At 41.5% G+C, this 72,089-nt stretch overlaps 1 protein-coding gene across 1 annotated transcript in view; it reads right to left on the bottom strand.

The window, feature by feature from the left end:
- LOC148011505 (laccase-4-like) overlaps positions 1-1,250 on the bottom strand; it is a 3,262-nt gene extending 2,012 nt beyond the window's left edge. The window contains exons 1-4 of the mRNA XM_087670016.1: positions 838-1,250; positions 577-734; positions 196-443; positions 1-35 (exon numbers count right to left, since the gene is read on the bottom strand). The exon at positions 1-35 is cut by the window's left edge and continues 94 nt beyond it. Of these exons, the coding sequence (XP_087526142.1) occupies positions 1-35; positions 196-443; positions 577-734; positions 838-969 (573 nt within the window). The 5' untranslated portion in view covers positions 970-1,250. The remainder of the gene's footprint in view (positions 36-195; positions 444-576; positions 735-837) is intronic.
- Between the last annotated feature and the right edge of the window lie 70,839 nt (positions 1,251-72,089).

The raw sequence follows: 72,089 nt of genomic DNA, 5'->3' as shown, positions 1-72,089 counted from the left end.
GATCACAGCGTCTACGCTGGCCTTCCACCATTCGCCTGCTCGCCAGATTAATTAGCATTGATTGATTGAAAATTTCAACACAATTAGTAATTTATTGCTGAGAATGTTGCAGCTGCTAGCACTGATCCATCACGAACTATTTAGACGATGTGTATGCGACGGTGGCTGGTATAAATTACGATAGTTAATAGTTACCCAGCAGTACGGGGATCTCCTGCGCGGGGGAGGGGAAGGGGTAGGCAGTGCTGCCCTGCTTGGGGAGGATGATGAGGGCGCCGTAGACGGTGGAGCGCATCCAGGTGAGGTGGGCGTGCCACCACAGGGTGCCGCGCTGGCCGACCAGCGTGAAGTTGTAGGTGTAGGCGGTGCCGGGCTTCATGGGGCACTGCGTGATGTACCCCGGCCCATCGGCCCAGCCGGTGCGGAGCTGCCTCACGCCGTGCCTGGCCGCGGACGCAGCGGGACAGCACATTAACGTAATAACTGATTATTATCAGTGCCTCTATCCTCTGTATGAAAACTGATTCCTGATATATTGAATTCATTAACTGGCGATTCTTATAGTGAATGGATTACCAGTGGATGGTGATGTTCTTGCCCGCCGGCAGCTCGTTGGAGACTTTGATGAGCACACGGTCGCCCTCCCGCGCCACCACCGTCGGCCCCGGGAACTCGCCGTTCACGGTGGGAACGGCCTTCGTGGAGCAAAGGCGTGTCACATTCGCCATCCTCACCTGGGCAGGCAGCGATGCGATTTAAACGAATTCATCTCTAAACATTTCTAGTCGAATTGGCCTACATTTGTAATCGCCGGTGGTCGACATTATGACTGCTTACGTGGAACTCGTAGCGCCGCGTCGTCTCCCCGCGAGCCGGCTGGGTGACGTTCATCATTAGTAGCAACCAGCTGCTCATGGCGGCCGCCTGCATCAATATGATCTTTATCAGCGCATGCCGCAGCTGCACCATTTTTGCTCTCTCGCTCCACACGCGGCTGGAAGCCTGCTTTAATGGCGTCGCCCCCTTTGAATTACACACAGTTGTGTATCCGTATAATGGAGCTTGTACTTGATACTGCGGACTATTAGATCTACCTGCGCCGCTGTTTATATTGGGTCAGAATGCCAATTTCCATCAAGATTGGGACCAAGATTGGCCGCCGAGCCAGGAGAGCCACCAGCTGACCGGCGCGGCGGCCGAACGAAGGAATTCCAGTAGCGGCGGTGGTTGCAACAGCAATCGGATCAGCTGGTGGAACGTCTGTCGTCCGCTTAATGCACAAGCAAATTACTTCACGAGAATCTTTTGGTTACTGTGACAACATCGTCTCCGCAATAAGTCAACCAGCTAATAATTGTCGTCTTGTCCTTTCCTTTTGCGCTGTGGTATGGCATGATCATCCTCATTCAGCCTCGGATTAGTGCTCTAGTTAGGCCCATGGTGCCTCATTCCCATCAGGTGACCGTTCTTTGTCTCCCCACTCGCTTGGACAAGTACATCCCGCCGTCTCGCCTTTCCCTCTATCGAACAGCCTTTTACAATCGTTAGGATCTTTATCCCACTCAAGTTAGGTGTCCATGCGTTTACGACTCCAAATTTTGGGAGTTTTCAGTTTGCGCTCAACCTTTCACGAGAGTAAGACAAAACTAGTAACTTTTAGTGGACTTTTGGCCAACCCTATGCTTGTTGAGGAAGATACTCGCTTTTCCTTGCGGAGGTGAAAACACCAAAAATATCCTAAGGGGGGTTTCCTATGGTCAGTTTGAAAGGGGACATGAAAAGGCTATGGCAATTTCAAAAACACATTGCATGAATTTTGGAAGCACCTTCCCATGTTGGTGCTAGAATGACCAATGCAACATGTGATTGTGTATGTAGTAGTGGTGAGAGGGAGAAGCTAAAGGCATTCTATGACTTGTTTAGGTGATGAGGGTGAAATTACCATGTTTGTTTCTCTACTTCTACCATTTAGCAAAAAATTCACAAAGGATTTAATAGAGTTTCCTACTTTCATGGAACTCCTTCCCAACTCACCATGGGAATGCGATAGGATAGCCAATGCAGCCGGTGATGTGTGTCTAAATTTCCAATGATATTTAAATTGCAACCATGCTCTCTACTTTAAAATTCTAATGTGTGATCCACTTTCATGAGAAGACAAAGTGCAAGTTGGCTCTAGGGCATGGTTGGAGAAGTTGGTGATATGTACATACACTTTGTGTAAGCACCAAATAAGCTGATGAACAATAATAGATCCTTCATGACATAGAGAAGCGTGATGATACTGGCAAATAACTCTTCGATGAAGGCCAGAGAAGCAAAGCTCTTTGTTCTGGGCATAGGGTGTGATTTCTTACAAGTACTAAAGTGTAAGGAGCTTGCATATATGGCATTGACGGTATTGTTTACTTTGTGTGGTTAAAGTAGGAGACCTAGGCTTGGATATGCAAGGGGATGTATATATCACACCATGCACAAGTGTGTTATTTTAAGGCAATGCAAGGTGTGGAGAAGGCACAAGCAAAGAGAGCATGTCTGCACGATGCAACCAATCACATGTCTATGCTAGAAAATGCTCAAGAACGTATATGTGATGCATCATTGTTTGAAGATGCCATGGTTGCATGTCTATGCTACAATTGCATCTTTTTGGAATCTCATGTTGAAGCAAAGAAGGTGCTTTCGTATGCTAGATTGGGATGCTTTGATTGTATAGCTCAATCGAGCGCTCTATAGCTCAATCTATTCCATTTTTCAAGCGCTTTCTAATGATAGGTCACATCATATGGTTTTGAGAAACTTATGGGTATGTTATTCGAGTGCTTCCTTTTTAGTATTCAAAAAATGGGTAATTGCCAAGATCTTCAAGGAAATGTATGTAAAGCTTTGCACCATTTCTCTTATTTCTTCATTGAGATGTACATTTTGATGTAAATCAGTAGCTACTTCCATATCAAGTTATGTGAAGGCAAAAGCATCCAATGAAATGCTATGAGGACCCCAAGACTTAGACATGGTGGCAACACATTGACTCAAAGTATTGGAAGATGCTCACATATCATGGGAGGGAGCAAAAATGAAAGAGGATCATGAAAGAGAACACTATACCCAACATATATTAAAAAGAGCCCTTGTATAGTGAACACATATTTCAAAGCTTAGAAGAACAATTCCAAGCTTGTTGCATTTTCAAACATCACCCGGATGGAGTGACAACAATGTTACAACTTTATTTGAATAATTGCATTCTCTTTCAAAAAGAGTATGGAGATGTATAGATTTTCCCCAGATTTGGAATCCGTCAATGTTGTCAACCTCTTCAAGGAAATGAGGTCTCATGTAAAGTTTTGCACTACGTTGTCGTATTGCTGCGCATTCGAGGTGTGAAAACCACCCAAAAGTTGCGCGTGAGATTTGTTACTTTGTACATACTTAGACGTAGACGTTGTGCTTTGCTTTGCTTGAACATTTTGCTTTCAGTTGATTCATGTTCAATTTTACAGAAGAGACAAGCGCTGTTTGGGATTGAATCTGATATTTGGTATAAACAAATTAGAAGGAGAATGGGTTCTAGATCTGCAATGAGTATGGTTTTTTCGAGCTTCCCAAGTTGTTTGCTTATGCTGAAGATACAAATGGTATCGACAAGGGAGTTTAAGAAGACCAGTGAATTTTCATATGAACATGAGGCTTATGTGCAGCTTGCCCTTGAGCATGGAACCACTGCTTGCCAAAATCCATCAGCACTATTGCTCGTGTACTCAGCTGAGCGGACTTTACAGATCAGAAAAGTTTGTAAACTCTTAAAGCTAACCTTTGGTATGCATTCAATATGCTTACACACGCAGACTTCTGTTCTGCATCAAATTGAAGGGTTAAGCTCATGTGATGCTGAAATTGTGATTGCAACACCTGAACGACTAGATTTGAAGGCAGTTTTGATTTCAAATGTCTCTTTCATGGTCATGGGATGTTTTCTTCCGAGTGGGAACACTTTCGATTGAGGTTCTTTGGCATTACAGCCCGTGGCTACTTTGGGGCTACTTTTCCTTGGAGGGGTGCTTTTCTAGTTCTGGGAGGGAAGCTAATTTGAGGAGAAACAAAAATGAAAAAGAAAACACGGAAGGAGGAGGCTAAGGAGGGATTTTTTCAAAAGCTAAAGAGGGAGGGAAAAGCAAAAAGGGAGAGCCCGAAAAGGAAACGAGGATTAAAACAGAGGAAGAGGAGAAATGGTACTCTGCGGGAAGAATAGGGAGGAACAGAGGAGCTTTTGTTTTTGGAATCGAGCTTGGGGAATTTTTTCCAGGATTATTGATCTTGCATACGACATTTTGAAGGGGAATCAGAAGGCGGAAGGGGGAGAATCAGAATGCTAAAGGGGAAGATCTACCGTGAAAAAAAAAAGGAAGGAAAATAGAAAAAGGATACTCTGCACTGTCAGAGAGAAAAGAGGGAAGGGATTCTGCTACTTCACTGGGAGAGAGAACAAGAGATTGAATGGAGGAACGAACAGGATTGAAGAAGAGAGCCGAAGATGCTGAAGATGAAGTGTACAAGGACATCAGAAGAGAAGACGTAGCGTTGAAGCAAGGGCTAACTCTGGATGGTTATACTAAAGCTTTTGACTTATTCAAGCTACACTAGGAACTCTGCAAAGTGATGAAAGATAAGTCGACGACAGATGGGTGACGATGAAATCCGAAGGTGACAAACTTGAAACCTGCAACTTGTGATGATAGCTGTCATGCGGCTTCCGCGGCTGTGGTCTACATATTCAGCAGAGAAAGCAAATTCTATGATCGCTGCGGTGCACAGGTCCTATGGAAGTAGAAGATGATGACATAGATGGGTGAGGAAGACGAAGATGAAGAGAATGATGAAAAAGCGGCAAAGGACGACAAAGAAGAATTTGTAGACGAGCCTCTGAAGATGACATCAAGGCATTCGACGCAGATTTCATCAAGGTTGATTAGCAGACCCTCTTCGATCTCATCTTGGCTGCTAATTATCTCAACATAAAGGAACTTTTAGACCTTACATGTTAGACAGTTGCAGACATGATCAAAAACATAAATTCAGAAGAAACCAAAAAGATATTCAGCATTGTCAATGATTTTACTCCAAAAGATGAGGAGGAAGACACCTGAAGCTCCTATGAACATGCTTAAAAACAAAAATCATTCTACCCTTCATCAATGTTGCTCTTCTCAAATACTGTGGTTGTCATTTGATGATGATTCCTGCATTCATTTCAATTCAAAGAACCTCAACATCACTGGAAATCTACCTTGACATGATGTATATGCAGTCACAAAGCTAGAAGAAACATGTTGTTTTGCCCTTTTGGAATCATGAACTAATCTCTGTTGTTTGTCAGATAAAATCTGTGACACTTTTCCAATCAGTTTAAAAACAAATTCTGCTCCTGAAAATTTATTCTTGTCTGAATGAAGAAGAAGAGTCAACCTTCTATACTGTTTATTTTGACAAGGATGTCAACAGCCCTATGCCATACCAATCAACCTTGGTTCCATTGATCTTTTTCTGAGCTGCAATGTGGACATTTACAATAGTAAACATCTGTGTAAGATTATTGAATCCTGGAAACAGCTGCTGTGCTTTCTGAAGAAACTTGAGGACAACACTATAACCATGGGCTGCAAGCTTCCTCTCTGTAATATTCCGTGCTTCCACTACTAACAGTTATGCTCATTCAAGAACTACAACAAAATTTCAGCATCATATCTTTTCTGAAACTTGAGGGTACATTGAATGAAGTTTGATCTTACTTTGATTTATCTTCTGCCTTGGACTTTCTCAAGAACCTCTGTGGTTGCGACTTTGCTTTCAAAAACCCTTCGACATCTTTGGTGAACCCGACGTGAAAGCGTCGCAGAAATTTCAGGATGGGAGATACTTCAGCCTCTATTTCAGCTTCTTCTACAATTCCAGCTGCGTCTACTTCAGCTCCATCAATGACTGCTGTGTCAAGTACTTCAACGGAGGATCTAAAGCAGATTTTGCAGAATATGTCCATGTATATGCAGCTCCAAAATCAGCAAACACAATTGTATATGCAGAGTAACAACAATTGCATCAACAGCAATTGTCTCAGCAAAGGCAACTCTATTCAGAGCAGGAGAATGCAAACAGCGCGACTAAGGCTATTGAAGCAGTTGAGAATGAGAAGAAGCTATTTGATGGGCGTAATGTTTCAGCATATTTGAAGACATATGAGATCAAGATGGGGTTTTTTGGAGTTCCTGCTGGACTTATGAGTAAGTACTTCCTTCGTCTTGTCACACCTGCTTTGAGGACAAAAGTGACTGATCTTTTTATTCAAAATAACATTGGCAAGATTTTAAGAAGGCCTTGAAAGAAGAATACTTCCTTGAGGACTTTGGTATGGTGACTCGGCGGTCATTCCGAGAGTGGGTCTACATGCCAAACAAAGGTCTAGCTGCTTCAGAGTTGATTCAAGAATTTGAAGAGAGGTATAGTCAGCTTGATGCCATTGAACAAAGAGCATTGGATGTTGAAAAAGTTGAGCTTTTCTTGCAAGCTGTAGATCTTGCTCTTCAAGAAGAATTGGGTGAGCTTCTTAAAGATCGCATGAAGCCTATGGGTCTTAAAATTGATTGGCAGGATGCTCGAGATGTAGTCTCGACTTTGACCAAGAGGAGGATATGGAAGACTCGCCTACAGAATGGTTCCATGACACCTACACCATCATCAGCTCCTATGCCTACTTCTATCCCTGTTATTTCTTCTCCTCCTTAGCCAGTTTCTTGGCCTATGCTAGTGCCTACTGTTTCCACTCCACCTATTCCTCCTATTCCACGACCGATGCCTACACCTTCTGCTCCAAAACCATCCGCTCCATCGGTGCCTACCTCTCTTGATGACATAATCAAAGGCATCACAGATTTGACACTGGAGTCAGTCAAAGCGGAGCTGGTGGGAAAGTTGAAGGAGCAGTTTGCTTCGACTGTGCCTACTGCTTCTTCTAGCGCTCCTACTGCACCTAGGAGAGATCGGAGATGTATTTGGTGTGATAGTACAGACCATCAGCATTGCAGGGATTGTGACTCTTTCCAGGATGCAAGGAGGCAGAATTTGGTATATTGGGGGCAAGATGGTAAGATTTGGTTGACTGAGACAGGAGCTCCACTTGCTACTAACTTTGGTAAAGGTGGAATGAAGAAGTTAGTGGAGGACATGGCTGCGCGTACTTCTTATGTGACAGCTAGAGGTGATGCTTCTGCATATGGAGTACAGATTGAGAAGGGATCAGAGACTCAGTCCGCGCTATGGACTTATGCTATGGAGACTGCAAACAAGGGGAAAATTCAGCAAACTGTTTTGACTAGTGCAGGCTCTAGCATTAGATCAGAGACAGGTTGGGACTCGCCTGTTGACAGGTACTCTATTTATGCTTATTTGGCTAAATCTCATGGTGCAGATGTATTTGTTGAGGAGAAGCGTAAGAGGGATGAAGAAAATCCAAGTGCAGCTAAGAAGACTAGAGGGGGTGAGTTTGTTACTCCACCTATTGCAGGATCGTCTTCACGATCAGGGCCAGATCGACAGATGGAGGATGCTCAAAAGAGAGAAAAGAGGCAAGAGCCTAGAGAGAGAAAGCAGCCAGGGTTCAGATTGATGTCTGATATTGAGACATCTACAGACATGAAGAAAATCTTTAATGATAAGATACTTGGCAGTGAGGTGACTTTCACTATTTCTGAAGTTTTGGGCATCTCAAAAAGAGAGTTTCATGATCAGTTTCAGGAGGTTTTGAAGAGGAAAAGACATGCATTGTCTACCACTGATACACAGGGAGTTTTGATTGGGGAGTTGGATGAGGATGAGGATGAGGTTATGGTTGATAATGCTTCTGTTTTTCCGCAGGTAGAGAAGAGGGTTCAGCCTATGCATTATGCTGAAATTGATGAGCCTGTCATGATACCGCGTAGTCACTTTTCGCAGAGCCATTGGGCTAGGGCAACTACAGAGACGATGGTAAAGATTGGAGAGAAACAGGTGCCTTATGTTGCATTGGTTGATCATGGTTCAGAGATTAATCTCATAGTTCGTGGAGTTTATGAGAGTAACAGATGGCCTATGGATGTAGAGCATGGGTGGCGTATGAGAGCCACCAATAACACTGCAGGTGATTTATATGCTGCTTGCCCTAGTGTCAGGGTTTCTATTGGTGATGTAGAGGAGGATTTTCATTTCTTTGTGCAGGATTCATGCTCTTATCCCATAATTCTTGGTCAGCCATTCATTACAGAGATGCGCATGGAAACAAAGGTCATGGATGATGGATCTGCTTATGCACGGATTCGTAGTAAAGATGGTATGAGAGCAGTTCAGTTTATGACTGTATGTGTGAACCATGTTAGAAACAGAGATACTCTCAGAGATGCACCCTTGCCCACTGTGAGGGATTCGGGTTTTCATTAGGTACCGCCGTTTCGCGAGACGACGGTGGTACAGAGGAGAGGAGATTGGAGTTCTCGCCTCCTGGCAGTGGTGTTTTCTCCTCCGGTTTTGTTGGGATTTCAGCAAACAGTTCAATGAGTTATCAGAAAACTTCTAGGTTGCCTAGAGCTGCCAGGCAGTATATATGCAGGAAGGAGAAAAATTTGAAAAATACAGGAATTTTGGAGGATGATGAGCACATAGATGGGATGTATGACAGTGTGATTTGTGCAGATACGATGACAGAGATGGGAGATATGCTGAAAACTGATATGCTGAATTGTCACGGTAATGTATTAGTGCAGTCCCTGGACATGTTTCATGAAATTGCAGATTTTATGTCACAGATTGAGTCAAAGGCTGAGGTAACTTAGCAAAGAGTATTGAGTGCTGAAGAAATGAAACAGCAAACAGAGTTTCCAGCTGGTTATGATCAGCTTTCAGAGAGACAGAGGGCTGAAAACTTTCAGCCAACAGAGTTTACTGCTGAAATATTTCAGCATTCAGAGTTTGGGGCTGTTTCTATGCAGTCCATAGAGCAGAGGGCTGAGGATATTCAGCCATTGGAGTGTAGAATTGCTGATTTACAGTAAGGTTTGTGTAATGCAGAAGAGCATAATGAAGCCAGGGTTGACATGAAATACAAAACTGTGGATAAGAAGGTGAAGCCGGTTGCTGTACCGCTTCCACCTGACAGTGATCAGCAAACAGAGAGGGCTACTAAATAGCAAATTTTGAGGAATCCGGAGCATATTGGTCATAAATTTTCAGCAGAGACTCTTGCTTAATTGAAAATTGGAAATGGTGATTTCTTGCTACCCATAGAGAAGCAATGCTTTCAGGATATGCTTGAGTGTCATGGAAGGGGATTTGCTTTTTTCCCACATGAGATTGGATGTGTGAATCCTAATATTGTTGCTCCTATGGTCATTTTTACTATTCCTCATATTCCATGGAATCTCCGACCTATTCCAGTGCCTAAAGCACACTTGCCAAAGCTGATTGATTTATTGAATGAGAAAATCAGGATGGGAATCCTTGAGCCTTCATCTGCACCATACTCAAACAGGTGGTTTACAGTTCCAAAGAAGAATGGTACTCTTCGATTTATTCAGGACATGCAGCCAGTGAACAGAGTTACTATCAGGAATGTTGGTATAGGTCCAGTTGTGGATGAGTTTGCAGAGGCATTTGCTGGACGTGCCATCTATTCTTTGGGTGATTTGTATTCAGGATATGATCAGTTTCAGCTGGCTTTGGAAAGCAGGGACATAACCACTATGAGAACTCCTATTGGGCTTGTCAGGATGTGTACCTTGCCTCAAGGTGCCACTAATTCTGTTGCGCATATGATGAATGCCATGCATAAGGTCCTTCGTGATTACATACCTCAGCTTACTATGCCTTTCTTGGATGATGTGCCCATTAAGGGGTGTGCAGAAGAAGAGAAGAATGAGAACCTAAATGAGCAGGGATGCAGATACTTTGTGGCTGATCATATTTCAACATGTGAGAAGATTTTGGCCAGGTTAGAAGAAGTGAACTTGACACTTTCAGGGCAAAAATCTATTTTTGGAGTGAATGAGGTTGTCATTGTTCGGCATATGTGTGGATATTATGGCAGGAAACCCTCACCTGATAAGGTGAATGCTATAGGCAAGATTGCAGAGTATTGTTCTACCCCTTCAGAGGTACGGAGATTCATTGGTGCTTGTGTGTTTTATATGATTTGGATACCTCATTTTGCACACATAGCAGATTGTTTGTATCAGCTGCTTCGAAAGGGGCAGAAATTCTATTGGGATGAGAGCCACACTAGAGCCATGCGAAAATTGAAGAAGTTATTGCAGAATGCTCCTACTCTTAGGAAAGCAGATTATAATTGTGGAAGGCCTATTGTATTGATAGTTGACACTAGTCCAATTGGCATAGGTTGGGCTGTGGGTCAAGATGATGCAGATGGAAAAAGGTATGCTATTCGGTTTGGGGCGAAAGTCCTAAACGAGAGATAGAGGAGATATCCGCAAATCAAGAGGGAGTTATTGGGGATTGTCACGGCTCTCAAATGTGACAAGGAGTACTTTATTGGAGCTTCAATTGTGGTAGAGACAGATTGCTTGCCATTGATTGGTATGATTACGAGTTGCTCTACTCCGGATATAGCTATGTTGAGATGGATTGCATACATCAAGTCATTAAATCCGGAATTTAAACACATAGCAGGGAAGGATAATCCAGTGGCAGATATGTTGTCTAGAGCCAGATATGATGATGAGGAGACTCTACTTGCAGAAGAGGATGATGCAGAAATTTCAGCCACTATGGTTGATCATGTTTGTCATGTCTATGATATTGTGGCTTTCATAGAAGAATTCTATGTGGGAGATTGGTTGCAGATTGGCAGGTACCTTAGTACACTAAGCAAAAGAGATGAATGGACAGATGAAGAGTTCAAGAAGATCAGAAGGAAAGCCTATGGTTATTTTCTCAAGGACGGATTTCTTTGGAAGCATCCGAAGAAAAGAGGCGGATTACCTTTGCGGGTTGTCTGCGATAGAGAGACACAGTTACAGGTGATGAGGGAGTTTCATGAGAGTCCTTGGGCTGGTCATAGAGGAGTATGGGCTACTTATGAGAAAATCAAGGAGAAATATTGGTGGAAAGGCATGTATAGAGATGTTTCTCACTTTGTTGAGACTTGCAGAGACTGCTAGATGTATTCAGTAGTGCATCATCGAGATGAGCTTCATCCAACCTATCTGCTATGCATTCATTATAAGTGGGTAGTTGATTTGGTTACCATGCCTATGGGTCTATGGCAGATGAGGTACATTGTTTTGGCTAGAGAGGATCTTACCAATCATGTTGAGGGCAGATCTTTGAGAACGAAGACCACTAGTGCAGTGTGTAAGTTCTTATTGGAGGAAATTTTCTGCAGGTATGGTTGTGTGGGTAAGATCACTGCGGATCGTGGTGAATTGGATGCAGATGAAGCTAGGGAGTTTTTCTCTCAGCTAGGAATCAAGTTGGCTCTAACCACAGCATATAATCCAGAGGGAAATGGGAAGAGTGAAAGAGGGCATCTGCCGATAGTGAAAGCATTAGCCAAAGCATGTAGAGGATGGATTGGAGAATGGCCGAGACTTCTACCATTTGCTTTATGGGCTGATTGTACGACTCATAGTGTTACCACAAGATATATGCCTGCAGATTTGATGTATGGTCAGAAACCTGTTATGCCGATTGAGACTTGTGCTTTGACTTGGTCAGTTTTACCTTGGCAGGAGGATTTGACGAGAGAAGAGCTCTTAGCTCTTCGGATTCGACAGTTGGAGAGGAGACCTGAGGATATTCACCTAGCTATTGACAGGTTGAAGGTTGCTAGACTAAGAAATAAGGACAGGTTTGACAGCAGGCATCATTTGCAGCCTAGAGCAATAGAAGAGGGAGATTGGGTATTGGTCTTTGATAGCAGCCTTGAAAATCAGTATACTGCACTTTGGAAGATGGTGAAAAGATGGTTTGGGCCATACATAGTCAGACATGTCTTTGATAATGCAACATATGAGCTGATTGAATTGGATGGGACAGTGCTTAGAATGCCTATTGCTGGAAAAAGAATCAAGATTTTCAAGAAAAGAGATGATGAGGATTATGCATTAGAAGAATTTGCAAGAGAAGAGCAACGACAAGAAACTCCAATGGAAGAGACAGATGATATGACAGATAATCTTGTTGATCTACCAGAAATGCATAACGAAGAGATTGATCTGTTTGTGGATCTTGATGATAATGATCATGGGTAGTTGGCCCATCCGGAGGATGCGCAGGATTAGAGGGGGTGGATGTCGTATTGCTGCGCATTCGAGGTGTGAAAACCACCCAAAAGTTGTGCGTGAGATTTGTTACTTTGTACATACTTAGACGTAGATGTTGTGCTTTGCTTTGCTTGAACATTTTGCTTTCAATTGGTTCATGTTCAATTTTACAGAAGAGACAAGCGCTATTTGGGATTGAATCTGATATTTGGTATAAACAAATTAGAAGGAGAATGGGTTCTAGATCTGCAATGAGTATGGTTTTTCCGAGCTTCCCAAGTTGTTTGCTTATGCTAAAGATACAAATGGTATCGACAAGGGAGTTTAAGAAGACCAGTGAATTTTCAGATGAACATGAGGCTTATGTGCAGCTTTCCCTTGAGCATGGAACCACTGCTTGCCAAAATCCATCAGCACTATTGCTCGTGTACTCAGCTGAGCGGACTTTACATATCAGAAAAGTTTGTAAACTCTTAAAGCTAACCTTTGGTATGCATTCAATATGCTTACACACGTAGACTTATGTTCTGCATCAAATTGAAGAGTTAAGCTCATGTGATGCTGAAATTGTGATTGCAACACCTGAACGACTAGATTTGAAGGCAATTTCGATTTCAAATGTCTCTTTCATGGTCATGGGATGTTTTGTTCCGATTGAGATTCTTTGGCATTACAGCCCGTGGCTACTTTGGGGCTACTTTTCCTTGGAGGGTGCTTTTCTGGTTCTGGGAGGGAAGCTAATTTGAGGAGAAACAAAAGGGAAAAAGAAAACACGGAAGGAGGAGGCTAAGGAGGGATTTTTTCAAAAGCTAAAGAGGGAGGGAAAAGCAAAAAGGGAGAGCCCGAAAAGGAAACGAGGATTAAAACAGAGGAAGAGGAGAGATGGTACTCTGCGGGAAGAACAGGGAGGAACAGAGGAGCTTTTGTTTTTGGAATCGAGCTTGGGGAATTTTTTCCAGGATTATTGATCTTGCATACGACATTTTGAAGGGGAATCAGAAGGCGGAAGGGGGAGAATCAGAATGCTAAAGGGGAAGATCTGCCGTGAAAAAAAAAAGGAAGGAAAATAGAAAAAGGATACTCTGCACTGTCAGAGAGAAAAGAGGGAAGGGATTCTGCTACTTCACTAGGAGAGAGAACAAGAGATTGAATGGAGGAATGAACAGGATTGAAGAAGAGAGCCGAAGATGCTGAAGATGAAGTGTACAAGGACATCAGAAGAGAAGACGAAGCGTTGAAGCAAGTTAGAAGCAAGGGCTAACTCTGGATGGTTATACTAAAGCTTTTGACTTATTCGAGCTACATTAGGAACTCTGCAAAGTGATGAAAGAGAAGTCGACGACAGATGGGTGACGATGAAATCCGAAGGTGACAAACTTGAAACTTGCAACTTGTGATGATAGCTGTCATGCGGCTTCCGCGGCTGTGGTCTACATATTCGACAGAGAAAGCAAATACTATGATCGCTGCGGTGCACAGGTCCTACGGAAGTAGAAGATGATGACATAGACGGGTGAGGAAGACGAAGATGAAGAGAATGATGAAAAAGCGGCAAAGGACGACAAAGAAGAATTTGTAGACGAGCCTCTGAAGATGACATCAAGGCATTGGACGCAGATTTCATAAAGGTTGATTAGCAGACCCTCTTCGATCTCATCTTGGCTGCTAATTATCTCAACATAAAGGAACTTTTATACCTTACATGTTAGACAGTTGCAAACATGATCAAAAACAAGAATTCAGAAGAAATCAAAAAGATATTCAGCATTGTCAATGATTTTACTCCAGAAGATGAGGAGGAAGACACCTGAAGCTCCTATGAACATGCTTAAAAACAAAAATCATTCTACCCTTCATCGTTGTTGCTCTTCTCAAATACTGTGGTTGTCATTTGATGATGATTCCTGCATTCATTTCAATTCAAAGAACCTCAACATCACTGGAAATCTACCTTAACATGATGTATATGCAGTCACAAAGCTAGAAGAAACATGTTGTTTTGCCCTTTTGGAATCATGAAGTGATCTCTGTTGTTTGTCAGATAAAATCTGTGACACTTTTCCAATCAGTTTAAAAACAAATTCTGCTCCTGAAAATTTATTCTTGTCTGAATGAAGAAGAAGAGTCAACCTTCTATACTGTTTATTTTGACAAGGATGTCAACAACCCTATGCCATACCAATCAACCTTGGTTCCATTGATCTTTTTCTGAGCTGCAATGCGGACATTTACAATAGTAAACATCTGTGTAAGATTATTGAATCCTGGAAACGGCTGCTGTGCTTTCTGAAGAAACTTGAGGACAACACTATAACCATGGGCTGCAAGCTTCCTCTCTGTAATATTCCGTGCTTCCACTACTAACAATTATGCTCATTCAAGAACTACAACAAAATTTCAGCATCATATCTTTTCTGAAACTTGAGGGTACATTGAATGAAGTTTGATCTTACTTCGATTGATCTTCTGTCTTGGACTTTCTCAAGAACCTCTGTGGTTGCGACTTTGCTTTCAAAAACCCTTCGACAACGTTTCTCTTATTTCTTGATTGAGATACACCATTTCTATGTAAATCCCTAGTTTGTTTGATATTATGGATGCAAGTACAAGACTACTTGATGGAATGATACAAGGATGCTAAGATTTGGATGTGGTGGTAAGGTATTGACTATAAATATCCAAATTTTGATTTGGAGTCTCAAAACTTGTGCTTTAGACTTGCTATTGAAAGTATAAATATTTCAATAATATTTTAATAGGTATCAAATCAATAAAATGATGAACATGGCCTCCTTTGTAGGTGAATTATAATATCCCAACTTAGTTATCTATTAACTAAGAAGAGTCACTTGGTCCTTTCATTGTTAATTCCAAGAAAGCATAAGTTAAAAGACATGAATGCATATATGAAATCTTGATTACAAAACTTATAATACTTTTGATTGGTGTAGAATTGTCTAATATGTCCAAATCAAGAAGAGAAGAAAAGTTCACTCATCGATGTATATCAATGTGGACTCTACATAATTATCCACAATTGGATGAATGTATATTGATGCAAGCTTATAATTGTTATAATGGATGGCCCACTTATGTTGCAAGCATGTTATAGTCCAGGCTTTAATGTAATACTTTTGATTAGTGTAGAACTATCTAATATGTCCAAATCAAGAAGAGAAGAAAACTTCACTTATCAATGTATATCAATGTGGACTCTACATAATTATATATCCACGACTGGATGAATATATATTGATGCAAGCTTATAATCATTATAATGGATGTCCTACTTATGTTGCAATGATGTTGTACTCCAGGCTTAAAGAAGGTGGCATGCTATAGCTCACACTTACAGAAGGGAGCCATGTATGAATCATATGGTAGATATCGTTTACACAACCATTCTCATATGTCATGAGTCATCACTGAAACAAAAGTCGAATACCAAAGGAGAAAATAAAGCTCAAAACATCATATGAATGGCATCCATATATCCAAGATATGAGTGAGAGACATTTGATAGTATCGGACCCAAGTAGTCGACAAGACTCTTATTGTAGCATCCAAGTAGCATCCAAAGATAGGAATGATAGCTAATGTCAAAGTATCCAAGCTCCAATCTTAGCCTAAGAGCATGCCACAAACACATCAGGAATGAATGAAGCTGAGAGGAGAGAGGAGAAGAGCTGAAGAGAGAGAAAGAGAGCAAGAAGAAGAAGAAGGAAGATTAGAAGAGGAGAGAAAAAGATAGAAAAGAGGAGAGAGGGAGGGAGAAACCCATGGAAGTTGGAGATGAAGGTGGAGTGTGTTCTTGATAATAACTGATTTCCCTAATATGGGGATCTTACACCTTATATACCCCGGTCAGTGTGACTGGTTATCTAATCCCTAGTCGATGTATATCCCGCTTGTTACAATCCACCCCCACCCAGAAGGTTTTTGCCCTCAAAAACAAGGAGAAGCAGAGCGAGTGATGGGTGGGTTAAGGGAGGGTTGTAGAGTACTACTTTGATCCCTTTAACAATGAAAATCGGGTGGGTAAAGACTAGGGACAACATGCTGTCCAGGACCGGCTTGCTAAAGTAAACGGGTCATAACTTTTGATAGGATGCTCCAAATATGGAATACCATATGTTGAAACAGAGCTTATTACAAGTACGTTAAGCCTATGTAGGATGCACATGCCATAGATTTGAATAAGTACAAAACTATTCTAAAACATTATGGAGTCTGCAGGTAGAGGGTGGTCAAATGGGGCATGATCGGCTAATCTTCCAGAAGTGGGGCCTCTTGGAGGTAGGAGAATTCATTGACAATGGTTGTTGGTCACCAAGAGGCTTCTTCTTGGGATAGGCCTTGCCATTTGATAAGGTATTATTTAATGGATCGAGACCGTAAGTGCTTATCTCGTTGCCCAATGATTGCTTCAGGGATATACTGAGTGATGCCTTCTTCATCTATGGGGGGAAGTTCTTCCACATAGTCCATTAAGGAGCCCATGAAGAGTTTCAAGTGGCTGACATGAAACACCTTGTGGATTTTGGCAATAGAAGGGAGTTTTAAGCAGTAGGCCAAGGTAACAACTCTCTTCAGAATCTGGTATGAACCATAGAAGTGATGGGCCAGCTTGTTACTGCTGCCCTCTTTGAGAGTTGAGTAGCTAGACTTCGGCACTTTCAAAATGACCAATTTCCCTTCTTGGAATTCCAAAGGCTTTGTTTTTTCATCAGCATAGAGTTTCATGTGTGTTTGGGCCTTTTGAAGGTTCATTTTACATTGCTGAAGTAAGGTTGGTATGCAATCCAACTCAACCTGACTCTGAGGATTGATCTTATCATTAAATAAGACTATAGGGAGGGGAACCTTGTACCCATATAAGGCCTCAAAAGGGAAAACTCCAATGCTAGAGTGTGTGGAGTTACTATATGCAAACTCATCCAAGTGGAGCCACATATCCCAACTGTGTTGTACATCATGGCAAAAGTGCCTCAAATATGTCTCAAGCCATTTTTTCACTATTTCAGTCTGGCCATCAGTCTGAGGGTGGTATGTAGTGGATGGAGCAAGCTTGGTCCCCATGGAGGCGAAAATTATCTGCAAAAAGTTGCTCATAAAATTTGCATCTTGATCATGTACTATGACTTGTGGCAAGCCATGCAACTTGAAGAAATTTTCCATAAACTGAGTGGCCACCTGAGAGGTAGTGTATTGGGTCTTAGTGGGCAGCTTTGGTGAGGTGATCAACTACCACATAGATACTATTCCACCCTTTCTTGGTCGCAAAAAGGCCAATGATAAAGTCCATTTCACTTCAGCGATAGGGAGAGGCTGGAAGAGGCCAGCCGGCCTAAGTGTGTTGTCCTTGTTTTGTTGGCATGGAACACATTTGGTCACAAAGTCCTTGACATCCCTCCATAATCCTTTCCAATGAAAGCTCTTGACAATCTTATCATATGTTTTGAAACCACCCAAGTGACCAATAGTAGGGCAAGAATGCATCTCTTCCATGATCTTTTGCGTGAAGGGGGAAGTGTGAGGGATGACAATCTTGCCATGGGATCAATTAAGGCCATGCTTGAGCTAATATTGGGAGTTTTTAGCCATGACTCCATGCTGTAATTTTTTCAATATGTGGTTGGAGTGATCATCTAACAAGTAAGCCTCTTCAAGCTCTTCAACGCAATCAGTGTGCAATTCAAAGATAGAGGATACTCTACATGCCCACATTCGAGAGAGTGTGTCAGCCACAATATTATCATCGCCCCAAGTGTGTGAAATGTCAAAGTCATAGTTTTGTAAGGTTGCCACCCATCGCCTTTTCTTAGGAGTCAAAGTGGATTGAGTCAAGAAGTACTAGAGGATTTGGTGGTCGCTTTTCACGTGGAAGCAGCTTCCATACAAATAGTGGTGTCATTTCTTGATGGCATGGAGGATTGCCAACCTCTCCTAGTCATATACATTCATTTGCATCTCCTTCTCATCAAGTTTACAGCTCTCAAATGCAATCACACCATGATCTTGCAACAATACTGCACCAATACAACCAGCCATTGGCATCACAATAAATGGTAAACAACTTAAAGAAGTTAGGGCAAGCAAGGATGAGGGCTAAAGTAAGCACGCCCTTTAACTGTTTGAAGCTATGATCAACAACGACATCCCAAAAGAATGACTCCTTTTTTCAGCGATCAGTCAAAGGTGCTACAATGGTGGCATAGTGCTTAATGAAGCATCTATAGAATGAAGAGAGACCAAGAAAGCCATGCAAAGAAGTGGTGGTGGAAGGATTGGGCAAAACACATTGCACCTTCTTTGGGTCAGCTTGTATGCCATTTTTGCTCACAATGTTTCCCAAGTACTCCACAGATGTCTGCATGAAGGTGCATTTGCTCTCTTTAGTAAAAAGTCGATGCTCTCTCCATATATCAAACACCCTTCTGACATGTGTCAAGTGCTCCTTGGACGACTTGTTGTAAATGAGAATGTCATCACAGAAAACAAGCACAAATTTGAACAGAAAGGGTTGTAGGATTTTATTCATGAGGCTTTAAAATGTGGTAGGGGAGTTAGTCAACCCAAAAGGCATCATTAGAAAATGATAAAGTCCACGATCAATCATAAAGGCCATTTTGACCTCATCTCCCTCCCTCATACGAATTTGATGATGGTAGCTAGAGCACAAGTCAATCTTAATGAAAAAACATACCCCTTTCAACTCATCTAGCAAGTCATCAATCCGTGGGATGGGGTAGTGGTTCTTCACCGTGATTTTGTTCAAGTCTTTGTAGTCAATGCACATGCCAAAGGAGTCTTCTTCTTGACTAACTGGATAGGGGATGCACAGGGGGAAGAACTCGGTTCAATGAAACCCATCTCTAACAACTCCTTGACTCCCTTTGCAACCTCTTCACGCTCACACTTGGAGAATCTGTAAGGGGGCTTGTTTACTAGCTTGGAATAGGGCTCTAAGTCAAGTGGGTGGTCCACTTGTCTCTTAGGAGGAAGGGCTGTAGGCATTTGAAATAGATCATTATATTCCTCAAGTAAGGCCTGCAAGGTTGAATCATTAGATACTATAGAGGGCTGATCGGAATTTTCCTTATTCAATTGCAAAACAAAGATTTGTGAGCATTTCTTATACTCCCTTTTGAGTTGCTTTGCTGTAATGAGCTAAAAATCAGCATGATCTTGAAGTCCTTCTAGGTGAATAAACTCTCCATGCATCATAAACTCCATGTAGAGCTGAGAGAATTCCATAGCAAAGTTTTCCAATTATTTCAGCTAATCACAACCCTCGGGTAAGTTACTCATGAATATATGTGTGCATCACATGGGTTCAAATTAAGGTATTTTTAAAACATCATTTTTATAAAAAATTTATATACAAAAGGGTGTAATGAAAATGGGTTATTTACATATTGAATAGAAAAGGGTTATGTTTTATTGAGGAAAAATTCATAGATAAGGATATTTATAAATAGACCTTGAACGCACGTGATATAGATTATATACATATAGTAACTTCCCTGAGTCACAGCCCAAGACAACATCAATGGGGCCCATCTCTAGTGCAATTAGATCAACCAGTGCCACATAATTTTCAGCCAAGCATAAGGGAACTGCGTGACATATATGTGTGCTAATGTTTTCTTCTCCATTTGCTACTTGAACCTTCAAGGGGTCATGTAGTACCATAGGGGTTCATTTCAATCGATCAATGGCTGATTTATTGACAAAATTGTGAGTGCTACCACTATCCATAAGGATAAAGACATGCCTTCCATTGATACTGCCTTGAATGTGAAGCATGCTGGGCTTTGGGAACCTATCTAAGCATCCAAAGAGATCGATCAAAGGGAAATGGTAGGTGGGTGGGATGTCAAATCAAGTATCCATGATGGATCATTGCCCAGGTCGAAGGGAAACCCATCCTCCATGTCATAGAATTATTCATGATCAACATCCTCCGTAGGCTCAGTCTGTTCAGTATTGGAAGAGAGCGAGAGAGATAGAGTAGAGCAGAAGATGAGCCTCAACTCATTTTTCTTTCATCATACTCACTGAAAGAGGCTTACACACATAGGTATGACTAACCAAGACTAATTGTGGTTAAGTCACTAACTACACCAACTTATTGAATGTCATACACGTATACAGTTGTATCCAGCTAATGTCAGTCACACACATAAAGATAGACTAACTGAAGAGTAGTGGGAGCTTGATATTCTAACACTCCCCCTCAAGCTCAAACCATCTAAAAAACTCCAAATAGTTGTCTGAAGTATATGAACTTTTCTTTACCAAGAAACTTGGTAAATATATCTGCTACTTGGTCTTCATTCTTCACATGAATCAAGTCAATCTGTCCTGTAAGGACCATTTCTCTGATGAGATGGAAGTGAGCCTCAATATGTTTGGACCTAACATGGTAGACATGATTGCTAGCCAATATAACACTGCTGAGGTTATCATAATACAATCTCACTTTGCTTTCCAGCTGTATTCCCAAGTCTTTGAGTAATTTCATCAACCAAACTGCTTTGCAAGCTACTAAGGCAACTCCTCTATACTTAGCTTTTGTAGTACTCGACAATGCAACAATATGTTGTTTCTTGCTCTACCAAATGTTCCTATTGCTGCCCAATCCAAATGCATAACCACTGGTTGACCTCCTGTCATAGGCACAACTAGCCCAATCAGCATTAGTAAACCCTGTTAAGTCAAGGGATTGTCCATATGCATAAAACAACCCATAATCTATAGTACCCTTTACATATCTCATGATCCTCCTAACTATATGTAAATGTGGTTTGCGAGGCTTTTGCATAAAGTGATTAATCAACCCCACTGCATAACATAAGTCAGGACAGTAATAGTCAAGTATATCAAGCTACCCACCATTTATCGATACATGGTCACATTCTCTATCTCATTCCCAACATCAATCTACAGCACCTTGACATTCTGATCAAGAGGTGTCTCCATAGGCTTGCATTCAGCCATACCATACTTCTATAACATGTCATGAGCATACTACTTCTGTAGCAGCCATATATACATTGAGGCATAGAGACTACCTCAATTCTAAGAAAATGCTTCAGCTCACCAAGGTCTTTAACTCTGAATTCAGCCTGTAAACATGATTTAATTTCAACAATGCCCTCTTCATCATCTCCAGTGATGATAAGATCATCTATATAACCACTAGAAACACATATCCATGATCTGTCTTCTTTGTGAACAGACTGTGATCTACATCACCCAATATAAATCCATGTTGCTGTAAATAATAATTGATATGAGTATTCCATGCTCTAGGTGCCTATTTTAGCCCATATAAAGCTTTTTCAACTTACATACATGTGTAGGAAAGTCTGAGTGAACATAGCCTTCAGGTTGCTCCATATATACTTCGTCAACCAAATCCCCATTTGCCATAATTTCCAGCCTTTGCATAATGCCATTTTCCATAATTTCCAACCTTTGCATTCTTGACGTCCATTTGCCATAATTTGCAGCCTTTGCATACTACCAAAGCAATGACAGTTCTAACTGTTGCCATTTTAGCCACCGAACTGAAAGTCTCCTCATAGTCAAGGCCATACTATTGCGTATACCCTTTTGCAACCATCCTGGTCTTATAGCATTCTAACGAACCATCTGCCTTGCACTTAACCTTGTACACCCATTTGTAGCCAATGGGGACTTTGCCTTTAGGCAACTCAACTAATTCCCACGTCTCATTTTTAGCAAGGGATGCATACTCCTCATCTATGGCAGCACACCAGTTATCATCTGTAACTACATCATCAAATTTTGTATGTTCTTTATAACATGTCACACTAGCCATATATGCATAATGGTGGGTTGAATAACTAGTGTATGTAAACTTTTCAACTGGTTTTTTGACTCTCTCAGATCTCCGTAACTATGTCTCACTCCGAGCTTGCCTCTCATGAGGTGGTATATAACAACTCTGCCTTGCTCCAGGCGACATAACAGACAGAATGCCCAACTCACTATCCAAACTGTCACTATTAGATGACTCATAACTTGCTGATGTAAGTGGACTTGTCACATCCTCAAGCATCTTTTCTTTTCCCTTATCCAATCTGGCTCTCACTGACATATCCGTGTCAGTGGACGTAGAAGTTCAACTCCACAAGCGTCTTGAACAAGGACTTACTATAGGTGACCCATCACCTGTAGGACCACTCATAGATGTACTCTCTGTAGGTGTATTTTTAGCATTACTAGTATTGGATGATCCATCAGTAGCCACTGCCAGATTACCATACCACAATGCCAGCTCATCAAAAACAACATCTCTGCTAATCAATGTCTCATGTGTAGATAGTACATAACACTTGTAAGATTTCCGGTCTTGTGCATAACCAAGGAACACAATCTTGACATCTTTAGGATCCAATTTTTTCCTCTTTTCATCAGGAACATGCACATATGCAATGCTACCAAATACTTTCAAGTGTGAAATATCAGGCTTATGACCATACAACCTCTCACATGGAGTTACATCATGAATCCCTACTATAGGGGTTCTATTGAACACATAGATAAGAATCACTACCGCGTCATCCCAATAACCATTTGGCAAAATCTTCTCATTCAGCATAGCTCTTTCCGATTCCATCAGTACCCTATTTTTCCTTTCTTCTACACCATTTTGGTGCAGTGTATAGCTGCAAGTTAACTGTCTTCTGATCCCATATTTAGCAAGGTACCTGTCAAAGTAATTGGAGACATATTCTCCACCTCCAATCTAAGACATGAAATTTTACAGCTCAACTCATTTTCAGCATGCTTCTTGAAATCCTTGAATGCATCAAACACATCATCCTTATGTTTCAATATGTAAAGCCAAGTGTACTTGTTGCTGAAATCATAAATGAAGGATACATAGTAATAAGCACCACCAAACGAAGCATTATGAGATGGACCCCATACATCTGAATGTATCAACTACAAGGGTTGTGAGCTATTCCGTACATGTCTCATAAATGGAAACCGTACCTGCTTTCCAAACTAACATCTATCTCATCAAACCTACAACTATCTCATCAAACCATTCTCCATGGGGTGTCATATGATTTGAAGCCCTTGAATCAATGTACCATCTCTCATCTTTGTTTTGCCTAGATGCATTCTTAGACAATGTTGCATGGCAAACAACCTGTCACCTTGATCATCAGGAACTCCTCTAGATGAAGCATAATTTTCATGTTATCTACCCTTGGCTTTCATGTTAGTCTGCTTCTTATGACAATCTTTGGATTTATGCCCATATCTACCGCAATAATGATAGTCCTTGTCCATGTTGGACTGATCATTTGACTACTAGGATCCTCCTCCACCTCTAGGGAATCTCCCCATGCCTCAAAAACCGCCAAATCCATGATGGCCTTGTGTATTCGTGCCATGCCAGGCATTCTGCTTCTAGTGTCCATAAGTGTTTCGAGTGTCTCCTCGACCTTGAAAAGAGCCATGACCTCTGTTGCCTCTACCACGATGGCTAGAGTAAAGAACAGTGTCTTTGCTTTGAGACTTACTAGGACTTGTATTCAACCCAAGCTTAACTTCCTCATGTAGCAACAAAGCAAACGGCTCATCCCAATCAGGGGATTCAGCTCTCACAGAAATAGACATATCAAATGCTTTATACTCTTTGCCAAGTCCATTCAATGTCACTGTGGTCATATCAACCTCAGATACTAAAGATTCTATGGTGGCAAGCTGATCCGCTATGTTCTTGATCTCTGTAGTGTAGGCTTGAATGCTTCTGCCATTCCTAGACATGTTATTGAACTGTTACTTCAGCTGAATCTTTCTTACATATGTTACATTTTCATAATTCTTCATGAGTATGTCCCATGTATCCTTTAGAGAACTGTATCCAGTAATCTATATAACCATAGCATCTAATATACATAAGGAAAACCAATGTAACACCTTGCACGCTCTCTCAATCCATAGCTTATGAGCCCTTTTCTGATCATTTGTTGAATTCCTTTCAAGCATTTCAGGTTCAGCCTCATCACCTGTACATAAGTCCCAATAACCTTTGCCAACCAAAAAATTCTTCATACGAAACTTCCATGAAGCAAAATTTTTATTGACCAGCTTTTCTCCCATAATTTGAGTGATATTGTCAATGCCTTGAGCATTTGCCATAGTTGCAGCTTAAGTATTCAATGATGTATACAACCCATAAGTTTCTAATCCCTTTTCCTACAATTCAGGACTAGTTTTCTGCTATTCAAGGCAATTTCTTGCAATTCAAGACAATTTCCTATAGATCAGGACAGTTTCTTGCAATTCATGATAGTTTCCTACATATCAGGACAGTGTCTTGCAATTCAGGATAGTGTCCTGCAATTTAGGACAATTTCTTGCAATATAGGACAGTTTTTTGCACACACAAAAAATAGGGTATTTTATCCCTTTACAACCTTAGACAACATCCACAAGCATGTGGGATAACTCGTAGGTATTTTAGTCAATACATAGACTCTGCAAAACTGTATCTTTGTCACATGTATTCTTACTGCAGTGAAGAGAATATGCAGTCTAAAACTTGCAATCTGACATTCAGACACCTTCCTGACATTCAGGAAATCAACTCCTTTGAGATCCTGATTGATGAATGATGCTATTTTCTTCAGGACAGCACCAGATTTTGGTTGCTCATATCTGGTTCTATTACTGTGTATTCGTGTCCTGAATATTTACAATGTATGTTTCAAGTTAAGATCAGGAGTGTAGAGAGACAATGTCATACACTACATTTACTGTAAATGACCAGCCAAGTAGATGTCAAGGCATTTGTTTCATCTCCAAATTCCAATCTTCAGTTGCATCCAATGCTCTCTTTAGTCTTCCAAGCATTCAACATACATATGTTAGGTCATACAAATGACAGGTGCTCCAAAATGACATATAATGCTTCAATAATAAGAGACAATGCTTGTTGCCTATAGTCATGATAGTTTCCAGCCATAAAAGTTCCAAATCTGAATATTTTTCAGCATAAAATCCCAGCTCCAATGCATGAATCAAGTCCATATGATTTCCCAGCATATACCCATGATTCAATGGACTCCTGAACAAGTTTGAGAGCTCGAAGCTCATGTCAGAGATGCATACATGATGTAGAGGTTTGTGCTTAATATCTCAAAATCTGTAAGGAATTTGAAAAAATTTTCTTCTACAAAGTTGTAGACCACATCAAAGTAGCTGGAAGTGGAAGGCCATTTCTCCAAAATTCATTTCTATAGCAAGATATAGCTTCTGCAAAAAAAGGCGCTACAGGCACAGTCTCCTTTGATGACGTTTTCTTCAGATCTGATGTCTTAATGTCAAATGGCCATTGCCAACCCTCCAAGCTTCAAGAATTCAAGCTCTGATACCATATTGGAAGAGAGGGAGAGAGACAGAGTGGTGAAAAAGATGAGCCTCAGCTTATTGTTCTTCTTCTTCCATTATTCTTCCATCATACTTACTGAAAGAGACTTACACACATAGGTATGACTAGCCAAGACTAATTGTGGTTAAGTCACTAACTATACCGACTTATTCAATGTCACACACGTGTACAGCTGTATCCAACTAATTTCGGTCACGCACATAAAGATAGACTGACTAAAGAGTAGCGGAAGCTTGATATTCTAACAATCAGTGGGCAAGTCATTCTCATCATTGTGTCAATCTTCCATGACATACATGTGAAACTACATGGATCTAGAGCATGGCTATGGTGGTTCAAAGACGGGAAGAAGACTCATGTAGACATATACTTAGACATTGACTGCCACATAAGTGAATTAGGTTTCAAGATTGAGACTTGAACTCATAAACACAATCTTGTGTGTGTGGACAATGACACTGACACTTTATTGAAAATAAAAGAGTACTATCATTGTATTAAGAAAAGGAAGCAAGTACAATGCTTTATAGGAAAATAGTAAACTGCAATAGGCTCCACTGTGCATATGGGATAGGTAAGCCTGCATGTCCTTAGCCCTGAAGCTCCATACAAAGAGGCTATTAGTAGGTGTGATTGTCTGAATCTCAACAATACATGCTATGAACTTTGACCTTAGCTGTCTTGTATGGGCGTTTGGAGGCATGATCAGCAATGTACTTATCTCCACACTAAAAGCATAGGCCCTTTTCCTTCCCTTCCTTCACAACATCTAGGAAAATGAACCGTTGGCTGTCGGATCCATGGGACGGCGATGCATTGGACTATTTATTCTCAGCATACTTATTCTCAGCACCAGCAATGTACTTATCTCCACACTTAAAGCATAGGCCCTTTTCCTTCCCTTCCTTCACAATATCTAGGAAAATGAACCATTGGCTGTCAAATCCATTGGATGGCGATGCATTGGACTATTTATTCTCAACATACTTATTCTCAGCACTAGAGCCAAATGCTATCCCAAAAGTGTCCATTTTTCTTTCAGCATGGAAGGCGGGGTAAGTGGGTACTTTGGGGTTGTTATTGGGCATAGAAGGGCCTCAAAATCACCTCCATATGGGGTTGATCGTGAGGGAATGTGGGGATGCCCAACACCTTGTTGAAAATGTTCATTCTTACGGTACTTTCTTGTATATCTCTCAACTAATTCAATCGCATCAAAGAAGGTGGTAGGTTTTTGGGCCATGAGCTGATAGGCTCGGTTCCAACTCATAGATATACTTGTGTAATTTAGCATCATCACTAATACTCTCCACATAATGGTCAAGTTCATGACCTGATTTGTGTATTCACGTATAGTGAGGTTACGTTAAGCAAGAGTGTACCATTGTCTTGGCAACCCTCTAGCAACCACTCTTTTTCCATAGGAGACACAAAAACTTGGACCATATGCATTTTAAAATCTTCCCAGTCAATGAACTGTTGATTCTCTTGATTGATATAGCGCCACCACATGTGGGAAAATCCCTCCAAGTGGAGAGAAGCAAAAAGGATTTTCTTGTCATCGGTGTGAGGGTAGATATTGAAGTAGGACTCCAACTTGGACGTCCATTCCTCTAAGTCAGATGGTGAGGGGGATTGCCCATTGCCCATGGTGGCCATACATGCCTTGTTGTCCATACATCCCATGTGATGCATTAAGCCCATGTTGTCCATTATAACCATGCTGACCGTGATTGCCATGTTGGCCATTTGTACCATATTTTCCTTGATGGGGCTAATGCATATGGGGTGCATGGGGGCTCCTAGGGAGAGTGGGGGAAATTCGACCAAGGGTGGGAGAAGGCCTCAATGGGATGTTGACTGCAATGGTGGACGGGGGAGTTCAATAGGGGCTGATCATGCACATGAGAGGATTCACCAATCATGTAGGTGGAAGGGGAAATTCCCTTAGCACCAATTATACCTTGTGGACCATGCAATGGTTCCTGATGTGTGGAGGATGTCTAGACTCATGCCTAGAGTCATTGGCCTTCTCTTGGGATGAAGTAGTCACTAATTGAGCAATAAGAGTAGTGAGCTACTCCAAGGTTTGTTGAGTCTTTGAGTTTGAGAGAGCCATGTACTCAATCGCTTCATCAAACTTGGACATCATTTGGTGGTGGTTGGCGACCATGTCAGTATCCCGTTCCATATGATGAAGCTCATACTGATAGAGGTGTGATTGAGCAGGGTGTATGGGTTTATTTTGGGCATTTCCTCCTGAATGCCACCATGGTACCTGTGCCAGCCTAAGTTCCTCATTCATGGAGGTCTGGTAGTCTCTAATATCCCTCTATAGTTCCTCTTGGGCCTTGCTTTTGCCTTTATGGCCAGCCATCTGGATGCAGTCCCTCAGACCTGCTGTCAATACAAGGGGCGTAACTTTTTGTATGAAACTCTGATTGATGAGATTTTTGGCTCAAGTAGAAGAGGAAAAATTCCTCTTAGAGATGAGCTATTAATCTCTCTAATAGAAAATGATCAGAATTTTCTGTAATGGGATTATTGTGCCTGTCTTGGAGCAGGTCCAGACCCTATCCACAATGACCCTAGAGCACAAAAATTTCCATAACTTCCAAATCCTAGCTCTGATTGGGGAGGTTTTTTATTCAAATCGGAGGGGACAAAGTCCTCTTTGAGGTGAGCTATAGGGTTCACTCCCAGATTTAGAATAGAAATTTGTGCAATAGGATCTTCTTGACTGTCCTGTAGGACTGTGATAAAAAACACTACCTAGCTCTTGTTGCAAAAGCCTTATATGGATGGAGCATAGTTAGAGAGGCATGATCAACAATATAAATGGGATCTTGAGCATACTAAGAATTATCCTAAGCATCATTACATACCCATCTTCTCTGTCATCAATGCATAAGCAAATTCACTGCCATACATCTCTTTTGACTGCATGCACTTCAAGTGTCATAGATGGGTGCCATTAGCATTGTGGGGTGTTCAAGAGGATCATTGCATCAGGGAGAGTGGAGCTCATGGAAAATACCTACATCTTCATACAAGTATCGGGCTCTGGATCACCGAGAGGTGGGCAAAGTTTCCCCTAGGCTGGGTTGTGCACTCCTTCAAGGTCTTAAGTGGTAAGGGAGGATCACCTCTCTTTTGTCTTACCACCTCGCCTGGCATCGACCTTTTTCCTCAGCCAGAGTATACATGGCAAACATTTTTATTAAGCAATCAGCATGAGATGCAAGGAATGAACAAAGGTTGGGGTAGGGGTTACCTTGGCATTCCAGTGACTCACTGGCTACTATTTACCCAATTTATAATGGCTATCATTCATTTTGGGGATTATCCAAAATCACAAGAAAAAATGGGGGTTAATGTCATCCAATACAATGAATTTCAGGAAGAAATATGATGCATGTACACAAAGAGGATTGAGCTACTAAACCTATGCAATCTTGAATCTCTCCAACAAGAGATTAAGCTCAACAAGTGGCTAAATTGAGAGATTAAGATCATATTGGCATACCTCTTCAATGCTTGGGAAGACCATTGAAGCATAACTCATCATGATGTCTGATTTCTCCATCAATCAAGTACTATTGGTTGGGGCATCTGTGGAAGAAGACTTCAGCATTTGAATGCTCCTACTGATGAGGATGCCTATCGTGCTTATCCCTGAGCTTGAGCTTTAGAGAGGGAAAGTTTCAAGTGCATGGCTGCCCACAAAGCTCCCATGCACACTAAACTCCATGTCTTCATCTGGGTAAGAGAAATCATTCACGGGCTGAAGGGTTTGTGGCAGATGAGCTCTCAAGGTCCAGTTGAAGAATCCATGGCTACCCATACTATCCCAAACTGTCCAGTTGCTGTCCACCTTGGAGGCTGATTCCGAGGGTAAAGAGTGCCAAGGGGGAAGGGAGAAGTATGCTAAATCAGTGCTTAGGAGTGGCAGGGAGTGGAAAGGCAGTAGGAAGAGAAGGGCAAGATGGCTAGGGGAGGCAGGCAGCTTAGCGCAAAATGCACTGCATTTTGTGGCCTACTGCCTGCTATCCCACGTGGGTTGAAGCTAGCCACTAAGGTGTTTGCCATAGGTAGGGAATCGCCTTGGAAAGCTTGTGGGGTGGTTGAATGTTGAAGCTGAGGGCTGGTTGCAGTAGGAAGAAGGGATTTGGGGGCAATCAACCATGGAAGCTTGAGGGAAAAGCTTGGTGGGGAAGAGAGAGAAGTCTGGAATAAAAAGTAACTATGGTTTTGCCCTCCAACACAATATTAGTGAGTTTGGGAATCTCCCAATTCCCATTTTTTGAATACTAAAAAGGTGGCACTCGGATAACATGCCCATAAGTTTCTCAAAACCATATGATGTGACCTATCATTGGAAAGCGCTTGAAAAATGAAATCTATTGAGCTATAGAGCACTTGATTTGGAGTTATAGTGTTCAAGTTATGACAAACCCAAGGATTTGACCATGTGTCCCAAACTTATGGGAAATTCCCATATTCCCCAATATGGTGTTCTCCTCTAAACTACTGAACCTCCAACTTGCCTTGCGGCCCCTAAAATTTGAATGAAAAGAAGTGAGGACCTGCTATTTTAATTGTTTTACCTCCAGATATGTCTGATTCTCTGGCCATAGCTCTTGCTTGCTCCAAAAAGTTAAAGTTAACTATAGTCCTTCGCTGTACATGTACCTGCAAGCTGAGTAACTAGGGTTTTTGGGATTTGAAAAGGAAGAAAGGGGAAAGAAGAAAAAGGACCAAAGCCTGAAGCTCTAATACCACTTGTAATGAATGAAGTTGAGAGGAGAGAGGAGAAGAGCTAAAGAGAGAGAAAGAGAGCAAGAAGAAGAAGAATGAAGACTAGAAGAGGAGAGAGAAATATAGAAAAGAGAAGAGAAGGAGGGAGGAAGGCATGGAAGCTGGAAATGAAGGTGAAGAGTGTGTTCTTGATAATAATTGGTTGCCTTAATTTGGGGCTCTTACACCTTATATACCCCAATCAGTGTGATTGGGTATCTAAACCCTAGTCGGTGTGTATCCCGCTTGTTACAACATCCATAGGCATACATGACAAATACAATGTCAATACATCCAATATGGAATACCTACGTAAGTCTTTGCCAAACAATTGCTTGCCATCCACTATGAACAATAGTAATATGATAGTCAAAGCATAACAAGTATAATCTTTGTTAGACAAGTGCTTGCTATCAACTATGAGCAATAGTAATATGGTAGCCAAAACTATGTGAATGCAAGCTCAATCAAGGCCCAAAATCATTCCAAGACATTCATTAAGAATTCCTAACTTTCAAGCTAATATTCGGGCATAATATCAAGCCCCGACAAGAGCATCAAATGACAAGAGGCATACACTTTTCCTAGATGAATGATATAGAACCCTATTATTACAACAAGGAAATATTTCATAAAATTGAGCCAAAAGTGTGCTCAAATTAGCTCAATGTCATTCCATAATAGTGACATATCATCCCCAAGTGATCCAACATCCATACATGTGCATATGGGCATCCAAGGAAGCATATATAAGCTTCGATGTATGACAAAACTCTATTCAAACCTATACAGCACCAGGTCAATGTATATTTTAGCAAGAAATGGAGGTTGGGAGATCAAATATGCAAGTGACTAATGTCAAAAGGAGTCCAAGAGGTTGCCCAAGTGCTAAGGGTTATTAATGACCACATGAGAGCTGTAGGAGTTGATTTGGATGGTCAAGCTTATCAATGATAGAGGGCCAACAAATAGGCACAAATCATGTTGATTTGCTAATGTGGCCTATTGCTAATGATGAGCCAAATGTGGCACAAGGGAAGCTCCAATATGTTAAGGGAATTCTTAGAACAAACCTAAAGTGATGGAAAGAGGCTAGGAAGAGATGGAGCTCAATGCATATCTTGAAGATTGAAGCTATGGATGCCCATGACTATGAACTATTGTAGGTATTTGAATCTAAGCTTAGATAATGTTAGGGTCGTGGGCTCAAGCTCTTGAGGAAGATGGCTTTGATACCAAGTGAAGAAAGTGAGCCTAGAGAGTGGAAGCAAGAGCTATGGTGGAAGGAGCAAGAGCAAGAGAGAGAGACACAAGATGTTGAAACTCCAATAGTCACAATGTGTGATCGGCCTTTCCTTTATTCAAATATCACTAAAAGAGTAAATAATGAAGTAATAGTGATAGACACCCTCCACCTTTAGTGTATAGATATGCTGGTAATGTCAGTGCAGTAGTACACTGGTGGCTAGGCACAAGCACCTTTACCCCAACAAGGACTCTTCTAGGTTTGTTAAAGCAGGCACCTCATAAGAAGAGGGATTTAAAAATGAGTATGATGAAAAAATTCTTAATACATTTTTAAATCATGCATCTATTTTGTTTTAGCAAAAATTTCTTCAAAACATCAAAATTCTCAAAGAATATACACATACGATAAGTGATGATGGGTAGTTTTATATCTTAAGGGCTAACATTGGTCATGTTTATGGGTTAATTTAGCCAATTGTTTTATACTTTAAGGGATGATATTATTCATACATATAGGTTAGTTTGTCTCCCTCTATGGTTTCCACTAGTTAGACAAAGTATTACTATGATATATTAAATTAGTGCCAAAGTAAATTCATGTACCATCTTAATCCAATCATTAATCTTGAGCTCTTGTTTGCACATTCATTCTTGTTAATTGGTTGTTATATTTCAACTAATTTGTCTTGATTGCCAAAAAAAAATTCCCTTAATGCAAGTTACTATTTTCATGTTTTCTCACAAATGGCTAGTTTTTTAGAAAGATGTTTGTTATCTTGGAGTACAATCAAAGTATGGCAACTAAAGTGAAATTAAAAAGGTGTTGGATGAGCCCTTCAATCCTAGAGCTAGTTTATTGTTTTGGCATTTGTTTCATGCTCTCATTTTGATATTTCAACATGGTATCAAAGCCATCTCTAATCCATTGAGCTTCCCACAAGCACATCCTGGTTTAGGTGCACAAGAGCCTTCTATTTACTCAACTTATCCTTCTTTCCACCATAGGTAGTTCAGACCTACTTGCATTGGAGGAGTGGTGTTGGCAAAGGAGGCCATATCTATGTAACGTATCCACCTATTCCCTTCAGGACACGTCTTAGCAGTCCATCGGAAAGGAGGTCTAGAAAGCTCTGCCCGGCACTCCCATGGAATGTCACGGGGTTTGCGATCTACGACTTTCAGCGTCTGCCACATAGCGGAAGTATTTTGGCCGTTTCACTTAGGACCACCTGAATCAGGGTTTTCCCTACTGGTCATTTCCTAAATGGCAACTAGCGTCGAACCCCAAGCGAACTACTTTACGCAGAAACGCTAGGGCGAAAGTGAATTTACGCTGCACTTGATTCAAGGAGAATGGAAAACGAGAGGGATGCAAGGCTCGACCTCTCTGCCATAAGGCATAGTCCCATTCCGTTCCCCTAAAATAGCGTAAATCTGGGCTTATTATCACCTAGACTATAGGTCAGCACCTTTGCTATTCATTTCCTTTAAAACGACCTTCTTGCTTTCCATTTTGATTGAGAAAAGTTCTCAGCTAACCGGGACCACCCATCCGTAGGACGAACCCATAGCCACATCCACCGCACTTTCCTCAAGTTGTTTTAGTTGTCCAATTACCTACCACATTTAGTTGGACATGCATCAAGTAACTTCCTTAATTATCCCGTTAGGGACTGCTTCCTTCATGTAATCTTAGCACTTGACATAGAAAAACAGTGTCAAATAAGTTCCTTTTCAACAGGTTATCATATTTATCCTTGGAATACATTTATAAAGTCCAGTCTATAGGCTTATCCATAATCTGCCCAAAGGCTATCCAGCAATCCACACGGATTACTAATCCAAGATTCCGCCTATAGACTAGTATGCGGGCCTTGAGATCTAATCCTGAGTCACATTGGCCTCTTGTGCAAGGCCCAGAAGGCGAGGGATTTACGACCAGATCCCCCCCTCGCACCCAAGCGTCCTCCTGCTCCAAGTAGCACTCAACGGAGAGACCTCATGTGGTGGGCTCGGTCCACCTTCTCAACACGGCTAACAACCCCCTTGGTTAGGGTCAGGCAAACAGTCGGGGGTAACTGAAGCTACCTCTCCCTTCAGGCCTTCAACCTGAAGCATGAAATATCTTTCCCATCCTTTAGTTCCTTGAGCAAACAATGCAAACAATGCTTTCTAAACTGTTACAAGCATAATCAATTCTAGTGGTCGTTTATTTGTCCAACTGCTAAGGAGTGAATCCTTCTCTCCGAATGCATCCAGCATTCGATTCGGGATTAATTGTGACTCGGCAAGATCCCCAACGTTCTGTTTGTTAACCCTTATGTCCTTGGGTTAGGGCTGTACCTTATTACCCAACTTAACCGATACCTTAAGTTCTATTAGCAGTAAATATGTTATTCCAAATTATTGATTGGTCTTTTGCTTCTAAGAAAATATCTTATCCCCTTATCCTGGTCACTTTTCCCAAGAAAGGTGCTATATCAGGATGACTACTTATCCTCTTGCAAGATAAACTTGCGCAAGAATCTGCCAATCTCATTCCGAAGAATTGGCCATTCTCTTGTGATCAAACCACAAGATCATGCAACTCTGCAACTTGTTGCACAAGTGCCGCATCTAAACCATGGGACTATTTTACCCATCGAACGGCATCTTCTAATCACAGAATCATGATTAGATAAGAAACAGGGTTAGGGTGTCTTCATATCCAATCCGTTCCTGATTGCACTAGGCCGACATCGTCGGTCCTAGGGTTCCAACTCAAACCAAGTTTCATATTTTTAGCGAGCGATCCCTAGGGTAGAAACCCTAGATCATTTCTTGCAACTATGTCCTATTGTCCCTACATTCCGTGAATGTGGGCAGGTCTTTAGGGTATGAGAGTTTTCAACTTGGCAATAAGAGCGACTAGGTCAGCTCCTCAACGTGCTAAACCCTAGTTACCACTTGGGATATGTTGCATCGATTTAACCATTCTTAAGCGAGTCCTTTGCGGTTTAGGTGTTTAGGGTAAAACAATGTACTTGTCTATTCCTAAAGATATTGTCTTGATCAAAGGGGGAAAAAAACTAGTTGCATTACAATACCATTCTCGTAAGCACACGATTTGTTGCCCACGTATGATTAGATTTACAAACCTTAACTTTTCTCATTAAGATCAAAGCGTATTTTAAGTTACGGCATAATTTCTATTGATCCTTCTAGAGCATGCATTTAGGATTCATGCCACTAAGATTTTAGGGTTTTATGTTTAAAACGAACCATGCAATCTTTCCCTAACTTCATTTCTGAATGAAATATTCGTACGCTGAATGAGCATTACACAACCTTTCCTAACTACTTACGTAGTTGATTGAGATTTATGCCAATTGACTAGAGTTTTAACCTACTTCATGCAACCCTAGAATCATTTCCATGCCTTGCAAATTCCTACGGTTGTTAGCAATCTTCTTTAATGAATCATTGCGAAGAAAGAGATGTCTAATAAATGCGACATGCGATTTAATGTTTCCATGCATAATTGAAGTGTACTACAATGACTTCGTAATGATAGTCCTTAGTTGTTCTAGATTCGTTACTTGGCAGTACACAAAAGCAACTTGCAAAAAATGCATAGACATCTTTCGTTCATTCCATTGAAAAATACAATTGACCAATCTTGAATCGTGATTATAGCCAATGTATTTCAATCGTAAAAGTGCATCCTAATTTCATTAACCATGCATAATTGCAATATTTCGATGTAAATCAAAAATAGGAAGAAAACATGGACTTGTGGGTTCGGTGAAATGTCCACATGAATTTTAGGAGATGATCCTCCTACGGTTGCGCCTTGTGCCTCTTTAGGGGCCATTGAGAATTCGACCTTCTTGCCTTTGCCTCAAACTTATGATCTTGGCCCGACTTCCTCATACGCGAAATTCCCTTTGCGGTACGACTTCCTTGACCGAAGCACCGTCTTGGCTTTAGAAATGGGAACTTATGAACTCCTCCTTCCTTTCATAGAAGTTCCGGGGATAAGGATCTTTGTGGAGAAGGAGTGTGAGGGAAAAATTAGGGATGGGTTTATGGGGGAATTTGAGTGGAAAGGGGCTTAGAGAAACCCCTCTTCTTCAAAGCCGTGAGGGCCTTAATTGAGGATCTAGTGGGGAAGCCTTATAGGCTTCCTCCTCGAAGCTCGAAGGGACAATAAATTATCTTTAGGAGTGTTTGGTGGGAAAGCCCTTAAACCCGGCAAAGAGATTGGGGCTTGTGAATGGATGCAATGGGAAAGGGCTTTAAATCCCAGGTTATAATGGGCTTAATAGGGTCTCCACGGGTAGGACTTTACAACCGGCAAAATGGCTTTTGGGGGATGCAAGGAGAAAGGGTTTTAAAAGAAAACCGAGGAGGGATAAAGTGAACTCAAGGAGATTCAATGGGAAAAGGGGGGTTATTAAAATCGGCTAGCATGGCTTTATGTGAATCCATAGGAAGGGGGTTTAAAAACCCGGGGTAAGAATGGACTTTGGGGGATGCAAGGGGAAAGGCCTTAATTCCCGGGGGAGGCAAGGGGAAGGGCTTAATTCCCGGGGGTAAAAACCCCTTGTGTAAGAATGCAATGGAAAAGAGGGCTTAGAGAGCCCCCTTAGAAGCTTCCCAAGAAGCTTCTTGGAAGCTTCTGTGGTCGTGAGCACTCTACATAGAAGAGGAGACGACGATTTTTATGACGGCTTGTTGGCGGGCAGGAGGCAAAATGATGGCAGCGGCAGCTCTTCTGCGGCAACTCCTCCTCATGATTTTTATGACGGCTCGTTGGCGGGCAGGAGGCGAAATGATGGCAGCGGCGGCTCTTCTGCGGCAACTCCTCCTCATGGAGCAACAACACGGCAGCTTCTTTCTCGTCCACGCCTGGTCTTCCATAGTCTTCCTTCCTCCCTCTTCTACTGACTATTAGCCTCATGACCCTCCTCAGCTTCCCTCCTTAGAGGAGGGTATTTATACGAAGAGGGGGGGTGAGGGCTCCCTCCCACATGTTGCCTTGCATGGCTATCCCCCCTTCCACCTCCATAGCTTCCCAATTCAGCCCATCCCCTTCCCTCAGCCACGCTTTGGCTGGGGGAAGGTAATTTAAAAAATTTTCCATAAACCTATAAATTATCCTCTTGACCTCCTCCCAAGAGGAGGTTCACATGTAGATATGTGGGTTTTTTCCTTGGTCCCGATTTTTGCCAATGGAGGGTCATGATATGTCATGTACAACATAAAGATCGCACCGTCCGTATCTTCAATGCCAGCATTGTCATTTGCATGAGTCTCATGTGGCCTAGTAATATTTTTCAACGGAAATATTACAATCTAACCCTCATTCCTTCTAGAAACTTCTTCCTCAACTCATGTTGTAGCGGTGTGGTACGTCAAACCTTGATATTGGGGTTGTAGCACCTTGACATTGCATTTTTCCCCAAATTCAAAGCCCTCTAGACAACAATATATGTTGAAGCAATACCCTATATGTGTTTTTTTATGGCGGCCATAGCGAAAGCTTCAAAGATTGGTTTTTTTAGTTTTCTACTCATTGAACTCATCAATAGTGATTTTAATCACTGATTAAGATTTTGTGGAGTTTATTGCAGACCTTAAAGCTCTAAACTCAGAGCACCTTCAACCAAAGGTGACTCCTCAAGCTAGTTACAATTAGGTTATTCTTAATTGCTTTACCTATGCTTGGCAATGAGTACTTCTTAGAACTAATGACAAATTTGTCTATCACCTTCTCTTGATTATTTTCATAAATTTGAAAATTTTTAGAGCTTAAGCATTATTCAGTAAGTGCATAAGTATCATCATTCCGTTGACCTTTTTAAGTCCATGTGTTAGTAATTAACACATACCATTGTCATCATCTCTGATATAATCACCTTTGAGCTTGCTACTTATTAATGTACATATCATTTCATTTTCTTCTGCACTTATTGGTTGTTTTGTAAAGGATTAGACATTGCCATTGCTTGGTGCAATCAGTAAGACCTTCCTATTATGGCCATTGCCTATGTCGATGTTAGACCTAAAATTTGTAAGTTTGATGGAAAAGACTTTCATCCATGACTGGTATTAGTGACGCACAAAATGATGGAGCAAGGCTATTGGCCCTTCATTAAAGGGACCAAAGTTCTTAAGCCATGCAACCCAATTGATTATGAAGATGATGAAAGAGCCCGAGGCATAATTATGCTTCATTTGGATGAATCTTTGATTCATCACATTGACCAACTCTTCACTGCCAAGAAGAAATGTGATGAACTTGAAAAGCTTTGTGGAGCTAGAGGAAAGAACTCTAAAATTTCCTCAAGATAAATTTTTTAAGCCTGGAGTATAAGCAAGGAGAAGACTTGGGTAAGTTCATCTCTCACATGAAGAGGCTCATGGCATAGCTGTCCTCAATTCAATCCCCAATTCATGATGAAGATGCTATTGCAATTCTCTTGAAAGCTATACAGAAGGTGTTCCCAACCCTTCTAACTACTCTTACAAATAACCCTAATTCGACCTTCGAAAGCACCATCCAATATTGTTTGGATGAAGAGAAAAGAAATTAGAAAAAATAAAGTACTAGTCAAGCATCTACTTCAACAACTTGCGATGAGCAATTCTTGGTTCATACCATTTCCATTAAATGCTCATTTTGCAATAAAAAGGGACATATTGTAAGCAACTATTAGAAAAATATCCTAATAAGATGAAGTGCAACAAATGTAAGAAGACAAGGCATATCACCAATAAATGCTCTACCACCCTTGAAGTAGCAAAAGAATTGAAGGCCAACTTTGTCTCCACAACACCCGATGGTCAACTCTTCTACATTCATAAATCCTCTACCTTTAAGCACTCCTGTACCTTGATTTATAAAGCATCCCATTTGTTTGAGGAAAACGTTAACGTGTCTTGCAGTACAATGCCACTCTTGCATTGAGGGGGAGTATTGAGAGATAGGCATGTGAACCCACTATAGTCAAGGGTGGATAAGGGTAGATGAGTGTGAATGGATTGGAAGGCAAGGGGAAACCCTAACCCTAACCATCTAGAGGTTATTTAAATAGCCTAGGGGTCTCTCTCAAAAGTAGAGAGACTATACCATTTGTATTTGCTCTTATTTTCCTTCTTGAAAGTTGAATTATCAAAGACTTGGGCCATTCAAGATTATTGGCCAAGTGAATCCATTAGTAAGGGGGAGGAATCTACAATCACACCACCTATTAAGATCAAAGGATACCCAAACTACAAAGTCAATATTGTTCTTGATTTTAGAGTCTGTCGTGTGGACAACTCAAATACCCTGTACGTTGGAGGGGCTACAATGATAAAGAGTAGACATCCAAACCGAAATTATAGTAGTTGTATATCAAATTGAGGTTGTAGTAGTACTACACATAACAATAGTTGGCCTAATGATAATAATCATGTTGGTGTAATTTATCAATTAATAAATTTTCTTTAAACTGCACTTCTAAATCATGGATTTTCCCACTCTTAATTTCACAAAATTGGTTATATGCATATCCAGTATGGGTGGTATATATATATATATATATATATATATATAGTAAGCAAGCTACTAAGTAAGAAATGTGAGCAAAAGAGTACTTGAGAGAAATTTGCATATGCACCCCCCCAACCCAAAAAAAAGTCTCCAGGCCATTACTATCGTTTTCTCCTATTGCCATTGTTTTCAATTTACAATATGTGAAAGATCATTTTTGGAAAATATATATCTTTTAGATTGCATTTTATTCTTACATGTTCTATTCTCGAGTTTATTGTAATTTGGCCTCACCTAGTAGTCAATAAGAGAAATTTGGTGGAGTATAGTTGTAACATAAAACATTAGTACCATAATAACATACACATTGGTTTTTCATACACAAAAACACATATAGGGCCTACTTTTAAGATCATGGCATGGTCTAACAAGGAAAGCACTAACACAATTGTACAATTTGATGTTTTCAAAACTAAAGTATGGAGTTGAGTAAGAGAATTTTGTGAGTTTGTGCTACAATATTATTTGATTTACAACTAATAACATCTCCTAGTATGAGAGTTGTGACACACAAAGAGTGCTACCGTACAAAATGAGCCAAAGGTTTGGGGCAAGGGGGAATGTGTCGATCTTACATATCCTCTAACATGTGTCCCTCGCATTGGCCACATGTGTCAGCACCCACTTGGCGTCCTCCCCATGCCATCCTACCCACAAACCACTCTTGCCCTCTTTCTCTCTAGATCTAGATTATGAGCTTTCCAATATCCCATATGCACACTTTGTCAAGATTTGAAGGGGGAGCCACCCATAGTGAAAAGGTTGGGCCGACAAGATTGTTGAGACCTTTGCTCAGCCTTTTTGTGAAGACTTAATAAATTTGAAACCAATATTTGATAATGATGTTGGATTGAATTTTCGTGATTATTGAAATAACCTATTGACTATATGACATTGTTTGAATGTTTTATAAAATTTAATATATTACAATTTATTCAATATTATTGGATATTGGACTTAATTTGATAGTTGATAATATCTAATATTGCATTTAATTCAATATATTGTTAATTTGATATATCAATAGCAAGAGATATTATTTGATATTTACAACATATTATGGTATTTACAATATATAAATACGATGATATTGTGTTTATGATATTAACATATTTTTATTTTTTAATATCATATTTATATAATTACTATATAAATATAAACATATTGTATGCCGGCTTCAGGTGTCCAGGGGTACTTTTCAGCTTGTACACCCACTTGCATGGCAAAGCCTTCTTGCCCTTAGGCAAGGCAACCAAATCCCAAGTTTCATTCTTATGCAGGGAGTCTATCTCAGACTGCATAGCCCTCTCCCAGGAGTGACTGCCACCCAGTGCATAGCCTCATCATAAGTGAAAGGCTCTCCTACATCTGTAACCAAAACATAATGCATAGAGGGCTGAAATCTGTCAAGTGGACATCTGTCTCTAGCAGACCGTCTCACCGCAGGCTCTGCTGCCTGTCCAACGCCCTGGCCCTGTGGAGGAACTGCTGCAAGCTGTACTATTGGTTGTGCTGGAGCTCTAGGCTCCTCCTAAAAGATCACTCTGCGGATCTCAACCACCTTCTCAGGCTGCCTGTGCATCTTGTCTTCATGGAAGACGACATCATGGCTGCGTACTATTTTCCACGCCTGCGAATCCCATAGGCGATAGCCCATCTCTCCTGACTCACCATAGCCAAGGAATATGTATTTAATGCTCTTTGGATCCAATTTACTCCTCTTGTCCTTGGGCACATGGCAGAATGCCTCACATCCAAAGACACGGAGATGCGCATAAGAGGGTGGCTTACCAGCCCAAACTTCCTCTGTAACCTGGAAATCCAATCCACTAGAAGGTGATCGGTTTATGACATGCACTGCCGTACTAACTGCCTTAGCCCAAAAACTCTGGGGTAGGCCTGCATGGCTAAGCATAGAGTGCGCACGCTCCTAAATAGTCCTGTTCATGCGCTCAGTCAAACCATTCTGGGGCGGGGTGTAAGGGGCGGTCAACTGGCGCTTAATACCCCTGTCATCACAAAATTGCTCAAAAGCATGCGAGACATATTCTCCCCCATTATCTGTCCTAAGGCATTTCAGCCTATACCCAGTCTGGTTCTCAACAAGAGCAAGCCATCTCTGAAAAGCTGCTAAGACATCGGACTTCTGCTTTATGGGATAAGCTCACACTTTCTTAGAAAAATCATCAATGAAGGTAACGAAGTACTTCGTGCCACCCATAGACATGCAAGGCATAGGCCCACAAACATCGGAATGCACCAATGCCAAGGGCTCACTCATGCGTGGCCTACCCGATTTCTTATGCGTAGACCTATTCTGCTTACCATAAAGACAATGATCACACGAGTCAAAACGTGCATAGTCCAAAGGCGGAAGATACTGCAAACCAGATAACATTTTCATTCCCTTCAAAGACATATGCCCCAAACGGGCATGCCAAAGTGATACATATGGGATAGAGCCCACTGCCAAAACATGGTCTACAGAATACCTAGATACAACAAGAGGATAGAGGCTGCCAGCCTTGGCGCCTCTAGCAAGCACAAGTCTGCCTTTGGTAATCTTCCAAGCAGAATCCCCAAAACAGACATGAAACCCTGCATCATCCAACTTTCCTGCAGACATAAGACTGCGGGTAAGCGCAGGTACACGACGTAAATCCCTGAGCAAAAAGGAATTGCCAGTGGAAAACTGCAACTGAATATCTCCACATCCCACAATATCAAGAGACCTGTCATCTCCAAGTCTGACTGATCCAGATACAGTACGGTAAGGGTGAAACCACTCACCATAAGGCATCACATGGAAGGACGCACCTGAATCCAATAATTAGCACTGTGCATACATACTAGATGTCTCAGTCAAGTGTGAAGCATCAAAAGAACTAGCTCCAAGTATAAACTTATCACCACCATCGGACTCCTCAGTCTGCATGACATTAATTTCCTCAATCTTGACGCTGGACTTCGCAAGTACTATGCTGCGATTAGAGGACTTCTCCTGCACTTTATTTTTCCCCTTATCCTTGCGCTTCTCATTGCGCAACTCATGACACTATGGTCTAATATGGCCCTTTTTCCCACAATGATGACAAGTGACATTTGCATTGCGCCCACGCGACTTGCCACGAGATTTAGACGGACCCTTCTGCGAGTCACGGCCACGGTTAATACCACGATCATTCCTATCATTCCTGCCTCTAATTGTCAAAGCATGTGAAACACGAGAGGCATCCAAGTTTTTGCGATTAACCTCTTCCTGTAGAAGAGCACTCTCAACATCATTCAGTTTCAGAGTAGCACTAGAGGCACATAGGGCAGTGCGGAATACATCCCATGACTCATTCAGAGTCCCAAGCAAGAAAAGAGGAGTTACTTCCTCTCCAAAGGTGATATCCTGCGAAGTCAGGTTCTTGAGTATAGCATGGAACTGGCTCAAGTAAGCAGACATAGTCGCATTATCCTTCATGCGCAGATCCATAAGCTGCTTCAGCCAGTACATTTGACTCGCCGGACTTTTCTTATCATAAAGATTCTTGATCTTATTCCATAGATCCCATGCACTCTGTGCTTCCTCAAATACATTATAATGTACCTGTTCAGTGAGAGACAATACAATCGTGGACTTGCATGGCTCATCAAGTTCAAGCCAGTCGTCATTGTCCATAGTTTCAGGCTGCTCCCCACTCAACCGAAGTGGCTTAATCTGAGATTTCTGCACCAAGACCTGCCAAATTTGACTCTTCCAATAAGAGTAGTTGGTACCATCCAACTTTTTGATGTTAAATATGGCATTATCAGTCGAAGAGGACGCCATAATGCAGGCTAAAAATGCACAAACAATGTAAAACTACTGGTTGTTTTACTGTAGAAAATGCCCAAAATCCACTGAAATGAGCTCCAAATGGCGAGAAAAGTGTGCCAAAAGATGCTACTCACTTAGTACTAGGTGCGGTACACCAAATCAGGATATTTCAGCATAAAAAATACTGCTCATTCCACCAATAACTGCTTGTTGTAATAAATTGTAGGTATGCAGTCTAGAGAGCAAACTGTCCCAAAATAGGATCCAATGTCAAGCAAACAATGCTAGGTCCAAAGCTGGCATGAAATGGACATAAGCAAGGCCAATGACACTGAAAAGAACATGAGCTCAACACCGAAGCATGTCAAAATAACATCTGCCAGTGAAAGGCACACCCCCAAACACTCTAGGCAAAGTGTTCCTGTAACTGCCAAAACCTGACACAAATAGGTGTCTGCTCAAAGAGAAAGATCCAAATATGAGACTCAACTCATAAGCATCCTGTGAACCAAGAGTACATCAATGCATATCGATAAAGATCGGAGTATGATCCCAAAGTCTCAATGCGTATGTAGCTGCTCAAGACATAAACTACTCCAAATACATGTAAGTGCTCCAATAGCCTGCAACTGTCAAAGGTCAAGCAAGCATGTAAAATGCTCCCACTGGCACAAAAGGCGTACAAAGCGAGCTCAGAAGCTCAAACAACCCAAGAGAAAGCACCAGTGATAAGTGACCCTGTCAATGCATCAAGCGCATCCAAGAGAGCATGGCATACATGAAGCACCGGTCGTATTAACCATGAAGCAATACATAAGCCCAAATAAGCTCTCGGTCAACTCAATGACATCCAAATAGCAACCAAGATCAGTGATCAAGTAAGCCGGGAATGCTCAAATACATCCAAATCCAAGCTCAAAATATAGGTATGGCATACACGAACCAAATAGCATATGTCACGAACCAAAGCATGTAATGCAAAAGCCTAACTGTCAAGCAGAGACATGAGGCATAGGCGATCCACGAGCATGCCAAGTCAGTCCAAATGCCAGTGAAGATGGAGCTAATGCGAAGCTCAAAAGCATCCCATAATCTCATACATATGCTCCAAGTCGTCCCCAAATGTCAGAGACATCATGCCAAAGCTCAAAGCATACATCTGGTATCGGTAGGTAAGTGCCAAAGCATGTAAAGTACCTTCAGCCCACTATTATTCCAACATGTATTTACTATTCTAAATAGTAGATTTCAGCCCCAAATTCAAGCCAAAATCATGGTCAAACCAAATGCATACATCCCCAATACATCCGGGTAGGAAGTAGACCGCATACGGGCATCAAATAGCTCCAATGGAATGAGGCATAAGCAACAAATCTCAGTGTCAGGGGTGCTGCCCTGTTTCCAGCACTGTTATGCAGTGAATGACAGTTTCAAAAACTGAGAATGATCAGCTCCCAACCTCAATGTCAAGCCAAAGCATCAAAATGACATCCAAAAAATGGCTCAAATGCCCTCCAAATAGGCCAATGATGAGTGCTCCATGAGCAACAAAGCATTCAGCTGTAAAATGTGGAGGTCAAAGTCTGAAAATGGGCACCATATTTAGCGTGTTGAGGCCTGGAGTGCTGCTGCCAATCACGTGGAGTTATGATGGTTGGGGGGCTCCAAAATAAGCCCCAATAGGCCACACACAAGGGCTTGATGAAGATCAAGTGGCTGCAGCTTCAACACGTGAGGAGGGGAGGGCTAAATAGGTGCACTGAAATCAGCGTGAGTTGCTAGAAAATGGCTGTTGATCAACGTGGCTGAATGTTGAGTGTGGGGGGGCTCAATGATGGCAGGCACATACCAAGCCATGAAGGCCCAATGCAAAGGGGAGGGAAGATATGAGCTATGGAGCTCAAGAAGAGTGGCTGCCCTTTGTTCCTGCCCTATTTCAAACTGAGAATACACTCAAAAGCCTGCAAATGCTGAAGCAATACCTCAAGGGCAAGGCCCTGATGAAGCTCAAGAAGGCCGGGATGGAGCTCGGGAAGCCGAGGAGAGTCCGGAGCTCGAGAGGTCGGCTATGGCTGCCGAGATGGAGACCCAATGCCTCAAGCAAGTCGATGCGAAGGTCGGGAAGCACCGAGTCGAGCTCGAGTAAGAGAATGCCAAGCTCTGATACCAGTTGAAAGGTGAGAAGGATCAAAGCTTGCACGCGAGCTATGGCGAGAGAGCAAGAGCAAGAAAGAGAGAGACAAGAAATGGGAACTCCAACAGTCACAATGTGTGACCGGGCCTTCCTTTTTTCAAACTATCACTAAAAGAATAAAGAATAAAGTGACGTGATGGGTGCCCGCCACCTGTAGTGTGCAGTGGCGGGTACTGTCAATGTAGTAATACACGGGGCGGCACGGCGGAGGCACCTTTACCCCCAACAGTTAACAATTCTTTCCATGCGAGTCATAACAAGGAAGTTATTGACTAAATGCAAGATACACTTGTTCTCTCACGGCCAATCAAGGATGCACTTAACAATTTCAACTTTTAAGTCCAAGCAATATGCACTTAGGCTTGTCACTTTCGAAGCGCACGACAAAGAAACATGCAACTAAGCTCCTAAGACGGACAAGTAGTTTATGTTCACAACTTTGGAAATGCAAACGATCCAATTTCATGACATGCACCAACTCTTGTCCATCGTTCGAAGAGATAATTCTTCAAATGTGCTTTTATCACTACTACATGAATTAAGGATCAGCGTAAAATGCATTCTCCCTATGGAATTAAGCATGCTTAAAGCATTTTTTTATGTAGAAATAAATTCGTGGAACCTGGGCTTGAGGGCTCGTGGGAATGTATGTTCGAGGAAGAACCTCCTACAGGTGCACCTCGTGGGAATGTATGTTCAGGGAAGAACCTCTTGCGGGTGCACCTTACGTCTTCTTGGGAGCCATCGTTAATGACTTGAACTCCGCGATCTTTTACTCAATCTTTGAATTTCCTCCGAGCCTTGGCAAAACAGCCTTCAAGTCTATTCACTTCTCCCTTACACAGGGATACCCTTCACAAGGCATGGGTTTTAAGTCCCGGGTAAAGACTGCGTGCACATGGCTTAAGGCCCTTGCCTTTAGAAGCTTCTAAAGAGCTTCTATCTCCCAAAACCACGTGGGGGGGGGGGGGGGGGAAGTAATGATTGGGGGGGAAAATTAACGATGACAGGGGGAAGTTTATGATGACAAGGTGGAGGTATGGCGGCGGCCACGAACTGGGTGTGGCAAGGCGACGTTTTTCCAGGCAGCACGGCGGCAGCGTTTCCTTCCCTTGTCTCCTCAATACGGCAGCCTCTCTCCTTTTGTGCCTCCCCCCAATGCCTAAGGGGTAGGTTATATAGGTCAAGGGGGGGAGAGGTAGCCATATATGTGGCTGGTGCATGCCTCCCCCCTCATACACCACGCTCCACCACTATGCCTCCTTCTCCCACTCCCTCTCCTCCAGCCATGTATCGACTAGGGGAAGGGATATTTAGTATAAAAATTTGCCTAAATTTCATCATTATCCAATTGCCCCTTCAAAAAGGGTGTTCCCCCGTGGCTTTGCGGTCTTAAACCCCGGCCTCACTTGCACAATGTAGATGGCCTCATTGTTGCGCGTGCGGGGTAAGGATTTAGCTGCCAATATTTAGTCAATGCGGGAGATGAATTTGCATAGGTTTTTGCGCAAGCGTGCGATGATCAAAGCTCATTAATATTTTGAGCGAAAATATTACACATGGCCGGTATTAGCACAATAACTTACTCAAAGATATTCAAAGGTGTGAAGGTTGGGTTTGGTCTTGTGCTGAAGAGAAATAGAATCATACATCTTCCTCAACCTTCAAAGTTAAGAGAGGCCCAATAGAAACTTAATACAAAGCTTTTGGAGCTGATAGGAGATCCCATGCATAGCGTGGAAACACTAAAGGTTGGGACCAAAAATGCATATGAGGTGAAGTTCACCGAACTCAACATTACTATTTAGATTATACAAGGTGCAGTCAGTAATGGTAATGTACTACAATATATCTATTGAGGAATGTAATGGTAAATTGCAATTTGTTATAAAATTAGATAAAAGTGAGGTCGTCAAAGGAGTAAAGCTTAAAAGAGTTAGTGTAACTCTTATGAATAAAGCTTTACAATTCGACAAGAACCTAGTGAACTTTAATGTTCAATCTCAACGCCATGTGTGGTGGCTCGCTGCATTTGAAGTTCCTAAGAAAACATTTGAGGTGATGCAATTGTTCTTTATACACACAAGCATTCCAAGCATCATCAATTGTGACGAACATGGTGAGATGCTCTCGATTGAAGGGTATGGTCAATACTTGGTTGAATGGAATCTTGTAGGAAACTTGAAAACTTTAAAATATATATGTGAAATCTCCAATGATGCAAATACAAAGAATCCATGCCTATATTGCTTGACAGATAGGGTGGAAGGAAAGAATAGAAAGAAGAACTTGCAAAAGGTGACAAGCGATGCACCAACGTGCAATAGAGAAGATCCCACTTGGAAACCCATCTTCAACATTCCATTGGATCGTATTCACATTTGTTAATTGCATGCTTTTTTCAGAATCATGGAGAAACTTGTATATAAATAGATTTTCTTTGCTTATAAGATGCAACCAGAAAAAGAAGCCATTGCAACGTGTAGGAATGTGGAGTGAGTGCTATCAGAAATTGGGCTACACAAGCATCAAGTGACAATTAAAAAATATGAGAAGAGATCAAGAAAATCTAGTAACTTGCCAAAAAAAACCTTGCTTTGGAGGAGCAAAGGCTAGGAAGTTTCTCTCAACACACATCAATGAGGAAGGGAACGTCATGGTTCGTAGGCCACAAGACTACGATGGGTGGAAAAAGTTACATTTTGTAGATCCTGATCAAAGTTATGGAGGAAAAATAAGGTTGACCAAAGCTAAGGTTTGGATAAGTCTTAACAAATTGGCTCCCTTACTTCGCAAGATGGTGTTTAACAATGAAGATAAGCAAAAATTTATCAATGTTGTCCATAGCTTCTATGAAAACATGGTGGAAGCATGGGGCAAAAGCTCTATCACACATTACAAATTGTATGAATTGTATAAACTATTGAGCATAGGCTTACTCATATATGATATGTGTCTTTGTAGCATATCCTTGAGGAATATTGTAGAAAATGGAAGCATCAAAATTTTGTCTACAAAAGGGATGGAAAATTCACATTGGATAGCATGTGGTGCATACCAAAGAAAAATCAATCATGGTGGAGGGGTGAATGGTAGCAGTCCAATTATCCAATTTCTATCTTCGTGGTATAGGATTATAGTAGCAGATGCAGCTAAACTCTTGCAAAAGAGAGAAATGAAAGTGCTGATGAATCAACTACTACAGACATGATGGAATCATGTCGTGTCACTAAAAGAGTGTGTTATGAAGCCTCAAGTGCCAAAGAAAACCATGCCAAGTGGCTAGAAACAAGGCTTCAACAAGGTACCAAATGGGTTTGAAGAGAGCTAAGATAGTAAGATGAATAATGTGTCTAGTATGAATGCAATTCATAGTTTAAGAGAGAAAAAGAGAGTGTGCATCTATGTGAATGAGTCTTATAGTTTAGGGTTATATAAAAGAGGGTTTCACTTTCTATCTTATTCATTGAGTTCTCACATCTCTTCTGCAAGAAAGATGGCTAGGTCTAAGGTAGTTATAAATAAGCTTTCGCTCAAAGCCCCATATCGTATTCAGCCCCTTGAAGCATCTACTAGCTCAGATGCACCCCCTTCTTCCAATTTCCTCAAGCCACCCTCACAAGGTTTCTCCTCAACATCCCTACAAGAAACGCAAGTGGAAGCCAGATATAGTGGCCTTAAGAGAAATTAGGAGGTATCCATGCTCTTTCGATCTCATCATTCCGAAGGCGAGCTTCTTGAGACTTGTTCGCGAGATTGTGTAAGACCTCTACCGCACAAAAAGCAGGAGATGGTTTTTGGCACAAGGTTTGGATAGACCTGATCGCTTCAAAAAAGCATTAGGAGAAATATTGACTCTCTTTTTTTCCCCTTAAGGGGTTTCTCTCACCTCTCTCTCTCTAAAAAGAGATTCCAAAATAATATTATAAAAAGAGATCTTCTACAATCAAGAAAATCTTGTTTTTGTGTTTTCAATAGATTTCACCTATTATTTTATTCCCAAACTGCAGGATAAGGTCACTTTTTCTCAAAATCCTCATGACTAAAAAAATACAATTCTATTTTTTCTAAAAACGAAGCCAATCATTGATACATGACTCTTTAATGCCCTCATGACTTTTCAACATTAAAATATATTAGAATCATTCTCATTCTCGCTTCTTAAAAGGGCGAAAGTTAAAAAACGATATAAAATGACGTACACATTATATTTTAAGATTATTTTTTACCCAGAGACATCTTTTTGACTCGAGAGTTTCCTTGTAAATTTTCATCTTTTTTGGACAAGTATATACCTATTTCTGGGTATTTTTTCATTCCCTTAGAAAGCTGTAGTTTTGTTCCAAATTTTGTGCATTCTTCTCTTTTCCTCCAGAATATGGTTTCTTGCATACGAGTTCTTCCAAAGCAGGATTGAGGAGTAGTTTTGATACCATTTGTTGAAATCAAATAATCTCTATCTACAACACACTCCACCCTGCTACAAGCCATCTTCCTCTTCAGAAATATGCAGTAAGAAATCTCCATCTTCAATAGTCTATACTACAAGCAATCCAGTGATAATGGAGGTATCTTTATTTTTTTAATATTTGTGATGTTATTATTCTTCACAGTTGTTGTTCAGTCCTTAAGCATCAATTCATAGAGAGAGAGAGGGGGGGAGAGAGAGAGAGAGAGAGAGGAGGGGAGAAGGGGGGGGACAGAGAGGACTGTGTGAGATGAACAAAGAAAATAAGTGATAGAGTGACAGATAGTAAATTAGGGCAGAAGATAAGATGATGTTATTGTTTTCCACTAGCCAAGCTTCGATATGAATGTGTTTAGGATTTCCTTGATGAATTTTTGTTGAGAGAGAGAGAGAGAGAGAGAGAGAGAAGAGAGAGAGAATATTTTGGATAGAACAGAAGATAAGATTTGATGCTAATTAGAGGTAGATTAAAAGCCAAGATTACAGGCTGATTTGGGGTTGATTAGGGTCTATCAAGAATGAAAGCAAGAGAAAGAGACAAGAACCAACTGGGTTTTAAAAAAAACACAGATATAGTGAATAAAAGGGGTGTAGTTCTGCGATTTGAATGTTAATCCAAGTTAACATTTGCATACTTTTTTTTTGCAGAATGCAGGTGCAGGATGTACCAAGAGAAAGAGAGATATTCACTTTCAATTGGAGGATGAATATGCACCAATGTTCAAAAGAACTATTGAAAGAGATGATGCAATAAGATGCAGGATGTAATAAGAAAGAAATGCAGGGAAAAAAAATGTGGACCTTTGGGTTGATGGGTGCATTTATCCACCCGATCCACTCACTCGAAGGCCACCACAATTTGAAGGGCTTACATCATTTGTAAAGTTTGCTTGTGAAGGCAATAAAGGATTGTATGGATACACATGCAGACTTGTCACACAAGGATTAGCAGGGGCTCATCAAACCTTGACAAATATGTAGACAAGATTACAAGGGAATATGTAGTCTTTGATGGAAAAGGATAGATTATTGGGTGAGAAGAATAGAGAGAACCAGAACCTACAACAAGTAATGTCTGTCATTAAAGATGCTATGCATGCTACACACGTGCAAAATATGGAGTTATAGTCTAAAGTCAATGACTTGGAGAAGGAGAATCGAAATATAGAGAGGAAGCTCACAAAAACTTTGGAGATTGGGCCCACTTTAAAAACCAAAGAGGCACGTCGGTGCATCCGATCCGTTAAACCAATTCGCCAATTAGCCAAAGGAAGTGGACAATATCATAGATGGATATATGCTCAATCTACTACAATGAGAAATATGTTTCCTCATGCAGAGAATGATACTATTGCCAAAGTCTTTAGCAAGGATATGGTCAAAAATGCATTGGAAAATCGTAAATTCAGGGACATTGTGGATGGTGTTGCTAGTGAACGTCTTAGGTATGTGAGCAACTTGTTTACTGCTACAGATGCTCAGGTATTATGTGACAAGGTGGGAATGAGTTCTGAGTCATATAGTATGCTCTATCAACAATTGGATACAGGTTTTAAGCAAGTCTTCAATAGTAAGTGAGTAATGCCTCTGCCAAAACCATTTCACGTGAAGAAGGCTCGAAAACAACTAAATGAGAAAGTTTTAGAACTAATTGGTGAACCTACGCATCTGGAACACACACATATATTGAAGTATGGTTCCAAAGAATTTGCCTTTGTATTGAATGCATCCAACAACTTTGTATTGGATATATGTAGGGTTCAGATTGCTATGGTCAAGTTCTACAATATGTCTATGGAAGAATGTAGAGGCAAGCTTAAGTTTGTCCTCAAACTTGATGAGAGTGAGATTATCAAGGGGCAAAAACTTGAGCGTGTGAGTATAACACTTATGAATCGAGCATTGGATCCCAACATCGATGAAAAACATCCTTTATACTTCAGTGTACAATCAGAGAATATGGTGCGTAGATTGGTGCTATACGCTCACGTAGTGAATCCCGGAAGGTCCCCAAGAACAATGAACTCTACCTTTTTGCACAAAAAACAATGTAAAAAGCATGAACGACAAGAGCAAGAGACCAATTGGGTTCAATCTCCCCCATGCCTTGTGTGAGCGCTTCACAAAGCACGTATTTTATGTATATTTCCATCTTCATGCTCAATAATAGCCCAATTTACAAAAATATGACAAGCTTTTAGCTTTTGATTTTGCCTTTTACAAAAATAGGAAATAAAGCTATTGGACGGTGCCCATAGAGTCTGGCACGCCCAACACAATGTCCCAAATAGAAATAACATATCTGTGCGCATAGGCGCATACAAAATAATAATAAATAATCGATGCCTCAATAGACATGACAAAATATAGGCGTGGCGCCTATCAAAATATAATCCATAGGTCGAATACTCGCTAAACTCCAATGCTTTCCTCCGCCACTGCTGCTATCTCTACACATCAACTGAAGCATTCATAATCGTTAGTAAAATAATACAATTAAACCGACAAAAGTGAATACCTAGCAGTCTTCAGCTATATAAATAAATCAACTGGTTAGAAATAAATCCTAACCTTAATCTATTATGAGTGCACACTCTAAACTCATAAACATTTATTACTTTAATATGCATTTTGCGGAATCACCCGCTATGGAATCACCCATGTACACACTAAATTAATGAAATGCCCAAAAAGGACAGGCGTCCCCATCAACTTCTCGCACAAAGAATCCACTTTGTGTATGATCCCCGATCATCTAAGTTTATGGAATCCACCGTGGAATATGCCTCCTGGAATCATACCCCCGGGGTGGGATAGCAATTGACCTCAATTGCTATTAGCTCAATGTGGAGCTAACAGAGTGGGGAAAGCATTTAAGTCTCTAGCGTGCATCCATTGTGCTTCCTCTATAGGATGGTTCTTAAATTTTACTAGATATCTAGAATACCTTCGGCCAGTTCTAGTGGTCATAAAGTCCGTGTCTATGATAGCTTCTGGTTCAAGTATTTCAGTCTCTTCCTCTAATAAAGGTGGGTTTTCATTAACAGGGTGAACAAGTAAGTGGCCTCTAAATGGTCTCAATAAGCTAATGTGAAATGTATAGTGAATTTTCCAATGAGATGGTAATTCTAACTTGAATGCATTATCATTAATTTTATGAATGATTCTAAATGGTCCATAGAATCTAGGAGCTAATTTGACAACTGGATGTCTATCTACACTTTGCAGTCTACGTTTTTCTATTCTCGGCCAAACATAATCATCAACTTTGAAATTCATGGCTTGTCTTTTCTTGTTGGCTTGTTTGGTATATGATTGCTGGGCTTTAGCAATCATATCCTTAACCTCATCAAAAATAGTGTTATGCATACTAGCAATATCATCAACACTCTGAATTCTATTAGACAAAGATGCAACAGGTGTAGATAATCTATATCCATAAATTACTTCAAACGGTGCTTTCTTTGTAGATGTGTGCGGTGTATTGTTATATGCAAACTGTAATAAATGCAAATGAGTGTCCCATGTCTGAGGTTTAGAGATAGTATATGCACGTAAAAGATCTAGAATGGTGCTGTTTGTGGCTTCTATTTGTCCATTTGTTTCTGGATGAAATGCAGATGAGAAATCAATCTTTGTGCCTAGATTAGCAAAGAGAGTAATCCAGAAATTGTTACAAAATCTAGAATCACGATCTGAAAATGATAACTTTAGGCAATCCATGGTTAGTAAAAACAGTTTTCAAAAACAATTGTGCTGCCTGTGATGCTGTTAAAGTTTTCTTACATGGAATGAAATATGCTTCCTTGCTAAATCTATCTACAACTTTCCAAATCATATCATGGTTAGATTTAGTATTTGGTAAACCAATAATGAAATCCATAGAAATTTATTCCCAAGGTTTAGATGGAATAGACAAAGGCATTAGTAATCCATACTGTTTACCATGATGTCTCTTAATTCTTTGACAAATCAAACATTTAGAAACGAAATTAGATACATCTGCATCCATATGTGGCCAATAAAAATCTTCAGTTAACATACGTAATGTAGATATGATACCTCTATGACCTTAATATGGGGGACAATGAATTTCATTCAAAACAAAAGATCGGAATGAAATAGTAACACACAGTCTCTTTTCATAAAACATAAATCCATCATTATATGACAATGAATCAACAGGAATGAAATTATTTTGAACTAATTTATTCCAATTAGAATGAAAAGTAATATCCTGGTGATATGTATCTTTCATAGCAATCAAAGAATCAAAAGATATGACAGAAATATTATGAATTGCAGGTCTTCTATTCAATGCATTAGCAACTACATTTTCTTTTCCAGGTTGGTATTGAATGATAGGATGAAAACTTTGAATGAAGGAAGCCCATTTGATATGACGGTCAGAAATTTGGGGTTGGCTAAGTAAATGTCTAATGCTTTGCTGGTCCGTCTTTATCATAAATTCTGAACCCATTAAATAGTGTTTCCACTATCTTAATGCTTGTACTACTGCTAATAGTTCTTTGTCATATGTGGAATATTTCAGCTCAGAGGGTTTCAGCTTACAAATAGAATATGCTATTGGATGATTGTTTTGCATTAGTACGGCTCCTATTCCTGGTCCGCTAGCATCGGTCACAACTAGAAAGAATGGTCTATTAAAGTCAGGCAACTGTAAAACAGGGGCATTGGTTAATGCATGTTTCAATAAGTCAAAGGATTTTTGTTGATTTTCGGTCCACTGATAAACAATTCCTTTCTTGAGAAGTTTGGTTAATGGTAAAGCAAGTAATGAAAAATTACGTACAAACTTCCTATAGAAACTAGCAAGACCAAGAAATGAACATAACTTATGCACGTTTTTAGGAACAGGCCAATTCAATATTGCATCAATTTTCTTAGGATCAACTTTAATTCCTTCAAATGATACAATATGACCTAAATACTCAATTTCTGTCTTAAAGAATTCACTCTTTTTAAGATTTGCAAACAGTTGATTTTCTTTCAATAATTGAAAAACTAATGACAAATGCTCATAATGCTCTTTCTCATTTTGACTAAACACCAAAATATCATCAAAGAAAACAATCACAGAGTACTTATATTTCAGAAAGATACGGTTCATCATTCTACTAAAAGTGGCAAATGCATTAGTCAATCTGAATGGCATGACTAAGAATTCGTAATGGCCAAACTGTGTTCTGAATGCAGTCTTAAATATGTCAGATTTATCTAGCCTCACCTGATGATATCCAGACTTAAGGTCAATTTTACTTAATATAGAAGATCCTTGCAGTTTGTCCATAAGGTCATCAACTCTAGGTATAGGATACCTATTATTTACAGTGATCTTATTTAAAGCTCGGTAGTCAATAGACATACGATAGGTATTATTCTTTTTCTTGACTAAAAGTACTGGTGCACCGAATGGAGAACTGCTAGGTCGAATTAAGCCTCTATTTAGTAATTCTTCAACTTGAATCTGGATTTCTTTTTGCTCTATCTGATTGTGCCTATATGGTGCTTTGCAAGGTGGTTGTGTGCCAGGTATCAAATCAATCTTATGGTCTTCTGGACGTGAAGGAGGTAAACCTGGTGGTAGGTCTTCTGCAAAACAGTCCTTAAAATATGCAAGAAATTCCTTATGCCTAGAGTGCATATGATTTTCCTTTGCTTGCAATTCATTCACCCAAATGAAATATGATTTACTACTCTTGCGTAATGCACGTTTTGCTTGAGTATGCGAAAGCAGTGGAAAAACATTAGATGCATGCATACCATATAATGTAATAGATTTTTCTTGAAAATTAATATTCATTGTGTGTGTGGAATAATCTATATCTGGGTTATGCTAGTGTCGCCAAGGCATTCCTAAAATAATGTCACTCGACTGTAATGGAACAACTAAGAAATTTCTTCTTTCAGTGTATGAACCAATTTGAATCTCTAAATCTTGGACTTCCTGTGTACCATTATACCTAGTGCCTAAAAATGCAGCTTTTATGCGATAATGCATAGGTACAGTCTGTAATTTCAATTCCTTTACCAATTTTGCTGAAATGAAGTCATGAGTACTACCGTCATCATGCAAGATAGTCTTTTCCTTTCCATACACCAAACATTTCATAGTCAATAATGAATGAGGAGTAGGCATACCTGGTAAAGTATCGGAAATAGTAGTAGTGTCGTCCTCATCTTCAGTGAAATCAGGCATATCCTCATGTTCATCTTCGTCCATGGCTCCAAGATAGTTGATATGTGCTGGTGGCTTCTTTGAATGACAATTTGCTGCGAGATGTCCAGGCTGGTGACATTTATAGCATACTATTGGCTTGGCTTTGGTTACATTATTTGCAATGGCTGGAAGTCTGGGTACATTTGGATTTGCTTGTGGAATAGGCTTAGGATTTGGATTGACATTGGATGGTAATGCAGGTGGTTTAGCCCAATTCTTGCGGAAAGATGGTGAAGAGAAACGACCTGGATTAAACCTTCTAAAATTGGAATTGAATTGTTTAGATCCATAATTACCATTGGCTTGGAATTGCTGTGGTCATCTGTCTCGACCTCGTAGCTTATCTTCAGTGTCGTGAGCTAGTGAAATGGCGTCTTCAAGAGTAGCAGGCTTGAATATGTTCACTTCAGCGTAGTAATGCCCAAGAAGTCCAGACATATGCTTCCGCTTATGTGTCATCTCTGGTACGTCTTCAAGCATGCGTAGCTATAGGAGTGCATTCCAAAAACGTTCTGTATACTGTGGTATAGGCTCACGATCCCGTTGTTGAAGTAAATCCCATTGCTTGATAGCCTTCTCATGAAATTGCGGTGAAAGAAAATTCTGCATGAACTTTTTCTTGAAATCTTCCCAAGTAGTAGGACATTCTATGCTCTTGTGTACTACAGTCCACCAAAGTGATGCTCTGTCTACCAAATGATTAGTAACACACTTGATTTTATCATTTTGTGGATAGGTTTCCTCATGGAAAGAGTCATCAAACTGGCTAATGAATGATAAAACAGTCTTTCCTTCTCGTATGCCATTGAAAGTGCAGAATTTGAAACTTCGTTTACTTATCTTTGATTCCTTGCGAATGGTTTGAGCTTCAAGGATGGCGTCGATGGTACGTCGAATCAAATCTTCAGCTTGAGGTTCTTCTTTGTCGGTAGAAGCTCTTTGTAATTTTTTCAATTGCGCTTGCAATGCTTGCCTAGCCCTTCGTTCTTCTTCCAATTGCAGCATGATTAGATCCAGCTTTTGCTCCATGGTAGGCTCAGGTAGGTCGTCTTCAGCCATAGAATCATCCATATGTGGTTCCGTCATCTTGTAAAACTCAAAAGACCTTTCTCACTCAAAATCAGGTTAGCGGGATGAGCGTAGCTCAAATTCGGGGTTACAAGGCTATGTGTTTTTTGGGTATTTCTTTCTCAATTTTCAAAAAATCTGCAATATTTCCTTCTTCGTATGCTGAAAATACTTCAGCAAACCTGCGTATGGGTAGAATACCTTGCCACGAACAACTTTGCAGTTCGGAGTTTCTGCGCAGGAACAACCCTTCTAGGAGTTTTGAGCACTAGTCAGTTCTGACTCCAGTTGACAAGTGTGACTTGCAGAGTTGCAGACTTAGCCGACTTGCAGAGTTGCAGACTTAGCCGACTTAGTGAACTTGCAGGACTTGATCACAGTCGACTTGCAGGACTTGATTTCTGGAGTGCAGGACCTGAAGTTTGTTGACTTGCTGGAGTTAAGAGCTTTGAATGACTTGATTAAGCTTAATGTCTTAAGCTTAATAGCTTAAGTTTATGAAAGGGGGGTAATTAAGAAAAACGGCGCAGATCGTGGAGGACATGGGCAGCCGTTTTCTGACGTCGCGGATTTTTCGGACGTCCTCTTACAGCTTGATCAAGATTTTTGTGAAGCTTCTTAAATTCCTTAAGCCTTTAAGCTTTAAGACTAAGCTTTTTGAGAAGATAGATATGGAGCTTCTTACTGTATATCCACGACTTGTTTATGGAGATGAGGGAGTGGTCCTCCACCTGTACAACCTGGTCCTTCGCAATTTGAGAGTAGAAACAGGGGTTCTTGATTACCAAAAGTCTGCCTGTATCGACGGTTCGCGATGAGATTGACCGTAGAGCCTGATCATTCCAGGAGCTCCGCCTTCGCCCGAGATGGGTAGCGATTGGAAGCTCTTGATCTCAGCTCTGCTCTGATACCACTGGTGCACAGATCGATCGTTGTACGCTCACGTAGTGAATCTCGGAAGGTCCCCAAGAACAATGAACTCTACCTTTTTGCACAAAAAACAATGTAAAAAGCATGAACGCCAAGAGCAAGAGACCAATTGGGTTCAATCTCCCCCATGCCTTGTGTGAGCGCTTCACAAAGCATGTATTTTATGTATATTTCCATCTTCATGCTCAATAATAGCCCAATTTACAAAAATATGACAAGCTTTTAGCTTTTAGTTTGCCTTTTACAAAAATAGGAAATAAAGCTATTGGACGGTGCCCATAGAGTCTGGCACGCCCAACACAATGTCCCAAATAGAAATAACATATCTGTGCGCATAGGCGCATACAAAATAATAATAAATAATCGATGCCTCAATAGACATGACAAAATATAGGCGTGGCGCCTATCAAAATATAATCCATAGGTCGAATACTCGCTAAACTCCAATGCTTTCCTCCGCCACTGCTGCTATCTCTACACATCAACTGAAACATTCACAATCATTAGTAAAATAATACAATTAAACCGACAAAAGTGAATACCTAGCAGTCTTCAGCTACATAAATAAATCAACTAGTTAGAAATAAATCCTAACCTTAATTTATTACGAGTGCGCACTCTAAACTCATAAACATTTATTAATTTAATATGCATTTTGCGGAATCACCCGCTATGGAATCACCCATGTACACACTAAATTAATGAAACGCCCGAAAAGGACAGGTGTCCCCATCAACTTCTCGCACAAAGAATCCACTTTGTGTATGAACCCCGGTCATCTAAGTTTACGGAATCCACTGTAAAACCTCACGGAATCCACCGTGGAATATGCCTCCTGGCATCAAAATGAAATATGGTGGCTTGCAGCATTTGAAGTACCAAAGGAGGACCATGAAGTACTTAAAGTTTTTTTTAACCTCACTAATATACCCAGTGTTATTCAACAACAAAATAATGGAGCAGTTTTACACGTTGAGGGGTTTGGGCACTACAAGGATTTGGGCCATTAGCGATGCCGATTAGCGACGGTGGATAGTGGCGTCGCTATTTGCGTTGCATTTGCGACGCAAATAGCAACGGGCCGCAGGAAAAAAACGCGGTCGAAACCCGAGCGCGATTTTCATTTCTTTTGCTTTATTGAGAGTTTTGAGAGCGAGAGCGAGGGAGAGAGCGATCGTCATGAGAGAAGAAGAGGAAAAAGACTTGCCACCGCCCCCACTGCCGTTGTTCACGAAGGAGAGGAGGAGCCTTCATCGCAAAGAGAAGCCACCCCACGCTTGCCATATCTCATTGGTGAGTCTCCCTCTCTCTTTCTTTTGCTTGTTCAAGGTTTAAATCACTCTCTTTTGCTTGTTTAGGAGAGGAAATGAAAGAGAAAGAGAGGGAGAGAAAGAGAGGGAGAGGAAGAGGGAGAGGGAGAGGGAGAGGGAGAGGGAGAGAAAGAGAAAGAGAGAGAGTGTGCATTCTCTCTCTCCCTCTCCCTTTTGCTTGTTTAATGTTTAAATCACTTTTTTTTTGCTTGTTTAGGAGAGGAAATGAGAGAGAAAGAGAGGGAGAGGGAGAGGGAGTGGAAGGAATTGAGAGAGGGAGAGAAAGAGAAAGAGAGGGAGAGTGCATTGTCTCTCTCCCTCTCCCTTTTGCTTATTTAATGTTTAAATCACTTTTTTTTTGCTTGTTTAGGAAATGAGAGAGAAAGAGAGATAGGGAGGGAGAGAAAGAGAAAGAGAGGGAGAGAAAGAGAAAGAGAAAGAGAGGGAGAGGGAGAGGGAGAGGGAAGGGAAGGAAATGAGAGAGGGAGAGAAAGAGAATGAGAGGGTGAGGGTGAGGGTGAGAGAGAGTGTGTGCATTCTCTCTCTCACGAAGGGTTTGGTTGTTTGTTGTTTGAATCACTTTCTTTTTTGCTTGTTTAGGAGAGGAAATGAGAGAGAAAGAGAGAAAGAGAGGGAGAGGGAAGGGAAGGAAATTTAAGATAATAGACTTATCGATAATGGTATGCAATGTGCTTTGCCATTAGCCACGTACATTGGTGACTCTTTAAGATGGCTTAAAAATGGTCAATTCCTTCATAATGTCCAAGTAGGGGATCTAATTGTGATATGCATAATTCAATGTTTTTGTATTAACTTTATAGGCATAACAAATTAGAAATCATGCCAACTAGTCAACGGAAGGACTAAAAGAAAATGATACCCTAGCTAATGGTCATTACGGTACTTCATCAAAATGAACCCAAAAGTATTGTTATAGAAGAAGAAACCCTTAAATTGAGTATAGGATATTTTCTCTCAGGTCTTATGACTATGAGTAGAATTGATTGAAATAATTTTATTACTATAGTTATTAAATTTCATAGATGGCGCGCATTAATTTTAATACGCGATCCTAGGACAAAAAAACCACATTTCTAAGATGCTTTTTGTTGAGACTTATTTATTATTAGACCAAGAGATCCTCAATGATGCTCAAAATGGATTACTTATACTCAAAGCCGAGATATAATAATTAATTATCTACCGGGACAAACAAATCCTTAAGCATGATACAAGACCGAGATATAACATCGGAAAATCTCTCAACTACTATATGCAATGCAAGATTTATGGTCAACTTGCAACTTGACGTACATCTCCATAAAGCTATCCATTTAAGCCTCGTTTGCTGTAATATAGATAAGATGGAAAACGAAGAAGGCCTTATTGGTCAAGACCGCGAGACATATCTTAATCAGCGTGTCCCATGTCCTTGCTCTCAATGCAAGTTGGCAATTAGACGAAAACGCCGATTGTCTATAGAACACGTACGACAATTTGGCGAGTTTCAATCAGAGATCATTGATCAGGCGATTGCGGATTTTCAGCAACCGGTAATTTGAAGTTAATATTAATCATGCATTGTACTCTCAAGCTAATTGAAAACCATACACAATAAGATTGGGTCTTGTTGGCAAATTTTCTATCTAGGGGGATGATGTCTCGACCCAAGGGGGAGTGCACCCTTTGCGGCCAATTAGAAGAGTTCGTGGACATGCGATGGATGGATTGCAGGAGCCAATCGACCACTCGCAAGGCCCATCTATACAGTCAATGCCAGAGGAGACAGACAACCTTCCTGACCTACCTACAATCTTGGAGCCTGAGATGGAGGCAATGATCGATGCATTGATTCCCATGGATGTTGAGACATCTGACCCGCTTAGAGAGGAAGCATCCATACCATTATATGATGGGTGCCGAGTATCTCGGTTGAAGACATTGCTTGCACTCTTAAGTGTGCAAGCAAAATACGGTTGGAGCGATACGAGTGTGACTGAGTTATTTAGGTACCTTGCACATAGGCTTCATTGATTTTTTTTTAACAGTATTATTGCAAACATTTGTGTTTTTTCAAGGTGTTTTATGATTTTTTTCAGGTTATTGAAATATCATATATTACCACCTGCAAATACCATGCCTGAGTCTCGTGATGATGCATGACATGTTTTACGAAAGCTTGGCATGGACTACAATAACATCCATGCATGTATCAATGACTGCATATTGTTTCGAGATGAATACAAGACTATGGAGACATGTCCAAAGTGTGGTGCTCACAGGTATCGACAGGACTTGCAAGGGCAAACCATCCCTCAAAAAGTTCTCAGACACTTTCCGCTCATCCCTCGCATAAACCACATGTTTCGCACGTCTGCCATGGCAAGCTTGACAACATGGCATGTGCAGAATAGGTCCACGGATGGAGTTCAACGAATATCAGCGAATTCGCGTGCATGGAGCCACATTGACTCTACCTTCCCAGGCTTTGCACGAGAGCCAAGGAATCTTTGGCTCGGTCTTGCCATGGATGGTGTGAACCCATTCGGTCTGCGCTCGACTTCTTACAGTGTGTGGCCTATAGTACTTGTCAACTACAACATCTCTCCATGGCTTTCTACGAAGAAAGGACATCTCATCCTTAGCTTCCTCATCCCGGGCCACTACAAAGTAAAAAATATGGACGTGTATCTTCGTCCATTAGTCGATGAGCTTAAGATTTTGTGGAAGGAGGGGGTCCCTGTGCAAGATATGAGCAGGCGCAATGGTCGGCGCGGTCAGCCAACATTCGAGCCATTCTCATGTGGACGATGCATGACTTTTCGGGATTGGGAGAGTGCTCAGGTGAGCAGACCTTTGTTCTCGCTGGTAATATCTATATTTTATTTCATTCTGTTGAGTGTTGAAATGATTTGTTTTTTGGCTGATTTTTGTTGTTTTTGAGAGCTGAATGGTTGATTTTATGAGATGATTGATTGATTTGGAAGTGGTTTGAGAATGTTTTGGATGATATTGATTGTGTTTTGGAAGATCATGATGTTTGTTGGTGGTTCTGTGATGTTCTGATAGGTTCTGATTGGTTCTGTATACCTTCTGTTTTGTTCTGTTTTGCTCTGTTTTGATCTGTTTTGTTCTGATTGTCTTCTGTAAGGAGGAATAGAATATTGATTGATGAAGAATGAGATCTTGTGAAAGCTTATTGAATGGTTTGTGAGAGTTTGGAATGATTTGAGAATGAGTTATGTGGTTTTGATGACCTTCTGTAACCTTCTGTAGGTCTTCTGTAGAGCTTCTGCTTCTGTTCTGTTTCTATTCTGTTCTGTACTGTAGCTATTCTGGTACTGTTCTGTAGACTATTCTGTATGCTTCTGTAAGTGTTCTGTGGAATGTATGTGTGACTTTGGGAGAGTTTTCTAGCCTTGAAAAGATGTGAATACAAGTGCAAAAGAGTTGAAAGAAGTGGAAGAAGTAGTTGCTGAAGACTCAAGTAAAGACTAGAGTGAAGTGACAGTAGTGAGCTATGAAAGGACACTGTAGTGGCTCTGGTGACTCTTCATATTAGACATACCTCTTGGGAGGGGTATCCACGACCTAAGAAGGATTATTGAGAGTGATTTTTGAGAGATTGTAGTGAGGACATGATGTATTATTGATGGAGTGAGAGAGAGAGAGTCAGAGATAGCCAATTCTACTCAAACAGAGTGAGTGTATATGAGAGATTGAGAGAGAAGACTATGAAGATATTGAAGATGAATACTATGTGATGTATTTCCATTTAAAGATGGTGTATTCCTTTGCTTTCTTTGTTTTATTGATGGATTTTGTGAAGATATTGAAGAATATGGATGATTCTATCAAAACCGTGGGAGATCTACATGATGCTGCATGAAGATTTATTGTGTCTGGTGTTCTTTTCTTCATTGTGATCATATGAAACATGATAAACAAGCTTGTTGATGTTACAAGATAGATTTTCTTGCAAGAGAATTCCCTTTTTCCTTGGTGTTCCTCTTGGGGCTCCATGTTTTTGGTGCGCAGCCAGGGAAACTTGCCATCAACAAGCACCAGAAGAGGCTGAAAATGAAGGAAATGGCATTGCCAAGAAGAGAAGAATTCAATGGATATTTGTAAAGTTCCTTCTTCCACTGAAGAGTTGGAATTTCTCATAATCAAAGCCACTTTCCACAAGAAGTTCATCCCACAATGGCGGAAACACATCACCATCATGATGCATGCTCTATGTGGTGGACAGTTTCCTCTTCCTGTTGAAGCAGCAGAAACTTGCATCTTGGTGGCAAACTGTTTGGGAACAAACTGAAGAGCAGAAACAGAGAGAATGACCATCCATGGAAGATTTGGCATTCATTGAAAAGTTTCCAGACAACATCAAGTGGGAGAGGACGGATTGGTTCAAAGGAACCTTGACCTTAGGCAGAGGACCCAATAAAGTGATGCTAAAACTGTATGGTTCTCAAAAAGGACATGGATCCACCTCCTTGGAATTATCTTCTGACTCCCCTAATGAGGCTACAGATGGAACATCAGCAGACGAAGATGCTATCAAACAGATCCTTCCCAAGAAAACAGTGGCACATTCCTTAACAGTGGAAACTGTAAGCCGACTTCCAAAAGATGCAAAGCCATTATCAATGGGTGAATACTTCCTGCCTGAACCAGGAATGACTTCTGAAATCACTTCTGACAGTGAGATAGAAGCATGGATGTACTGTTCTCCCTGTTACATGGCTATAGCAGAAACAGAGACAGAGACAGGAGAGGAACCAGAGAATCTGTTCTTCTGTTACAGAGCTCCTACAGAAGCAGAAGCAGAAGCAGAAACAGAGACAGAAGAGGTTGGGTTTGATATGGACGAAGAAGATTATGAAAGTGAAATGGAAGGGTCTATCCCACCTAAAGAGGATATATTTTAAGAAGAAGTTCCAGAAGTATCAGAAGCAGACGAGCTCATGCTATGGGACAGAATGTCGATGGTACCATTTGGTCTAGTAAATGGATCTTCTCATATGCAAAACCTTTATAAGACATGGATTAAGAAGAACAAGCCGTCTTTTAGCAGTGGCTCCTGCCATCCTAACCCATCCTTGCCAAAGAAAGATGATGATGATGCACCGTGCCAACAAGCACCAGTCCCACCAACCCAACAGGCGTCAGAGGGTCCCTGTTATGTGACGTTCCTGGATGTGTCATCTTCAGAAGAGGAGTCTTCAAGCCAAGAGGTAATTAGTTTTGAAACCAAACCCGAAACAGCTCTTATCCCATTCCAACGTCTTAAAGAGCAACCTAAGTCTCCACCAAAAGAAGAAGTGGGTTCTAGTGGGACATCAGACGAGGACATCACTCCCTTGAAGGAGTCGGATTTGTACCCAGAAGCAGTCCGCGGGACCTTCATCCGTGAAGTAGAAGGTGAAAGGCAGTTAACCTTTGTGGATGCAGAAGGCACTGAACGCCACTTGAAGGTGGGTAGCAGCCTCCCAGAAGAGGAGTTGTCAACCTTGTACAACTTGTTGAAAGAAAATTTGGACGTGTTTGCGTGGTCTTACAAAGACCTAAAGGGGATTGATCCCACAATATGTCAACATCATATTGACTTGGAGCCTGATTCCAAGCCAGTACGGCAACGACAGAGGCGAATGAACCCGAATTATTCCATATTGGTGAAAGCGGAGTTGCTGAAGCTTCTGGAAGCCGAGTTCATCTATCCAGTGGCAAATAGTGAATGGGTTTCACCCATCGTGGTTGTACCCAAGAAGAATGGCAAATTGCGAATATGTGTGGATTTTCGAAAGCTTAATTCTAAGACGAAGAAGGATCACTTTCCTATCCCTTTCACAGACCAACTGTTGGACACAGTGGCAGGACATGAACTTTATTCTCTTCTGGATGGATTCAGTGGATATAACCAAGTCCAAATCGCAGAAGAAGACCAATCCAAAACAACCTTCACCACAGAATGGGGGACCTACGCTTACTGAGTGATGCCATTTGGACTCTGCAATGCCCCTACTACTTTCCAACGAGTCATGATGGCTGCATTTCAAAATCATCTACATGACTTTATCGAAGTATATTTGGATGACTTCTGTGTCTATAGTTTGATCAGTGAACACTGGGGACATTTGGAGCAATGCTTTGATCGATGCCGGGAGTATGGGATTTCCCTCAACCCCGACAAATGCATCTTTGGGGTTTCTTCTGGAGTTTTGTTGGGCCACATTGTCTCTGCACAAGGGATATCGACAGACCCTGCAAAGATTGAAAAGATCGCAGCTCTGGCAGCACCCACCAACCTCAAACAGTTGAGGGGATTCCTAGGCCATGTGGGTTACTACAGAAGGTTCATAGCCCATTTTGCGACAAAGGCAACTTCCTTGCACAAGCTTCTGAGGAAAGATGTAGAGTTTACTTGGACAGAAGAATGTGACAAAGCCTTTCACACTCTGAAGCAGTGTCTGATAGAGGCACCCATTCTGCAACCTCCTGATTGGACGAAAGAGTTCCATGTACACACTGATGCATCAATTGAAGGTTTAGGTGTTGTCCTCTGCCAAAAGGGCTCCTCGAAGTTGGATCAACCAATCTATTATGCAAGCCTAAAAGTCACTGATAGGGAACAGAACTATACAGTGACAGAGCTGGAGTGCTTGGCAATGGTGTTTGCCCTAGAGAAGTTCCGCCATTACCTCCTATCTACCCACTTTAAATTTTATGTGGATCATGAGGCCCTGTCCTTCCTGATGAACAAATTAGATGTGAAAGGACGAATGATGAGATGGCTGCTTTTATTCCAGGAGTTCGACTTTGAGGTGATTACTAAGCCTGGTCGTTCCCATGTTCTGGCTGATCATCTGTCGCGTATCCCACAAACTGCAGACGAGGAGCAGGATGATCCAGACCTCCCTGATGCTTCCCTGTTCTTGGTAGAAACTGTCACCCCCTGGTATGCAGACATTGCCAATCTTTTGGCAACCCAACAGTACCCTCCTGGTATTTCTAGTCGGGAAAGGAAGAAGCTCATGCTAGAATCAGCCCCATACACCCTGCTAGGTGGTGCACTGTACAAGAAAGGCAAAGATGAAGTGCTCTGAAGATGTGTTGCAGGAAATGAGATTGGGATTGTTCTGAAGGCTTGCCATGACGAGCCATGTGGAGGTCACTTTGCAGGAGAAGCTACAGCCAGTAAGGCTCTGCTAGCAGGATATTGGTGGCCTACAATTCACAAAGATGCCTATGATTACTGTAAAAGATGTGATGCTTGTCAAAGAATGGGAAAACCCACGAAGACAAGTGCCATGCCACTGCAACCTATCCTTCCTTTGAAGCCGTTTGAGAAGTGGGGTATTGACTTCGTAGGTCCGATCAATCCTCCTACCATAAGGAAACAGAACCGATACATCCTTGTATGTACAGATTATGTCACAAAGTGGTGTGAAGCTAAAGCCCTCAAGCGGGACGATGGTAACAGCGTGGCCCTGTTCATGTACGAGAATATCATCACCCGTTTTGGCAGTCCCTTAGAGCTGGTAAGTGATAGAGGCACTCATTTCCTCAACAAAGTCATGGAAGAGTTGATAGAGTTGTATAAGATCCGCCATCGCAAGTCCACTCCTTATTACCCCAGAGCCAACGGCCAAGTCGAAGTCACGAATCGCATCCTCTGCTCGATTCTGACAAGAACAATTGCCGCACATCGTCGTGATTGGGACGATCAACTTACAGAGGCCCTCTGGGCGTACCGAACCTCCCATAAAGCCCAACAGGACAGACACCCTTCCAGCTGGTGTATGGTACAGAAGCTGTTTTTCCTGTTGAATTGGAACTACCCTCTTTGAGAGTGGCTATCAAAGAGCGTTTGGGGGAGGATGATTCTCTGCAACGCCGTCTCCTGCATTTGGAATGTTTGGACGAAATTCGTAGGATGGCTCTACAGTGCATGGAAGCCACGCAAGCCCGACGTAAGGCTTACCATGACAGTTTCATCAAGCACAAGGAGTTCAAAGAAGGTGATTTGGTCCTAGCCTATGATTCACGATTTGGTAAGTTTCCTGGCAAGCTTCAACAGCGGTGGATGGGCCCCTATAAGGTACTTGCAGTCAACCCTAATGGTTCTGTCCAAGTGCAGACCGTTGATGCCTGTGATGATCCCTTTCTAATCAATGGATATCGCTTGAAGAAGTACTTCCCTCCTTGGGGATCTTGACAATTACGGACACTTGATCCTTTCCCTCGTTGGTGCGGCACTGTACTTCTTATGATGCTACTTCTGATAGCCGTTCTTCAATCATTCCTGATGAAGTGGGCGCAACCCTCTGTTCCCTTAAACCCCCCTTTCAGCCTTGATCTCTTATCCTCTATTTTCCACCAGCGACAGTGGCGAGGTTGGTCTTAACACATGGTTTTTCTACCATTCCCTTGCTCAATTTGCAGAAGAAAAAAAGAGAAAAAAGAAAAGAAAAAAACAAAACATATCGGTCATGGGAGAAAAGGACTTAGGTCCCTGTCATGCCGACCTATTCTTCGAGAAAAGGTGGAAACACCCTCGGGAATAGGGGAAAATAAGAGAAAAAAAAACAAAGAAGAAAAAAAACAATTTTAAAAAAAAAAATCTGTTATGAGAGAAAAGGAAGCAATTCCCTGTCATAGCAGGCCTCGTTCCAAGAAAAGGTGGTAAACACCCTTGGGCGGGAAGCTGGCTGTGGAAAAGGTGGTAACACCCAGCAGTCCAGAAAGTGGATTCATTAATTGATATCCCTAGGATCCAATTCCGAAGCTACCTCCCTTGGTACGCTGTGTCCTGGGTCTCTTTGCAAAGTGACTACCTGTCCTCTAGCAGACGACATGTTCCTGTCCAATACAATATTCGATTTGATGGCTACCTCCCTGGGTACGCCTCTTTAACAATTGATGATGCGATCTTCATCGACAAACAATAGAGTGACGTGAGCTTTCATCCTAACCGGATGGGGAAGTGAGTACGGTTGCCCTCTGTATCTATCAACAGAGAGTGAGACAGAGGGTGGGGCGAGAGACCAGTCTTTTCCCTTCAAATCAAATGAGAGGAGAGAAGTGTGAATGAAGTGTTGCACGCACGGGATGGGCCTCTCAATGCACAACGCACGATTTGTTCTGTGCATTGCACCATAAGGCTCCCTGGCCTTCCTTCTTGCACTGTATGCCGGCACAAGGCGGGATGCACTGTTGCACCATCAAATGCGCACAAGGTATACAACCTTTGCACAAGTGATTGTGAGGATTACATCAATGGGTTTCAGGAAAAGACTGCCCTCCTGTATCTATCAACAGAGAGTGAGACAGAGGGTGGGTTGAGTGTGACTGGAGTTTCTTCAATCAATTACCGAGAGGTGAGATTGAGGGACGTTACGACACTTGGAGTTAGGTATGTTCCACTTTCCCTGTGCACCCACGGGATGGGTCTTTACCGTCAACACCAGACATGTCACCTTGTTCTATACATTGCACCATAAGGCTCCCTTGCCTTCCTCCTTGCACTTATGCCAGACGTGTTGGATGCACTAATGCACCATCAACTGTGCACCCTGGCATACTCCTTCTGCACCATTCCCCCCTTGTCGATTCCTCAACCGGGTATGAGATATGGGTTTCAATCCTTATTCCTCGAGTGATATTAGTCATGGGGTGAGTGATTGTTCTTTCATTCCAATTGAGTGACTGTGAGTTGAGTGTAGTATTCCTCATCATCGACGGATTTCCTATGATTCCTTCCATCAGCTACCTCCCTGGGTGCTGCCGCGTGGTCCCTTCCATGACGGACGTGTGCCGAGAAGATTTTTTGGTCCCTCCAGCGCCGACAACCACACTGGACGTGCCATCGACCCTCAACCTTGCTTCTTGACGAAACGGGCCAAGTTTTTCTTCATTCCCTGATTTTGAGGTCTTTCCATGTGAATGCACCCTACGTTCACCAAAGTCCTAATCCAACCTTATAGCCCTGTTCCCCTCGTTGCACTGACCATTTTTCCTTTTTACCTACCCCTGTTCCGGTTCACGGTTTTTGTGTTATTAATTTTTGAAGCATTTTGTACAATTTAGCCGGTTTTCCATGTGAACGCACTTTTCTTGCTTCAGAACCGTGATTTGATGTCATAGCCCTGCCGACCACTTTTCTCCTGACATTTTTCCTTTTTATTCCGCATCATTCCGATACACGATTTGTCCATTATTAATTTTCCGGGTTTTTATGACCTTTTTTGTGCGTCTTTTTGACATTTTTCCATGTGAACCTGCCCTGTTTGCATCGGAATTCCAATTTGATTTGACAACAGTGTCCCCTGTGTCTTCCCTCACCTTTTTCCTTTTTTCTCCACCCTCTTTAGACTTTCGGATTTTTACTTATTAATTTTTAAATATGTTTTCGGGAGACTTTTTGGGGTTTCTCAAATGTGAACCCCTCCTATTTCCACCGGAACTGCGGTTTAACATGATAACCCTGTGCCACTCCTTCCTACGGACATTTTTCCTTCTTACAGCATGTCATTCCGGTGAACGGTTTGTCCGATATTAATTTCCGATTCCATTTTCGGGTTTGTTTTTTGGGTTTTTCCCATGAGAACACGTCTTATCTCCGTCGGAATTATGTTTTGATGTGATAGGATTGTCGGGGCACATCTTTTTGCACAGTTTTCCTTTTTTTTTTCTGCACCTCATTCCCATGCACGGATTTTTCGATATTAATTTTTAATTGCGTTATTTGGTTCGTTTTTTGTGTTTTTTTTGCACGTGACCGCCCTTTACCCCTCCTGGAACCTCCGTCATATATTTTTCTCATTTTCCCCCTATCGTCCTGCCCACTTTTTGTTTTTACGCTATTTCGTTTTGCCGTCCGGATTGGGAGTTATTAATTTTTCTTTATTTTTACGTGTATTCGCGCGCCCGTTTTGCGCGTGAACGCGCCCTTTTTCGATTTTACGCATCCCCACGCGTCCGGGTCGTGTCCGCCTAACCCGTACCGTCATCCCGGTTCCATTTCAATCCCGTCACGGCAAATTTTTTTACCCCGCCCCGCGCCCGTGCGCGGGACGGGGATACGCCCCCTCTTGACACTACCCAACCCCTTGGCCCCTGCCCAACCACCCTGCCCACCCCAACCCCTTGACCATGTCCCCCCTCCCCTACCCCTGCCCGCCCACCCTGCCTACCCCCCTTGTCCCTGCCCATCCTCCCCCCATGTCCACCCTCCCCTCTCTCCCCCCTACCCTCCTTTCTCTCTCCCCGTCCCCCAACCGTCTCCTCCTCCTTCTGCGTTTTCCTTCCTCCTACCCTCCTCCTCCATTCCCTCCCTCCCTTTCTTCTTCCTCCTCCCCTCCTCCTCCTCCCTCCCCTTCTTCCTCCTTCTTTCTTCCTCCTTTTCTCCTCCTTCCTCCCTTCTCCTTCCCCTTTTTCCTCTCCCTCCAGTGCAGGCCGCCGCCGTCGCAGTGCAGGCCGCCACCGTCGCGCCGTCAGCCGCCTGGCGGTTGTCGCTGGCGCCCGCCCTCCAGCCGCAGATCGCCGCCCGCCTGCCGTTCCCTCCCTCGCAGCAGCACCAGGAACTCCCTCCACAGTCAGCCTGCAGCGCCTCCCACGTCCCCTGCCCTGGCCGCTTGTGGCCAGCCGATCGCCGCCGCCTCGGTCGACAGCCGCCCGCCGCCGCTCCTCGCCAGCGTGCCACCTCCTCCCCTTCCTCCTCCTCTTCCTCTTCCTCTTCCTCTTCCACCTCCTCCCTCAGGTTAGTCACTAACCTAATTAGTGTTAACTAACCCTAACCTAACCCTAGTTAGTTCACTAACAACCTAACCCTAGTTAGTTGGTTAATACTAACCCTAGTTAGTTAACCCTAACCAACTAACCCTAACTTAACCTTAGTTACCTAACCCTAACCCCACCCACTAACCACCTAACCCTAGTTAGTTTACTAGGACCCTAGTTAACTAACCCTACATTAACCCTAGTTAGTTAACTAACCTAACTAGGATTAACTAGAACCCCACCCCCTAACCCTAAATTAACCCTACTTAGTTCACTAACCCTACCCTAGTTAAACTAACTCTAGCCTAGTTACACTAACCCTCCTTAGGTTAGTCCCCACAGACCTAACTTAGTTGACTAACCTAACCTGACTTGACTTCCTGTGACTATCATGACTTACCCACACTAACCAGACTTAACTGACTTATTCCTACCTGACTTATCTGATTAACATGATTTATGTGATTTAATTAATTTTTCAATTAATTTTTCCATAAAAAATTTTCAGAAAAATTTCTCAAAATTCCTTTTGCTTTTTGCCAATTTTTGGGAGTTTGTCCGCTGGAAATTACCCACCCTAAAATTTCTGAAAATTAAATATTTCCTAATTTTACCCCTAAATTGCCAATAAATGTAGAAAATTCATTTAAAAATAGTCAAAATTTCTATTTAAAAATTCTAGACAATTCTACAAAATTTTCCTCACCTCCCTTGCTCATTTTCCATTTATTCAACCATAAATAATCACAACTTAACACAAAACAAAAATTACAAACCAAAAAAGAGAGAAAAAAAACAAAAACAAAAACACTAATAAAAAATCAAAATCAAAATCAAAATAAACATAAAAAACCAACACCAACCAAATCCACACATCCGCTAAGGTGTTGTCGTTGTTGTTTCATCAGTGATCTTTACTTTTTCT

Source organism: Lygodium microphyllum, chromosome 28 (assembly GCF_053477565.2).
Source record: "Lygodium microphyllum isolate KBCC chromosome 28, Lygodium_microphyllum_v1.1.10, whole genome shotgun sequence".
NCBI lineage: Eukaryota > Viridiplantae > Streptophyta > Polypodiopsida > Schizaeales > Lygodiaceae > Lygodium > Lygodium microphyllum.
The sequence above is the reverse complement of the archived record's forward strand: the minus strand, read 5'-3'. Positions and strand labels throughout refer to the sequence as shown.